At 38.0% G+C, this 72,089-nt stretch overlaps 1 protein-coding gene across 3 annotated transcripts; it reads left to right on the top strand.

Moving 5' to 3' along the window:
- The first annotated feature begins 268 nt into the window (after positions 1-268).
- Positions 269-40,143, top strand: LOC122733347 (P2R1A-PPP2R2A-interacting phosphatase regulator 1-like). 3 transcript variants are annotated; one of them, XM_043973655.1, is made up of 11 exons: positions 269-565; positions 5,900-5,978; positions 12,611-12,667; positions 16,086-16,129; positions 16,224-16,278; positions 17,922-18,014; positions 18,138-18,226; positions 28,064-28,128; positions 29,966-30,062; positions 33,283-33,411; positions 38,220-40,143. In XM_043973655.1, exons 1-11 carry the CDS (start codon positions 468-470, stop codon positions 38,368-38,370), a joined length of 957 nt encoding a protein of 318 aa, XP_043829590.1. In that variant the 5' UTR covers positions 269-467; the 3' UTR covers positions 38,371-40,143. The 3 variants fall into 3 exon arrangements, with proteins under 3 accessions (XP_043829590.1, XP_043829591.1, XP_043829592.1); XM_043973656.1 differs by lacking the exon at positions 33,283-33,411; XM_043973657.1 differs by lacking the exon at positions 5,900-5,978.
- Positions 40,144-72,089: the final 31,946 nt, after the last annotated feature.

Below are 72,089 nucleotides of genomic sequence, written 5' to 3' on the forward strand. Positions count from 1 at the left end.
GACCTCATGGTGTGGATTTTTTTGTCTTGTTTTATAAATCAATAAATGTAATATTTGCTTTTTATTATGTTGTATTGTTATGGTTTTATGTAAATTATTATTTTATTTCAATATTGGGTTTTGCAATTTCGTTTTAGTATTAGATAATGTAAAAGTCTGGCATTTTAAATTTTATTTTGACGAAGTAAAGTTTGGTTGGGTTAGGGTGCGCATGCATTTATTTCAGTTGTCCACAAGCTTGGAAGGGGAAAAAAAAATCAACCCGGAAGTACATGCTCACGTTTCTCGAGGTGGTTTATGGAGTTCGCAGAAACGAGCTTTGCTTTAAGTCCTGTAAACGTTTTTCTTACAAGACCAAAGCGTTCTAAAGAGCAGAGTATGGACCCCCGCGGTCAGTGGACCGGATCTTGCCTTACGTTATACTCGAGGACGCTGGGGCAGTTACGTAGCTTGTAAGGCCTGTAAACATGGCTCAGGAAAAAATGGAACTAGACGTTGATATATCGTCCTTTGAAGGGGGAAATCTGAGAAAATCCAACAGCGCTCCTCTAATTCAAGAACTAAGGTCAGTGATAAGATCTTAGGGGGTGGGCAGTGGGGTGGTTTATTAATTTATCTCGTAGCCGAATAAAACAAACAAAAATCCTTAACTAAACATGTTGTTTACTCTTTATACCTTCATCAGCCATAAAATATCACCTTTTATTTTAGTGAACACATTATAATAATTTAATAGATTTTTAACCATGCATATTTTAAACCCTGTCAAAATTTAAATGTACATATTTAGCATTATAAAATGTATTAACAGCATATATAAGTATATTTTATTTAAATTACCGTTAAATAATGCCAAACACTATTAAAAATAGCTTTGACTATAATTCATTCCAAGTTATCTAATTATAAAATTTGATACAAAAAATAAATTTAAACTAACATTTTAATATCGTGTATATGCTTGTATATAAACTTTAAATTTGATTCATGTCTCTTTACCAGTACTAACTTTAAGCCTATGAATAAATTAAAACTTTATGAACTTTAACCTATGAATAAGTTAAAAAACAATTACATTATGAATTAATTTTTATTAATTAATTAATTTCAGTTGATATTCAACCATATTTGTTTATATACAAAAATATATCCCACCACTTTGTAAAACCAAAATATATGCATTTATACATAAAATATAAATACACACTATTAACCCATCATATATATGTATATAGATGAATAGATGTATGGGCATATATACACATATTTACACACATATATGTATACACAGTCTATAAGTCTCCATTAATCACTGTACACAGAACTGGTAATACAAAAACAAAAAATTCCTTTCTTTTTAAAAATTTATGATATGTAATCAACATATATAAATTAAAACAATAATTTAAAAAAAAAACAACCTGAGGAAAATACATTTGTACAAGACTAAAAAAACCCTCCTAGAAAAGGTTATACATTACCTAACCCTACTAAATCTAAGGCAAAGAAATAAAGTATTTTAGTAAAAAAGACAAGCCACTTACCATTGGATTTACCAATCACATAAATATGGAAATTTAAGAGAACTATCACTTAAGCCAATAAAACTGAACCATACAATTCCCTGAAGAGAAAAAAACTTCAAATATTGGAAATATAGTAAAGAGTGAAGTACTGAAAAAGTTTCCAAAGGCCAGGTTAAACAATAAACAAATAAGAATTAAATAAAATTTAAAAATTAAAAACAGCCATCAAAATTTATTAATAATTTCTTTTAAAATGACTTAAACAGGGGCAGCTGGGTGGAGCAGTGGGTAGAGTACTGGCCCTGGATTCAGGAGGCCCTGAGTTCAAATCCAGTTTCAGACACTTAAGGGAGGGAATGGGGTGGGAGGGTGGGAAATAAGTTTTTAAAATAACATGTATAATTTTTTTGTGTACTTTAAGAAATTTATAAGGGCATCTAGGTGGCTCAGTGGACAGAGCACCAGCCCTGAATTCAGGAGGACCTGAGTTCAAATTTGACCTCAGACAATTAAAACTTACTACCTATGTGACTCTGGGCAAGTCACTTAACCCCAATTGCCCCCCCCACCCCCCCACCCCCCACACATACTATAAAATGATTCAGGATTTCAAATGTAATCTTACTGTGTTTTAATTTTACTGTTTAAGTGCTAAAAAATAGTTGTAATGTTTAAATCTATGACTGAGGCTAGTTAAGAGGAAGAAAAAATTACCAGTGGAATAAAAGCCAACTATCTGCAAGCATAATCTTTCCTTCTCACTAACTTACACTTTCTTTGTAAGAAAGGAATAAGAAGAGGAAAAGATGTGAAGAAATAAGATGCAGATAAACACAAAATTAAGTATCACTACTTGGAACAATAATGAGATAAACTTGCTTATAAAATTAAAGAGCAAAATGGATTAGAAATATGCTTTTAAGAAACAAACTCAAAACATGGTTTCTTCCATCTTCAGTATGATGTTTTAAATGAACCCATGACAATCCATTTGAAATGAATTCCAAAATCATGATCTTTTCCCTCTGAAGACTGCTTTTTTTTTTTTAATTTTTTTTTAGTGAGGCAGTTGGGGTTAAGTGACTTGCCCAGGGTCACACAGCTAGTAAGTGTTAAGTGTCTGAGGCTGGCTTTGAACTCAGGTACTCCTGAATCCAGGGCTGGTGCTCTATCCACTGTGCCACCTAGCTGCCCCCTGAAGACTGCTTTTTGACATTAATTTTATTCAGTTCTTTATCATCTGATCATCCCAATACTCATTAAACTAAGTTAGCTTCCTTCTCTTGATTAACCAGTTTGATTCCACACTATCTTTTACTTATATCCATTTTACTATTGCCATATCACTAGTGATAGATGCCATTTATGGGCTTTCTTCATTCTTATTTATTTGTGGCTGAATGGAGTTGGATGAAATCACCAGCCTAGATACTACTACAAATTTGTTACATAATCGTAATCTTAAAATTTTGTAGAATTTGTTCCAATTATGTTGTTCTTGTCATTTTGTATATGGTTTTTTTTCATTTTTCATCAGTTCACATAAGTCCATGGTACTTTGTATTCATTTTATTCATTAAGAATGGGTTAAGCACTTTACAAGTATTATTTCATTTGATCCTCACCTGCAAGATAGAAGCTATTATTATTATTCCCCTTATACAGTTAATAAAACTGAGGTTAATTGAGTTGTCACACAGCTATTTAATAAATTGAAGCTGAATTTAAATCCAGGTCTTTCTCCAATCCCAGGGTTCTAGCCACTGGGATTTGCCTTATTCATGTATTCCTTATTCTTGTGCCTTATTCCATTCACATATCAAATTTGTTTTGCCATTTCCCAGTCAGTTTTATTTTCCCTTATTTGCTTCCAGTATTCTCTTATTTCCATTTGAAATATGTGTGTGTGTGTGTGTGTATGTGTGTAAATCACACTTTTCATCTGAGGAATAAGGAAGTAGGTGGAGTTGAGGGAAAGAAAGATTTTCAATAGCTTTTGTGGGTTGTAAGATAAAATTTTAGGAAAAATAAAAGGACTAACTAGCTGCACCTGCTTTCAGTAGCGTTAGAGCAGAGGAGGTAGAGAAGTTGACTAGGGGGCAAAAGATTTGTAAGTAGACAATAGTGTGGAGTTAAAATAATTCAAGTTGAGATTGGAAAGAGAGTAAAGGAAAATCAAAATAGGCCCTGAAAAATGTTTTACATCATGAAAAGAAGTTTTGAGAGGGGTGACCGGTATCTTATGAAGGAAGCCAAGTCTTTTAGTGATTGTAACATGGAAACTATCAAGATGCCTAATAAAGGCTGTGTATATACAACAGAACATAATGGGAAAGGAATACAGAAAAGGAAAGGGCTACAGGATAGGGTTGGGCTAAATAGGAATAGAGAGTAGTTAATCAACAGGTATTTATTAAATGCTTATTATTTAGTCAGGCCAGAGATATAAAGAAAGGCAAAAACAGGCCCAGAGGGCAAGGAATTGACATTTTAATGAGGATGACAACATGTAAATAACTAGGTATGATCTGTCTAGAACCATGTGGTTCTAGACTTTTGGAGACCAACTTGAGACACAGAGATGGAGAGTGACAGACAGACTTGGGAAGTCATCTTTTTGAGCAAGCTGGGTTTTAAATATATTCCTAATACTTCCTTAGTCATTTGGATGAATGGAAAATATGTCGGCATTGGAAATAGAATGTACACAGGAGCATAAAAATGTAATTTGGTTACAAGCACTTGTGAGAAAGGAAATGCCTTCTTTCTGATTCACCCTATATCACTTTTTTAAAATTATAAAAGTATTTTATTATTTTCCAGTTACATGTAGAGAGAGTTTTCAGCATTTGTTTTTATAAGATTTCTAATTTCAAATTTTTCTCCCTCCTTCCCCCCTCACCAAGACAGCAAGTAATCTGATATAGGTTATATATGTATAATAACATTAAACATAATTCTGCTTTAGTCATGTTATAAGAGAAGAATCAGAGCAAAAAGGAAAAACCTCAAAAAAAGAAAAATAACAGCACCAAAAACAAAAGAAGTAGTATGGTTCAATCTGCATCCATATTAGGGAGTATAATCTTGAGCTATCTTTGCCCTTTAAGAATTGTAGCCAGGGGAGTTAGTGACTTTTTTTGTTTTTTTTTTTGGTGGAGCAATGAGGGTTAAATGACTTGCCCAGGGTCACACAGCTAGTACGTGTTAAGGGTCTGAGGCCGGATTTGAACTCAAGTACTCCTGACTCCAGGGCCAGTGCTCCATCCACTGCGCCACCAGTGTCTGAGGTCAAATTTGAACTCAGGTACCTTGTTAGTGACTTTTAAACATAAAAATTACAGCCCTAGAACCTCTCTATCGCAGAAGAGAACTGTTTGCATGAAGTTGGGAATCAAAGTCTCCATTGGAGAAAGAACACAGGGAAAGATTTCAGAGATATTGATCTATGCCTTCCTTTGAGTCCCCATTTGAAATTCCTTGCTGATATACCCATTTAAATAGACAGCACATCCCTTATAAAAATAGAAAGCAAATGGAAGGTAATTTCACAGATGAAGATGCTTAGAAGTAAGGTAACAAGGAAAAGCCTCCTACAAAATTGGCCTATTAGTTTATTCTTTTAAAAATATTTTGAACTTAGGGGCAGTTAGATGGTGCAGTGGATACAGCACCGACCCTGGATTCAGGAGTACCTGAGTTCAAATCCGGCCTCAGACACTTAACACTTACTAGCTGTGTGACCCTGGGCAAGTCACTTAACCCCAATTGCCTCACCAAAAAAAAAAAAATTTTTTTTTGAACTTAATAAATAGCCTCCAAAATGGCTATTTTCAGATACAGAATATAAAAGAAAAATTTGATACCCCTTCCAAGGGTAAAGGTGCTTTCAGATAGGGGTAGTTTTAATCTCTTCTGAGTTCGTCTGATTTCTAACACACCTTTGGACTGGCTCTGAGAAAGCAGTCAGAGTTCCTGAATGGGGGGGGGGGCTTCCTGGGTCTCCCCCGAAACCCATTATTAATAATTATTTTCTCACAAAACAAACAAGGCTCCATAACCCTTCTTGGCAGATAGACTAAAGAACTAAAGGATTTTGAGTGAATGTCACACATTTTGGGAGGGGAATTTGCAGCTAATGGGTTTGGATGCTCTATTTTAAATGAGCAAATTATCTCAATAATATGATATGTTCAAGAATGAAATTCAGATTAAATAATGATAAGTTGGAATGATTGGAAATAACTTTTTTAAAAAGGTTGGCTAGTTTCTTGCTTAATTCAAAATAAATATGCCATGAGCTGTGTATTGATAACATTGCTTTTGAAATTGTTTTTTAGAAATAAATTTTCTTTGCCTTTTTTGTCCTTCAGTGACAATTCACAGGTGTTTCAAAATGACATTTTTCAAACTCGAAGAAATAGCACAACAGTTATGAGCTGTCGCAGTTTGGTAAGAAAAGTTCTTAAAGCTAATTTAAGTATTATCATTAAGTTTTCCAAGGCCTTATATAACAGGGCCTGTCGATGGTAGTCTTGCCAAGTGGCAGTGAATTCTTTGGCTATCCATGAAATCAAGGAGAAGTAACAGTTATCCTTATACCTTCTTTGTAGCTATTACAGAATTGACCTTAGAAGTTTATATTTATTAGTGCATCCATTTCTCCCTCCCTTCCTACTTCTCTCCTACTTCTTACCTCCTTCCTTCATTCCATTGTTCTCTCTCACCTTACTTCTGTTCTTCCCTTTCTCTCTACTTGAATCCCTCATTCGATTTTCTTTCATCCTTTCATATCCCCTCATTTTCAAAATGTAATGAGATACCAAGATAATTATTTACACATATAGAGTGAATCCATAAGCAAATTAAGAGAACATGGAATAGTTTGTCAGATTTATGGACAGAGGAAGAATTTAGCACCAAAGAAGATATATATATATAGAGAGAGAGAGCAAGACAAAATGTAATAGATAATTTTGATTACATAATTTTTTTTTAAAGTGAGGCAATTGGGGTTAAGTGACTTGCCCAGGGTCACACAGCTAGTAAATGTTAAGTGTCTGAGGCCGGATTTGAACTCAGGTACTCCTGACTCCAGGGCCAGTATTCTATCCACTGTGCCATCTAGCTACCCCTTGATTACATAAAATTAAACAGTTTTTGCACAAACAAAACCAGTACAACCAAGACTACAAAGGAAGCAGAAAACGGGGAAGGAATTTTTGAAACAAATATCTCTGATAAAGGCCTCATTTCTCAAGTATTATTAATTAGCTTTTTTTCTGGTGGCAAAGAATTGGAAATTTAAGGAGATATCCATCAACTGGAGAATGGCTGAACAAATTGTGGCACATGATTGTGATGGACTATTATTGTGATATAAGAAATGATGACCCATATACTGTCAGAAAAACTTGGAACAACTTATATGTCCTGACAAAAAGTGAAATGAGTAGAACCAAGAGAACATTGTACCTAGTGACAGCAATATTGTATGATGATCAACTATGATAGACTTAGCTATTTTCATCAATACGGTGATCCAAGACAACTCTGAAAGACTTATCATGAAAAATGCTGTCTATCCCCAAAGAACTGATGCAGTCTGAATATAGATCAAAGAATACTTTTTTCCCCTTTACTTTTATTTTATTTATCTTTTTTTCTTGGGTTTTTATTTTGTCTATGTTTATAATCCCTGACAGTGAGCTAATAAAAATAATAGTTTGGAAATTTGCTCGAGTATCTTCATTATTAAAAACTTTTGAATTTATTTTAGAGTAATTTTGCTCTTCTAGTTATGGAATGTTCACTATATTTTAGTTAGTTTTTATGCTGTGACTACAGTGTATGTGGGTAGTTCAGAAGCAGTCTTTGTGATCATTATTACCATATTTTAATCTTGTTGGGGAGGAGTAATTCTTATAAAAATAATGAAAATTTTATTTCTTTACAGTTTCAGTTATAATCTATATAACATTTCTTTACCTTTCATTTCTTTACACGTTAGTCGAAGATATAAATCAGGATTTCCACCTGGTCTTTTCTTTTTTTAACCACTCAAAAACTTTCTTTAATGCAAGGTAGTGCTTCAACCCAAACAAACCCTCTCCCCCCACCCCCACGTATACGTTCACACACCTTTACTGAAGAGACCCCCAAGAAGTCAGGGTCATGCATTAAGTGTGTTGACTTCGGCATGACCTAACAGGGATTCAGGTAAGGAGGCCACAAGGATCCTAGGGGTGTAGAGGAAAACGTAATGGAAGGATATGGTTTCTTTATAGTATTAAAAAATGTGTTTTAAAAAAAACCTGCTGGAGGCCTGAGCACAGCTGGGTGGGTACATGTTGTTTTAATACTGGTGTTGAAAAGACCTCAGGACTTCCCAAACCCTGATCCCCTGCAAGGAAGTAGCTGAGTCTGAGCCACAGTACGACCCAGGAGCAGTGAAGTCATCAGTCTGAGGCCTGTTTTCACAAGAGGAGGAAAACAAAAAATTCCCATCTTCTTCAGGGTAAAGCAATACAGCTGATCACCTGCAAACCCTCAATTCAAAACTATTTTAGAACACTGTCCTTACAAGTTTTACTAAGGTTTGAAGTGTGGGAAAGAGCATTTGCTTTTTTTTTTTTTTTTTAGTGAGGCAATTGGGGTTAAGTGACTTGCCTAGGGTCATACAGCTAGTAAGTGTTAAGTGTCTGAGGCTGGATTTGAACTCAGGTACTCCTGACTCCAGGGCTGATGCTCTATCCATTGCGCCACCTAGCTGACCCGAGCATTTGCTTTTTAAAAAAAAATTTAATGAAAGTATTTTATTATTTTCCAGTTACATGTAGAGATAGATTTCAACATTTGTTTATATAAGATTTCCAATTTCCAATTTTTCTCCCTCTTTCCCCCCTCCCCTAGGCAGCAGGTAATCTGATATAGGTTATATATGTATAATAACATTAAACATAATTCTGCTTTAGTCATGTTATAAGAGAAGAATCAGAGCAAAAAGGAAAAACCTCAAAAAAAGAAAAATAACAGCACCAAAAACAAAAGAAGTAGTATGGTTCAATCTGCATCCATATTAGGGAGTATAATCTTGAGCTATCTTTGCCCTTTAAGAATTGTAGCCAGGGGAGTTAGTGACTTTTTTTGTTTTTTTTTTGGTGGAGCAATGAGGGTTAAATGACTTGCCCAGGGTCACACAGCTAGTACATGTCAAGGGTCTGAGGTTGGATTTGAACTCGCTGTGCCACTTTGCTGCCCCTGTTAAGTGATTTTTTTTTTTTAGTGAGGCAATTGGGGTTAAGTGACTTGTCCCGGGTCACACAGCTAGTACATGTTAAGGGTCTGAGGCTGGATTTAAACTAAGGTACTCCTGACTCCAGGGCCAGTGCTCCATCCACTGCGCCACCTAGCTGCCCCCTATTAGTTACATCACTAAAGTAATTTACTACTGTGTCTCCTGTGCCTAGACTATTCCATTGATCCTCCACTCTATTTCTTATCCAGTATCAGATAGTTTTTTTTGAAAGACTTTTTTCATTTAATTTTATCATTTTTCGTTTTTCTTTTTTTGTGTGTGTGTGTGAGACAATTGGGGTTAAGTGACTTGCCCAGGGTCACACACATAGTAAGTGTTAAGTGTCTGAGACTGGATTTGAACTCAGGTCCTCCTGACTCCAGGGCCGGTGTTCTATCCATTGCACCACCTAGCTGCCCCTACCAGATAGTTTTGATGACTGCTGCTTTATAGTAGAGCTCCATATTTGGTACAGCTAACCCACCTTCCTGTGCATTTTTTGTTTTTATTTTTTAGTGAGGCAGTTGGGGTTAAGTGACTCGCCCAGGGTCACACAGCTAGTAAGTGTTAAGTGTCTGAGGCCAGATTTGAACTCAGGTCCTCTTGACTCCAGGGCCGGTGCTCTATCCACTGTGCCACCTAGCTGCACCTTCCTGTGCTTTTTTTTTTCATTATTTTCCTTGATATTCCAGAAGAATTTTGTTATTATTTTTTCTAGCTACATAAAATAATTTTTAGGTAGTCTGATTGGTATGGTGCTGAATAGGTAAAATAATTTAGGTAGAATTGTTATTTTTATTATACTACCTTGGCCTATCCATGAGCAATTGATATCTTTCCAATTATTTAGATTTGATATGATTTGTGTGAAAAGTGTTTGGTAATTGTGTTCATAGAGTTCCTGGGTTTGTCTTGGCAAGTAGACTCCCAAGTATTTTATATTGTTTACCGTTACTTTAAATGGAATTTCTTTTTCTATTTCTTGCTGCTGGACTTTGTTGGTCATGTATAGGAATGCTGATGATTTATGTGGATTTATTTTATATCCTGCTCCTTTGCTAAAGTTGTTGATTGTTTCCAGTAATTTTTGAGTTGATTTTCTAGGATTCTCTAAGTTTACCATCATATCATCTACAAAGAGTGATAGTTTTGTTTCCTCCTTGCCTATTCTAATTCCTTTAATTCCTTTTGATTCTCTGATTGCTGTAGCTAACATGGGAAGGGCATTTCTAACTTGTTAAACAGCTTAGAGAGAAAGGGCCACAGAAAGGACCATCAGTTTCCTTTCATGTTGATATCCCCTTTCTTCAAACTTTCTCCTAAACACCTCTGAAATTAGGTCATCAGGGTCTTCTTCCATCATAAAGCTCCAATTTAGGTCTTGACTCTGCTTCATCCAGTGAATATCCTTCAAGATGCCCATTATAGGGGCAGCTAGGTGGCACAGTGGTGACTTAGCTCATCTTGTAGTTTAGCGGTTCAGGGTTGGTAGGCCAGGCTTCTTCAAGACCAGGAGCTTCCAAAGACCTGACTCAAGCATAGGTTTTGTAACAATTGGAATGATGCCACCTACTGAAGACTTACTGTAGGAAAGCTTCACCATGAAGAGAAGGCCTCTGAGGGCAAGGCCATGCAGCTTTTCTTTGGCATCAGGAAGTGACGTTTGCTTGTGGGAGGAAGAGGGGTCTCTCTTTTGCCAAGACTCTCTTGGAGAATGGAGCAGGAGAACTGTATCTCCCCAAGATAGATAGATGAATCTGGGGCTTTCTCTCTCTCTTCACCAAATTCTTATTCTCCTTAATAAATGCTTAAAAGTCTAACTCTTGCTAAAGCTTATAATTTATTGGCTACCACTCATTAGATATTTTAGACAGACTAGCTAGAATTTTAGCCCCTTACAGTTTCCTCTTCATCTGCTACTAACCAGGCAATATCAGCCACAGAAGGGGTAGGGGCACATCACTCGGATATAGGTCAAAGATGTTGGGCAGTATCTGAAAGGATGCCTGAGGACATGGCTTCAATAACAAATTGGTCCCAGTTCTCCTCACTATCCTTCTAACAGTTCCCTGTGGTTTGTTCTGCTAGAGTGAAATAGTGGAATCTGTTTCTGGTGTGACAGCTGTGTCTCACCTGCCAGGGTTTCTTCATATTAGGCCATCTATGGTGACAACAGTTCTTTCAAATCTACAGCTCCTCCCTGAGTCTCCTGAATGTAGCCCACCCCCAACCAGTCATTGGAATGGAGAAGTACAGGGTTGGGCCCAAAGAGGGTTAGTATTTACCAAGCTGGATTCTTGAAGTCAGAGTCATAATAACAACTCAATTAAGAATGAAGCAAATATTTATTTCATTTGGCTGGAGTGGATACCAAGATAGGTGGTATCTGTAATGAATCTGGCATAAGTACATCCCTATGTGTGTATGTACATGTATGTTTGTGTTATGTATTGGTATGCATAGAGATATGTACACATGTGTGTGTATTTTCTTTAATTGTAAGTGTTTTTAGGTCATCAGCTTAATCACACATTCTCAATAATGCCAAGTCTCTGTGCGTTAAGACCTTTCATTTTCTTGGATATTTTACTAAGATAATCTTTTCACATTTTATGTAGACACAGATGATGTCTAGCAATAGAATGATGAGTTCTTGTAGACATAAAACCTTCATATTGATAGTGTGGTAAAATGATAGAATTTGGCAGATGCCCAGGGGTCTTACTTGATTGAGTTGGTAGTGTCTGAATTGGGTGTGGATGAGAAAGTACTAAGCACCCACTTAAGATGATTAACCTAATTTAACTTGGCCAACCCTGAGAAGGAGTGTCCTCAGAGGCTGTGGACTTTATTATCAACAGAGGACCAGTCTCAGCCACACAACTTGAAGGACCTCCCCTTTTGGGGGAGGGAGGAAAAAGTAGAAAAAGGGACCCCAACAGGAAGTAGCTCTCTCTTTGGCCGTGAAGGAGCTTTCGGAGTGAATTTGAGACTGGCTGCCATAGAAATTACAGGCCCCTGGTGGTGAATTAATAAAATCCAGCTCTTTGAATTAGCTGAGCTGAAAGGGAGTTTGGGTTTTGAGACAGCCTTTGCTAGAGCCAGGAAGATTATCCATTTTCCTCTTTCCCTATTCCCTTGTCCTTGACTTTTAATTTTTTTTTTTTTGGTGAGACAGTTGGGGTGAAGTGACTTGCCCAGGGTCACATGGCTATTAAGTGTCAAGAATCTGAGGCCGGATTTGAACTCAGGTTCTCCTGACTTCAGGGCCAGTGCTCTATCCACTGTGCCACCTAGCTGCCCCTGTCCTTGACTTTTAATAAAACCTGATTTGCTTGTGGAAAAGAGGCTGTTAAACTCCTTTCTTATTGGGCTGGGAGAAATAACTAAAAAGGGCAGTTTTGAGGGGAGGAAGCCCCTCATTTTCCGAACCCCAATATTAAAGCGAGCCATCCAATTAACTCTCCCCATATTAAATTTGACCTCTACAATAGTCAGCCCTCTAATGATGATCCCTTAACCTTAAATGGGTTGTTGAACAACACACATTAAGGATGTATTATTTGAAATCTTTTTAGCTTCTCAAGGCCTACCAGAAATTATAGTAGCTCAAGATTATGTCAAGGTCAACAGTAATGCATTCAAGAACATTAGTGTGTTATGGGGCTTATACCACATTTACTTTTCTCAACAGTGTTTTAGTATTTAACATTTTAAATATTAAGGAAGTATTGCTTCAATATTTTTAAGTACTATGACATTAAACTTTTTCTCTTTTCTTTTACAGTTACTACCATCATCTCCGATTCGTATTTGTAGTAGTCGCCTTCATCAAATCAAACAGGTAAGGATAATTTGGAAATTGACATTTGCAAACAATGCAGATTCAACTTCAAATAACTTATTCCATGTGGTTTGAAATGCTTCCAAGGATCATTAATGACTCCATTTGAAAGTGTTTGGGAAAAAGTTTTAAAAAAATGCATAGAGAACACTGACATTTTTAGAGTAGAATCTGTTCTTTTTTTGGTAATAAATTTTTTTATAGTTTTGGGTTCCAAATTTTATCCCTCCTTCCCTCTCCCCTGAGGTGATAAGCACCCAGATATGGGTTATACATGTATAATTATGTAAAACATGACCATATTGGTCATTTTGTACAAGAAAACTTAAATAAAAGAAAAAAATGAAAGAAAGTGAAAAATTGCATGCTTTGGTCAGTGTTCCATCAATATCAGTTCTTTCTCTGGAGATAGATAACATGTTTCATCAGCGGTCCTTTGGGATTGTCTTGGATCACTGTATTGCTGAGATTAATTAAATCATTCATAGTTCTTCATTAAACAGTATTGCTGTCTATGTAAATTATTCTTGGTCAAAAAGAGAAAAAGGACTATTTGTACAAAGATATTTATTTCTAGCAGCTCTTTTTGTGGTGGCCAAGAATTGGAAATCAAAGGAATGCCCATTAATTGGGGAATGGCTGAATATTATTGTACTCTAAGAAATGACAAGCAGGATGATTTTCAGAAAAGCCTGGAAAGACTTGTATGAACTGATATTTAGTGAAGTGAGCAAAACTAGGAGAACAGTGTTCACAGAGACAGCGATATTGTCTGTTGAAGAACTGTGAATGACTTGACTATTCACAACAGTACAATGATCCAAGACAATCCCAAGGGACTATTGATGAAACATACTATCCGTCTCCAGAAAAAGAACTGATATTGATGAAACACTGACCAAAGCATGCTGTTTTTTACTTTTTTCCACTTTCTTTCATATGGTGATATTTTACATAATCGTATATGTATAACCTATGTCTGATTGATTACCACTTCAGGGAAGGGGGAAGGTGAGGGAAAGAGGGATAAAAATTGGAATTCAATAAATAAATAAAACTGTTTATTACTTTAAAAATTATTCTTGGTCATAAACAGTCTCTTGACTTATGGAATATCATATTTCATGCTCTCTGCTCACTTTCTAAACTTCCCTATTACTGTTAAGAGTACCATCATCCTCCAGTCTCCCAGGTGCACACATTGGGCATCATCCTGGATTCCTCACTTTCTCTCACCCTGACACATCCAAGACCTTTCAATTTTGCCTTTAATCTCTCATATGTGTCCCATCCTCTCCTGATATTAACACCATCCTGGTACAGGCACTTATTTTCTTATTCCTACGTTATTGCAGAAACCTGCTGGTGCATCTGCCTGCTATATGTCTCTACTCACTCCAGTACATCCTCCACTTAGTTGTCAAAATGATCTTCCTAAAACTACACTTCTGCCTATGTCATTTCTCACTCTCCAGCAAACTCCAGTGGCTCCCTGTCACCTCTAGGATTAAGTATGAAATAACCATTGTAAAGTATTTATTGCAATGCTTGCCACATTTCAAGTTATCACAGTGCACTAACAGGATTCGTTTAAGTGCAGCAACCTGGGTGTGGTGGTAGAGGTGGTGTAAAATTCTAAACCAAGGCACACCTGATCTTTGCTTTCACTTTCTTATCAATAGGTAAACTCCAAGTTCTTTGACAGAATTATAGCAGCAGGTTCCAGAGTTCTTTATAGAGTCCCTGCCCTTTCACATTTGGGGAGGGGAGGTAAGGAAGGAAATAAGCATTTATACTGTTCCAGGCACTGTCCTAAGTATTGTAGAACACCACCCTGAACAGGTATTATCATCCCCATTTACGATTTAGAAAACTAAGACAGATATAGGTTAAGTGACTTGCCCACATATCTCACATAGCTTCACACTCTGGACTTCAACTGGTTCATCCTAGTCTCTAAAAGCTTCCTATGCTATATTTTTCTTTTTCATTCTACTCCTTGTATTTTTAGACTTTTGAGTATCTTTCTGCACACCTCGGCTGGCACAGTGTTGTTTTTGTTCTTTCATTCTTGGTAGAGAATAAAATAATTTCCATATATATCTTGAGGATTATGATTTATTGACATTTTATTTCTTATGGGTTTTCTGTGCTGGTTGTTATTGCCCTCCTTTATGTAGTTGGTTGGATACACATGAATAATTGAATGAAAAACTGTGTTTTAAAAAGTGCTTTTAAGTGTCTGAAGAATGGTGCTAAGTACTACTAGGGAAAGAGACAACATACAAAGAATTTATTATTTCTTAAGAATCTATATTATAGGGGCGGCTAGGTGGCACAGTGGATAAAGCACCGGCCTTGGATTCAGGAGTACCTGAGTTCAAATCCGGCCTCAGACACTTGACTTACTAGCTGTGTGACCCTGGGCAAGTCACTTAACCCCTGTTGCCCAGAAAAAAAAAAAAAAAAAGAATCTATATTATAAACATGGTTAAAGAGTTCTGTCTGTATTTTTGGCATTACATGGTGGCCAAGTCCAAGGCATCCATGGCACATGGTGCTCTGTGAATGCCCTTGAAATTCTCTCCTAACTCAGCACAACCACAGCCCCATCTTTAGGTGATAAAATTCTCCAGACATAGGAGAAAATCCTAAGATCACTTCTTTTTTCTGAGTATTTACAATCTCCAATAGAACTTGGGCTATGTTATTCCACTTTACTAGCAGTTATCTCCATCTAATATAGTTGTTTTTACAAAACGAGGGATCCACCTCAAGACCTCAAAGGGATCTGTGAACTTGGATGGAAAAAAATTTACATTTTTATTTTCACTAACCTTTGGTTTCCTTTGTAATCTTAGTATATTTTAATTTAAAAACATTCTGACAAGGGGTCTGTGGGTTTAACCAAAATTTCAGAGGTGAGTGACTAAAAAGGTTAAGACCTGATAATCTTCATCCTGAAAATTTTTTAGGTTTACATCAAATCAATTTTTAAAAAAATCACTGTCTACTTTATTTACTTAATTCTCTTAATTGGAAATGGAATAAAATGAGCTGTTACTATAAAAAATAAAGAGTTCTGTGTGTTTTTTTAATATTTTAGGGTCTAATACATAGAAAACACTGCTGATTAATGGTTGGTTTATTTTTGTTTTGGCATTGAAATTTCTATTACCTCAGCAATTCTTAAATCCTTAATGTTTTGAAATGTTTTATACATATGTCATTATGTCATTTGCAGATGAAACTATGACATTCATTATAATGAAATTATACTGTTTATTAAGATTCATTTGTTCAGAAATTTTAAGGATGCATTTGTACCTTTTTACTACAGGAAATGAAGATAAGCACATATTGAAATTAAATTAAATATTTTAAGACTGAAATGAGTTGAATTTTATTAATTTTTCAGGAAGAAAGAATGGATTTAATAAACAGAGAAACGGTACATGAAAGGTAAGTATAACACTTTAAAGTGTTATGGTGATCATTATTTTCTTATTAAGAAGAAAACAGCATAAATCACCAATCAGTTCTCTTGTGTTTATAGGGAGGTGCAAACTGCAATGCAGATAAGTCAGTCTTGGGAGGAAAGCCTGAATCTGGTAATTTAAATTTTTTCCTATTGGTTTCTTTAATTGCAGTCTCCTTATCCTGGACAAAATACTTCCAATTTAATGTTTGAACACCAGTTTCATTGTGTCATATCCATTCACCTAATGGATTATGTCTAAATTCCTTAGCCTAATATATATTCATCTCATTGATTTAACTTCTAAGCTGAGCTTGAATTTACATCAAAGTATTGCTGCTTACCTTAACTCATTCCATATTCGAGTCAGAAAAGGCAATCCAGAACACAACCATGTAGAAACCTTGTTGGTTGGGGGCAGGAGTTTCAGAGGATGAAGGTGAGATGCAATATGGATGATAAGCCAACAAAGGAAACTGAAGAGATGTCAGATATTTAGAAGGAAAACTGGAGGAGAGCACTGTCATGAAATCCCAGAGAGACTCCATTTGGTAAAGATGGCCAACAGTGTTAGGCATGGTAGAGGAGTCAGATGAGATGAGGATTAGAGGAGCAGCCAAACTATGGGAAGATATATAGTTCACTCTCTCCATTCAATTATTCCAACAAAGACTTAGGAAGACCACAGACTAAGGCATAACTAAAAATCCAAGAAAAACCAGTAGTTTTTCAGTAATGTTCAGCATTACAAGACAAAGCTGATACTTAGTCAAACCAGGATGCCATGAATACACATAATGCCTTCTAGCTGATGCCTATGCATTAGGAAGATATAACAACAGGTATGTTTAAGGCTTAAACCCAGAAGAAAATTACTTGAAGACATCTACAAGCAAAGCCACAGAGAAAAACACAGCTTATGCATAAATTATACAGTTCTTGAAAAACATGAAGCAAAAAATTAAAAACATAATCATAATGTTTCTATACATCATATGAGAACATTAGAGGGAAATTTGGAAAAGAAATGAGAACTCTGGAAAAAAGAATTGGAAATAGAATTAGCAGCTTGTTACAAATTTTTTTTCAAAAAGGAAAAAAAATTCATCAAGCAAAAGATACCCTAAAAATTATCATTAACCAAAGAGAAATGTGGTAAGAAATGTTGAACCAAAACCAAAAGATTGAAAAATAGAATAAAATGAGAAGTGTCTAATACAAAAAACATCAGATTTTGGGGAAAAGTGAACAAAGATAATTTAATAATCATTCACTACCTAAAAGCCATGGAATCCTTCTCTACCCCCCCCACCCCTTAAAGAGCCTAGACATTGAATTTCAATAAATCATAAGTAAAAGATGCTCAGAATTTTAAACCCAAGGGTTCCCCTAACCACCTTCCTCTTTTTTTTTTTTTTAAAGTGAGGCAATTGGGGTTAAGTGACTTGCCCAAGGTCACACAGCTAGTAAGTGTGTGTTAAGTGTCTGAGGCCGGATTTGAACTCAGGTACTCCTGACTTCAGGGCCGGTGCTCTATCCACTGCGCCACCTAGCTGCCCCCCCCACCTTCTTTTTTAAAAAGAATTTAGCAATGATTTTTAAATTGTTTTTTAATAGCATGGTGTAACATCCTTCTAGGAAAGTAAAGTGATTTGAATAAGGCTCCACGTTTAGGGCTTCTGATTACAGATCTTTTTGCCTTACATCCAACTTCTTCAAATGTCTTGGGTCTAAATTAATTGATTGTTTATAATTTTGTAACTTTTTTTAAAATAGAGTGATAGTGATGCTGAGAAGTCATCCTTTCTGAAGCTAATCGATTTCATTACAGTTTCCCCAGCACCTTCACCCACCAGGGGAATTGGCAAGGTAACCCAGGAAACCAAAATTTTTACCAGTATATGATCTTTCTGGTAATTTTCTTTTGCTATGGCATAATTCACACTAAGAAAACATTATTTCTTCTCCTTGAACTTTTACTTTTTTTTAAAGCAATGTTTTTCGCCATCATTGCAAAGTTTTGTGAGTAGCAGTGGATTTCCTCCAAGTCCTGTTCCTAGTCCAACAAGACGATTTACAAAGTAAGTACATTTGTCTTTCTCAACTACAAATTCCTTGATTTCATGATTGTGAATACAATTTGAAACTCTTTCATACTTTAATACCAGTTAACTAGCGTAATCCTCAAACTATAGGCATATCTATCTTTCTTTTTTAAAATAAAATTATTTTATTATTTTCCAGTTACATGTAGAGATAGTTTTCAACAATTATTTATATAAGATTTCCAATTTCAAATTTTTCTCCCTTCCTCCCCTCCGTCCTTCTCTACACAGCAGGTAATCTGATATAGGTTATATATACATAATAACATTAAACATATTTCTGCATTAGTCAAATTATAAGAGAAGAATCAGAGCAAAAAGGAAAAACCTCAGAACAGAAAACCCACAGCAGAACAGAAAACCCAAAACAAAAGAAATAGTATGGTCCAATCAGCATCCGTATTCCACAGTGCATTTTTTTTTTCTGCATTTGGAGAACCTTTTCCATCATGAGTCATTTGGAACTTTTCTTGTACCATTACAGTTGATCAACACATAATGTTGATGATATGGTATGTAATGTTCTTTTGGTTCTGCTCATCTCACTCATCATCAGTTCATGCAAGTCCTTCCAGGTTTCTCTGAACTCCTCCTGCTCGTTGTTTCTTACACCACAATAGAATTCCATTACATTCATATACCACAACTTGTTCAGCCACTCCCCAATTGATGGACACCCCCATAATTTCCAATTCCTTGCCACCACAAAAAGAGCAGCTATAAATATTTTTGTACATGTGGGTCCCTTTCCCCGTTCCATGATCTCTTTGGGAAAAGACCCAAAAGTGGTATTGCTGGGTCAAAGGGTATGCACAGCTTTATACCCCTTTGGGCATAATTCCAAATTGCTCCAGAATGGTTGGATCAGTTCACAGCTCCACCAACAATACATTAGTGTTCCAATTTTTCCACAGCTTCTCCAATGTTTATTATTTTCCTTTTTTCCTTCATGTTAGCCAATCTGATAGGTGTCAGGTGGTACCTCAGAGTTGTTTTAATATGCATCTCTCTAATCAATAGTGATTTAGAGCATTTTTTCATTTAGCAATAGATAGCTTTGATTTCTTCATCAGAAAACTACCTGTTCATATCCTTTGACCATTTCTCAATTGGGGAATGACTTGGATTCTTATAAATTTTATTTAGTTCCCTATATATTTTAGAAATGAAGCCTTTATCAGAAGTACTGGCCATAAAATTTTTTTCCTAGCTTTCTGAATCCCTTCTAATTTGGGATGCATTGCTTCTGTTTGTACAAAACCTTTTTAATTTAATGTAATCAAAATCATCCATTTTGCATTTTATAATATACTCTGTCTCTTGTTTGGTCATAAACTGTTTTCCTTTCCAAAGATCTGATAGGTATACTCTTCCTTTCTCTCCTAATTTACCTATGGTGTCACCTTTTATGTCTAAATCATGTACCCATTTTGACCTTATTTTAGTATAAGGTGTCAGATGTTGGTCTGTGCCTAATTTCTGCCATACTATCTTCCAGTTTTCCCAGCAGTTTTTGTCAAATACTGAATTTCTATCCCAGAAGCTAGAGTCTTTGGTTTTATCAAACAGTACCTTACTAAAGTCATTTACTACTGTGTTTCTTGTGCCTAGACTATTCCATTGATCCTTCATTCTATTTCTTAGCCAGTACCAGATAGTTTTGATGACTGCTCCAGATTTAACCTACCTTCCTGTGCATTTTTTTTGATATTCTTGATATTTATTTTCCTTGATATTTTTGTTTTTCCAGAAGAATTTTGTTATTTTTTTCTAGCTACATAAAATAATTTTTAGGTAGTCTGATTGGTATGGTGCTGAATGGGTAAAATAATTTAGGTAGAATTGTTTTTATTATACTAGCTTGGCCTATCCATGAGCAATTGATATCTTTCCAGTTATTTAGAGCTGATTTGATTTGTGTGAAAAGTGTTTGGTAATTGTGTTCATAGAGTTCCTGGGTTTGTCTTGGCGAGTAGACTCCCAAGTATTTTATATTGTTTATCATTACTTTAAATGGAATTTCTCTTTCTATCTCTTGCTGCTGAACTTTGTTGGTCATGTATAGGAATGCTGATGATTTATGTGGATTTATTTTATATCCTGCTACTTTGCTAAAGTTGTTAATTGTTTCCAGTAATTTTTGAGTTGATTTTCTAGGATTCTCTAAGTATACCATCATATCATCTGCAAAGAGTGATAGTTTTGTTTCCTCCTTGCCTATTTTAATTCCTTTAATTCCTTTTTCTTCTCTGATTGCTAATGCTAACATTTCTAGTACAATATTAAATAATAGAGGTGATAATGGACATCCCTGTTCTCCCCTGATCTTATTGGGAAGGCCTCTAACTTATCTCCATTACATATATGATGCTTGCTGATGGTTTTAGATAGATACTGCTTATTATTTTAAGGAAAGCTCCACCTATTCCTAAGCACTCTAGTGTTTTTATTAGGAATGGGTGCTGTATTTTGTCAAAAGCTTTCTCTGCCACTATTGAAATTATCATATGCTTTTGGTTAGTTTTCTTATTGATTTGGTTGATTATGTTAATAATTTTCCAAATGTTGAACCAGCCCTGCATTCCTGGTATAAATCCCACATGGTCATAGTGTATTATCCTGATGATCACTTGCTGTAATCTCCTTGCTAATATCTTATTTAAGATTTTAGTATCAATAATCATTAGGGAAACTGGTCTATAATTTTCTTCCTCTGTTTTGGCTCTGCGTGGTTTTGGTATCACCACCATATAGGTGTAATAAAATGAATTTGCTAGAATTCATTCACCTATTTTTCCAGATAATTCATATAATATTGAAATTAGTTGTTCTTTAAATGTTTGGTAGAATTCACTTATAAACCCATCTGGCCCTGAGGGGTTTTTTTTTAGGAGTTCATTAATGGCTTGTTCAATTTCTTTTTTTTTTTTTTTTTGGTAAGTCAATTGGGGTTAAGTGACTTTGCCCAGGGTCACACAGCTAGTAAGTGTTAAGTGTCTGAGGTCGGATTTGAACTCAGGTACTCCTGAATCCAGGGCTGGTGCTTTATCCACTGCGCCACCTAGCTGCCCCAATTTCTTTTTCTAATATGGGTTTATTTAAGGATTTTATTTCCTCTTCAGTTAACTTGGGCAGTTTGTATTTTTGTAAATATTTATCCATTTCATTTAGATTGTCAAATTTATTGGCATACAGTTGGGCAAAATAGTTCCTAATTATTACTTTAATTTCCACTTCATTGGTGGTAAGCTCATCCCTTTCATTTTTGATACTGGTAATCTGGTTTTCTTCTTTTTTTTTCAAATTTTTTAATCAAATATTTTTTAATTAAATTAACCGGTGGTTTATCTATTTTATTGTTTTTTTTTATATAAAACCAGCTCTTAGTTTTGTTGATCAATTCTATAGTTTTCTTGCCTTTAATTTTATTAATTTCTCCTTTAATTTTCAGGATTTCTAATTTAGTATTTAATTGGAGATTTCTAATTTGTTCTTTTTCTAGCTTTTTAAGTTGCATGCCCAATTCGTTGATATCTTTTTCTTTTTTATTCATGTAAGCAGTTAGAGCTATAAAATTTCCCCTAAACACTGCTTTGGCTGCATCCCATAGATTTTGGTATGTTGTCTCATTGTCATTCTATTGGATAAAGTTATTGATTGTTTCTATGATTTGTTGTTTGGCCCACTCATTCTTTACAATGAAATCATTTAGTTTCCAATTGATTTTCAGTCTACCTTTCCATGGCTCTTTATTACATGTAATTTTTATTGCATCATGATCTGAGAAGAATGCATTTAATATTTGTGCCTTTCTACATTTGACTATGATGTTTTTGTGCCCTAATACATGGTTAGTTTTTGAAAATGTGACATGTACTGCTGAGAAAAAGGCATATTCCTTTCTATCCCCATTCAATTTTCTCCAGATATCTATTATGTCTAACTTTTATAGTGTTCTATTCACCTCTTTCACTTCTTCCTTATTTATTTTGTGGCTAGATTTATCTAATTCTGAGAAGGGAAGATTCTGATCCCTTACTAGGTATAGTATTACTGTCTGTTTCCTCTATTATAGGCATATCTTTCTAAGCAACACCTGAGAACTTGGTGGAATTCAATAAGCTTCCTTCTGATTTCAGAGCTTTGAAGAATCTTGATGTGTTGGACCTTAATGGGGGCTCTATGATATTTAAAAAAAAACAAATTGAGTATTTACAAAAAATTTCCACATGGTGAAATTATGGAGTATATTCTTCATAATTCAAAAAACTATATTCATCAAATGACTTTTAGTACTGTGGTACGAATAATTATTTATCCACTTGTAATACCTTAAACTTCCAACTTCCCCTCCCACCTATTATTTATTAAGTTATTTCCTTCTTTTAAAGACCAGCTTCCTCCCCTTTCTCTCTTCTGCCTTGCTGTCTTTTTCCAAATCTCAGTTTCAGTTCAATAAAATATAAAAGTGGGCTTATGAATAAATAAGGCATATATGCAATTAATTGTAATATAGATTAGAATGTATTGAGTGCTTAGAGGAGGAATTAATTATAGTTAGGGGGAACATTCCAGAAAGGGGGTAGCCTGTGAAAATACATCGAGCCAGGAGATGGAGTCAGAAAGGGTGAATATTTGAAGATAGCCACTGAGGTTGTGAACCTAGGTGAAAGTCCTTGATAAAGAAGGTGAGAAGTAGATTTACTTTTGGACTTTGGGTGGAGGAAAGAAGTTTAAAGAAAGAAAGAAAAAAAAAAGACATTAAGAGAGAGTGGTAGGGGCATCTAGGTGGTGCAGTGGATAGAGCATGAGCCCTGGAGTCAGGAGTACCTGAGTTCAAATCTGGCCTCAGACACTTAACACTTACCAACTGTGTGACCCTAGGCAAGTCACTTAACCCCAATTGCTTCCCTGAGGCAGTAAGCAATCAGATACAGATGATGCATGTACAATTATGTAAAACTTTACCATATCAGTCATTTTGTACTAGAAGTCTTGAATAAAAGAAAAAAATGAAAGAAAGTAAAAATAGCATGCTTCAGTCTGTTCCATTAATATCAGTTCTTTCTTTGGAAGTGGATAGTATGGGATTGTCTTGGATCATTGTCATTCACAATTCTTTATCAAACAGTTTTGCTGTCTCTGTGCACAATATTCTCTTGATTCTGCTCACTTCATAATTTATCATTTCATACATGTCTTTCCAGGCCTTTCTGAAGTCATCCTGCTTGTCCTTTCTTAGAGTACAAGAATGTTCTATCACCATCATATACCACAGCTTGTTTAGCCATTCCCCAATTAATGGGCATTCCTTTGATTTCTAATTCTTAAACACCACAAAAAGAGCTGCTACAAATATTTTTCTACAAATAGGTCTTTTTTTTCTTTTGGGGGATGTCTTTGAGATATAAACCTAGCAGTGATATTGCTAGATCAAAGGTATGCACAGTTCTATAGCCTTTTGGTTCCAAATTGCTCTCCAGAATGGTTAGATATTTTCACAACTCCACCAGAAGTGGATTAGCATCCCAGTTTTCCCATATCCCCTCCAATATCCAATATTGTCCTTTTTTGTTATATTTGCCACTCTCATAGGTGTGAAGTGATACCTCAGTTATTTAATTTGCATTTCTCTAATCAGTCATGATTTAGAGCATTTTTTCATATGATTATAGATACCTTTGCTTTTTTTGCTTGAAAATTTCCTGTTCATATTGTATTTATTAAATTATTGTGTGACTGTGCTGGGGTTACTAAAATATTAGCTACTTATAAATTAATGGCCATTGCAACAGTTTTTAGCATTAAGCATTTATTATTAAAGTATATTAAATATTAGTAAACAATTGACTGTGTAGCGTTTCCCTAACTTCTTCACTAGTCACAGGATTACAGACCTAAACTATTACATACCCAAAACATTTGGTCAAGAAAGAGGGAGGAGAGGGTGCCTGGTGAGCTCAGGAGAGTCCCAGGGAAAAAAAAAGTAAGCATCTTGTGGTCCAGTACCCTTCCTCTTGCAGTAGAGGTGGCTCCTTACCCACTGGTCAAAGCCATTTGGTCAGTGTCATTCAGTTCCATTGATTGATGTTACTTGAGGCTGGTCCATATTAAAATGAGCTCTGGCATGATGACATCAAGGTCTAGAGGGAGAAACCCTCTGAGAGCAAAGGCACATTCAGATTGGTGTGGTTTAATAGTCTATTCTCCACCTCCCCTGTATATCCTGAACAGTGTTATAAACAAAGCTCAAATAATGTTGTTCAACTCAAGTGTTAGCAGCTCAAGTGTTGCTAGGAGCTGTCTTTATTCATCTTCGAAGATGGTCACTCTTCTGAATGTACCAGAGAGTGCACTGAAGTGAGGTCCCACAATGTTACCCACCAAGGGTCCCTCATGGCATTATAGTTCCCATTTACATACAGCATTACAAAAACAACCAATCACAACATGTGGCACCAACCTCCCATATATGGTAACTGTGAGCACCAATCAGATTGTATCAGTTGACCAATCAGACTGCCCTTTTAACAACCAGATTGCACCAGTTGACCAATCAGGTTGCAGCACTAGACCTTAAACTTATTCTAGGCAAGAACGTCCCCATTCCTCACTAGAACAGTGCTGTGTTAACATACATAACCATACATAACTTGTCAAGAAACACAAATTGGGGTTTGAACATTGGGGTCACGTGGGAATCACCTTGGGCCCCTCAAGGTGAACTGCCACCTAAGCTTAGCTACCATGAAGAGCAGGTCTTGTGTGCCTTGTGGCTCCCTGCTGGTAAGCGTGGGCAACAAAGTGGTGGGGCTTGAAACTAGACTCACTCAATGTCTTTAAGGCTCTGAGAAAAGTCCAAATAGGGTCTTTTCTCTCAATAGGATTAAAGCTCCCTCCTAAAAATTGATCTCTGAAATGTGGGTGTGAGATGTTAGTCTATACCTGGTTTCTGCTGTACTGTTTTCCAGTTTTTCCCAGCAGTTTTTGTCAAATAGTGAGTTTTTATTCCAAAAGCATGGCTCTTTGGGTGTGTCATATACTAAATTACTGTAGTGGTACCATCCTCTTTCATATTTTTTTCATTGATTTCCATTATATCCTTGAGCTTTTGTTTTTTCCAGATGAATTTTGTTATTGTTTTTTTCGATATCTATAAAGTTTTTTGATAGTTTGAATAGTATAGTACTAAATGAATAAATTAATTTAGGAAGGACCATCATTTTATTATTATAAAATAATAAATTACATTATTATATTATATTGTCATTTATAATACTGGCTTGCCCATGAGCAATTAAAATTTTTCTAATTGTTTAGATTTATTTGTGTGAAAAATATTTACTTCTGGTCATATAGTTGCTGTGTTTGTCTTGGGAGGTAGACTCCCAAGTATTTTATGTTGTCTATAGTTATTTTAAATAGGATTTCTTTTTCTATCAGTTGTTGCTGGGCCTTTTGGGTAATAGAAATACTGATGCTTTATGTGAGGTTTTTTTTTTGTATCCTGCAACTTTGCTAAAGTTGCTAGTAATTTCAAGCAGTTTTCTAGTTGATTCTGTAGGATTTCCTAAGTATACTCTGCAAAGAGTGAGAGTTTTATTTCCTCATTGCCTGTGCTAATTCCTTTTCTTCTCTTATTGCTATAGCTAACATTTCTAGTACAGTATTAAATGATACAGGTGATAATGAGCAATCTTACTTCACCTCTGATCTTATTAGGAAGGCTTCTAGCTTATCCCTATTACAGACAATGAATGCTTGTTGATGGTTTTAGATAATTGTTAATCATTTTGAGGTAAGCTCCATTTATTCCTATGCTCTCTAGTGTTGGTTTTGTTATTTATATGGTCAGTTATGCTGATGGTGATGAACCAGCCTTGAATTCCTGGCATAAAATATTGCTGTAATCTGAATATTTTATTTAGAAATTTTGGTTCAGTATTCATTAGGGAACTTCATCAATACTTTTCTTTTTCAGTTTTGGCTCTTCGTGGTTTGGTTATTAGCACCCATATTCATCTCAAAAAAAGAATTTGGTAGGACTCCTTCCCCTATTTTTCCCAATAGTTCATAAAGTATTGAGCTTAATTGTTCTTGGTTGAATTCACTTGTGGTAAAATTCACATGTGAAAATATCTGGTCCAATTGTTAGTGACTTTTGAAGAAGCAGTTTCAGTAGCATTGAGAATGAAAGCCAGATTTTAAGAGGCTGAGGACAAAGTAGATGTGGAGGAAAAGAGAGAGTACAAGAGGGGCAGCCCTGAATTCAGGAGGACCTGAGTTCAAATCTAGCCTCAGACACTTGACACTTACTAGATGTGTGACCTTGGGCAAGTCACTTAACCCTCATTGCTTCGGGAAAAAAAAAAGAGTACAAGAGAAAGTTTGGCATATTTGTAGGAAACAAAGACAGAACTGAAAGAATGAAACTATGTGAAAGATAGAAGAGCTGGAAGAAGAGAAAAGAGATCAGAGAATATACTAGTGCCACTTTTTAGTGGTCCTTTAAAAAAATTTTTTTGACTAATACCTTTCTATTTATGTTACCTATTTCTGAATATTCTCCTCTTCCCCAAAACATCAACTGAGTCAGAGAGTAAGTGCAGTATTGTCACCTGTAGCCCCCTCATTCCTTTCAATTCTTCAACTAAGGAAACATTTTGATCATTACTATAATAATAATGTCAGTTTTAATTTTTTCATTAACATACTTTATATATTTTTTTATGGTTCTCTTCATATCACTTATTAGTTTATCCAGCTCTTCCTAAGCTTCTCTTAATTCTTCATATTTTTTTATCTCTTACATTCTTGTTTAGTCATTCCCCAACTACTTTGTTTCCAGTTCTTTGCTACTCCACACAATTTTGATATATATGGGACCTCTCTTTTTTTTGGCTTTAACTTCCTTGAGTTCCATTCCACATTCTAGGCACTCTGTCATAGTCCCATATTTTTTATTTCTCAGGGATTGGACCATGCATGATTTATTTAAAGTTAAGTTTGACCATTTTTAAATGACTGGAAAACTAAGGTGTGAGACCTCTTGGACAGCTAAGACAATGAAAATGGAGGTCATGAAGGTTGAAGAAGCTAAGGAAATGAATGACCTAGAATCTTAGAAGGTTCTTCATTATGAATGATGAAAATCAGGACACGTAGAATTAAGAATAATTGAAAAAATCATTGAAGATGAGAGAGTAAAGAGCAATAGATAGCCTGTGCTAGTCACACTACTGTCTACAGATGAGATAGTACATATGGGTTATAATTATTTTTGGGGGGGAGGTGGTAATTATTATAGTGTATTAGCACACACAAAATTCTGTATTGATGTGATTATGGATGTAATAGCTGTTGTCTGCCATAATGTCCTTGCTGACTTCCAACACAAATACATGTTGAGTATTTAATAAAATATCTGATATATTCAAGTAATAAGTTTTCATCTACTTGAGTAACTATGACATTTACCTAGTTAAAAATTGAATCAAGTATAGTTGCTTATTTTCTCAGCCAGAGAGTTACTTAAAGCAATATCTTAAAAATCCTGTGGTTCTGTTTTTAGATTCACAACACTAAAATAACTTTTAAAAAAGTTTTCTAAGGGATCAGTGAAATATGAAAAATGGATTATGTAAACCATAATTATTATGATTAGTTGATGGACTTGGAACTAGAAACCTTTCCCTTAATTGTAATGATTTTTCCTTTATTGTCTTATAATTCTATACATCTCATTACTACTGTTATTTTCATTATTAAATAATATATCTATTACTGACAATATATTGTTATATATAACTTTAGCAGAAGAAGTCATAGTCCCATCAACTGTATTAGACCAAGTATACTTGGAGCAGTAAAAAGAAAAGGTACTGTACATGTACATGAATTTCAAAATAGAATTGTAATACTTACTGAGAACGTATTTATCATACTGTTGTCATTACAACTCTAAATTCCTTTTGTTCATCTTTACCATGACCCTTGGTCATCAATGATATACTCTCCTTCTTGACCATTTCAGCTCTTTACTGTTTTCTTGAATTCCTTGTCCCTTATCATAATCCTGATCTTGCCCTACAAGCTTCCCACTATCTTCTAACTTTTTCACTCCTACACTATTCAAACCTCAACTGGGCCCTTACTGCTATAAAACAATTTTTTAAGTAACTGTCCCACTGCAACTTTTCTAAAATGTTTCGTCTATTCTCAAACCTCCCATACTTTTGCCTTCTCCCATATTTTTAGCTGAGAACCTTGCTTTGTATTTCACGCAGGGAAAAAAAGACAGCTCCCTCTTTGCTACTTTTCATATCACATGACACAGTTGCTGCTACCTTTGCATTAATCCCTGTCACAAATTAAAAGGTTGTTCTCATTTATTGCATAATTGGCCTCATTTCATGATGTCTTCTCTTCAAATTGCACCCTCTGTCATTAATAATAATAATAATAGCTACTTTTATGTAGTTCTAACTTACTACATGCCAGGTGCCATATTAAGCTTTTCAAATTTAATATTTCATTTGATCCTCACAACCTGGCAGGTAGGTGTATTATAATGCTCATTTTACAAATGAGGAAACTAAGGCAAACATGGCTAAGTGGCTTACCTAGGTCTCATAGCTGATAAATGTCTGAGTCTAGAATTAAACTCAGGCCCTCACATCTCCAGGCCTAGGTCAAGTAGATTTAAATCTTAAGGAAGTTATCTTCTTTAACGATAACAGACATGTTTACCTCTTTCTTATTCTTTGTTGGCAGAAAACTTTTAAGGTTCTACAAAATCAGTTTTTCATATTAAATAAATAATAAACTGGGTGGTGAGTTGGGCAGTCACATGGTACAGTGGATAAAATTCCTGACCTGGAAACAAGTAAATTCATCTTCTGGACCTAGGCACTTAAACCACTTTTGCTTCATTTTCTTCATCTATAAAATTAACTGTACTTTAAGCATTTTTAGAAGTATTATAAATTATAAAAGTATTATAAATTTGAGCAAGTAAATATGTAGATTAGTATTTTGTTGCCTTTTGGTATTATATTAATTGCCATAGGTTTTTTCTCTGCTAACTCTTTGGTATCTTTCTCCCTTTCAGCTTTCTTGAAAATCAAACCTTCAGTGGGCTTTAAAAAAAAAAGGCACCTTAATCAATAACTTTCTTTGTATGTTTGTTCTAGTTGCTAGACTTGTCTCATCTTTACTTCTGTATACAACATATCAGAGACTGTGGTGTTACAACTCAAATGTAATAGATACACTTTAATTTGTTTTAAAATACTTTTTTAGATCATTTCTATTTTTGTTTTTGTTTTTGTTTTATGGTGAGGCAGTTGGGGTTAAGTGACTTGCCCAAAGTCACACATATAGTGAGTGTCAAGTGTCTGAAGCTGCATTTGAACTTAAGTCCTCCTGATTCCTATTTTTAATGTGATTCTTCTAGTTGTAGCTTTAAATGCTCTTGGGAAGACATGCTTTAATTGAACCCTTCACCAAGTTTCATTTAGTTTCTTTACTTCAACTGCTTCTTTCTGTCTTGTGATGATTTCCACTTATAATGATAGAGAAAGAAACAGTTATGATAGATAATAGATAAAATGGATGGATGGATGGAAAGGTGGATAGATAAACTGGTCTTTTCAGACTAATGGTGAGTACTTTTTCCCCCCATAATGAGCATTTTTTATTGCTTCTTTTCCACAGGTGAAATGGATACTGAAGATCAACCAAAGAGATTTTTTCAAGGAATAACCAACATGCTTTATTCTGATGTTACACATATGTCAGAGCTAAATGTGTGGTGAGTACTACCTTTGATTTTTTTTTTGTTTGTTTTTTGTTTTTTGCGGGGCAAAGGGGGTTAAGTGACTTGCCCAGGGTCACACAGCTGGTAAGTGTGAAGTGTCTGAGGCCGGATTTGAACTCAGGTACTCCTGAATCCAGGGCAGGTGCTTTATCCACTGCACCACCTAGCAGCCCCCTGATTTTTTAATTAGATATTAAATAGAAAAAAATTTAAGAATTTTTAAAAGGCATTCTAGTTTAGATTAAAAAACACTTCTGATTTTAAAATACAAATGTCAGTTTTGATATTCAATAGAGTCAAGTTTCATTTGTTTTTGCCAAAGCCAACATTGGACTTATTTTTACCATCTGAATATGTACACTTTTCATGCATAAAGATAACTGACTGTGCCTGGAGAAAACAGTGGAAATGTCCAAAGTGGGTTGCCAACCTACCTCTTTGAAGTCCACTGTTACAAAACACATCTTTTATTCCTATCTAATTGGCTCTGTCACACTTTCTTTCTTTCTTTTTAAAATGATAAACATTTTATCTGAAGTTTTGAATTCCTATGTGCAGTTACGTAAGACATTACCATGTTAGTAATTGCATTAAAAACCCTTAATAAAGGAAAAAAAATGAAAGAAAGTGAAGAATAGCATGCTTCCATCTGTGTTCAGTATCAGTCCTTTCTCTGGAGGTGGATAGTATCATGAGTCCTTTGGGATTGTCTTTGATTGTTATATTGCTGAGCATAGTTAAGTCATTAACAATTCTTCACCAAACAATATTGCTCTCTCTGTGTACAGTGTCCTCTTGGTTCTGCTCACTTCACTATACATCAGTTCCTACAAGTCTTTCCAGGATTTTCTGAAATCATCCTGCTCTTCATTAGAGCACAATCATATCCCATCACCATCAGATGCCACAGCTTGTTTAGCCATTCCTCAATTAATGAGCATTCCTTTGATTTCCAGTGCTTAGCCACCACAGTGATAGCTGCTATAAATTTCTTTGTAGAAATAGTTCTTTTTTCAGTTTCGGGGATATCTTTGGGATATAAACCTATCAGTGGTATTGATGGATCCAAGGGTGTGCACAGTTCTATAGCCCTTTGGGCATAGGGTAATCAGTTTGCCAAGCAAGCAAGATAAATAAAGTCATGTTTATCAAAATAAAAAGGAAGATTTAAAAAAACTGAAGAATTAAAGAAATTATGAGAAACTGATTTGCTTGACTTAAATGCTGACAAAAATGACCACTTAAAGAAATAGATGAATACAAAAATATAAAATATAAGACTTCAAATAACCCTGTATTAGACAAAGCAGAAATGAATGACCAACAGTGGGGTTGGGAGTGCTGGAGGACCAACTGGATTCACAAATTCTACTAAATGTGGTGAACCCAGAAGGTTCTCTGTAGCCCCTCTGACTGAGTTCCCCCTCCCCATACTTGGGTCATGGTCACTGAAGCAGCAAGAGTTTCCAGAGACAATGCTTGGTCAGTCTCCCAGGGTCCAAGAGCACTCAGCTGTGCAAACCTTGCTTTGTTAAGCCCTAGAACATGGGCTGGCATGTTCTTGTTAACTGGTACCTGGAGGTCTGGCTTCTATTAATTACCCCCATTAATCACCACTTAAAACAGAAATAAAGAGACAGGTCATAGAGACCTTAACTACAACAAAAACATAGAGACAGGCTAAAGAAATCCTAATTGATAAGTGTTAATACCCAGAAACTAGGCCAGGGAATGAAAAACACAGTTGAGGCAACATGCACAGAAAAAGCCAAATTTGTCCCCAGTTCACCTTATAACGTATAAACCCCCAAAACACACCTCTTTGGAAAAAGGGACTTGCTTCATGGGTTGGCTTAAGCCTCCAGGAACTCCATATTAGGATAGGGTCTCCCCTGTACCTCCCTAAGGTAGAGATTATTATGAGACTGATAATCAATTTATCCATACTATAAATATAACTTGTCTTCTCTTTCCCTATTGGAGAAACACCTCCATGGTGTCCTCCCTGTGGTCACTCACAGTATTGCAATAACACTTGGGAAACTTAGTCACTGACTCTTGTAATTCTTTGGGATGCCTCACGACCAATCTGATCAATTAAACTCATCCTACATCATTTATATTTATACTTATATTTATTAATTGCTCACTATGTACTAGACATGAAAAGCACTGGGGCTACAGGAAAAAAGGGGAAAACATGGTCCCCACCCTCAAGGAGCTTACATTCTAAGGGGGAATAATATGTACATAGCTATATACAAAAGAGGGGGTGTGGGTGTGGTCTAAATGGGTGGGGATGAGGTCTAAATGGGAGGGAGACCAGGAAGCAGGAAAGGACTCTTGCAGAAGGTACTGTTTCTTGAGGGAAACCAGGAACCAAAAGTAAAAACATTCCATGAATGGGAGGCCTCCAGGGAAAATACACAAAGTTGAAAATTGGAGTGTCATGTTTAAGGAGAGGCATGGACAATATAGATGTGTCATGGACTTTGTGGGAACACTTAAGTGTTCTTTGCACTCTTGAATCTCTCATAATGTTTCTGTGAAAGCAATCACATTCCCTGCTACAATCCACTCCTGAATGAAAAGATTCTTTGTCCCTGAGGCTTCTGATTAGCTGGTTCCTCCAAGAACCTCTATGTTATAGAGGAGCCTGTGTTATGGAGTCTCTGTTACTGAGGAGCCATGTCTTCATTCCTCTGCAACTGCATTCCTGAATCTCCCAAACTATCCCTATATGGACCCTACCTAAAATGGATAACATCATTAATCTGACTGTTTTCTTTCTTTTTACCCCCTCTCTTTGATATGTTTTCTTTGCCTGGGGCTGGCAGTCTTTGTCATTTCCAGACTCTTGATGGACTTAGGGACCTTCGCTCAAGCAACTTATCCACTCCCAAAGTTTCCCATCTTATTCCCTGGACTTTATGTTATTATGTAAAAAGGGTCCAGTTACATTAAGTAGTTTCTGTTCAGAGTCAGTAATGCCTATTGGAACAGTTCTATTATTTCTTTTGTCAAAGGTTCATTTACATTAATTAGCTATCTATATGGAGCAATCTTTTGGTTCCCTTTTTGTTCTGTTACCCCATTAAAACCCTGTCTTCTGTTCCCATCTTTGGGTATTCCTAGCTTCCAAGCTTTGCGAGCTATAGTTCCTCTGCCCCGATTAAAGACCTTATTTCTCCTATATTGTTTCCTTAATTTCCAGGTTAACATATGGGGGCTCTTTCCGGGATTTGAAGACTCCGTGCCCAGCCAGCCACCGTTTTTGGATGCTTGGTGCCTGCAGGAATCTTTTGTGTTCCAGTCTGGACTCAAATTCGGAGGCCTGGCTTGGGTAAGGGTCTCTCAAATTCAGAACTCGCATTCTTTTCGCTTGAGTTCCTAAAAAGCTCTTTGGTCGGGGGTCTGGTTATGTCCATGGATGATTTTTGTAATGGGTCCATTCTGACAGGTCCCCCAAAAGGGGATGGCTGCAGGTTTTTATGGACCATGTATGGCTACTCCGACAGGTCCTAGAAAGGATGGCTGCCGGGTTTTGTTTTCAAATCATGTACCACATGATTGCAAGTACTAGCAGGATTCAAGTCTGACCCACTACACTGGTGGCCACAGTGGGGTCACTCCTTTTTGAGTTTGGTTTTGATTCTGCCAGCTAAAGGCCCTGAGTGGGACTTTGTTTTTTTTTTCTTTTTCCTTTTTCAATGGCATTTTGAATCAATTAAGTGAGAATCTGAAACTGAACCCTCCTCCCTTAAAAAAAAAAAAGAAAGAGGGAGGAAAATAGGATTTTTGATAGAACATTTTGTCCCTCAGAAAAAGGTCTAATTTTATTTAAAAAAAAAATTGGTCTGGCTCAAATTAATAGGTCTTTGAGGATAGAGGAGAACTCAATTTGTGCATGCTAAATTATTTTAAGGTTATTTTACCATTATTTTTGTGTCTGTCCTTGTAGAATGCTATTTGTGTTAAAATGTTCTATATGTGTATGTGTGTCCCTTGTTTTTCAAGCTAAGTCCTTTATCTTGCACTCAGTTAGGATTAGGGTGCCACTCAAAGTAGAATTGTCAGAAAGGTAATTTACACAGAGAGGCAGAAAGACTAGTTTGATTTTATTACCTGTTTTTAAGAAATTTGTTCAAACTTTAGTTGAGAATTGATCTTCAATATTAGTTTAAATCTAGGTTTTATGAATCCCAAATTATGGTTCTTTTTAAATTTGGGGAACTATCTGGCTTCTCAAGTCACCAGTGTTTATCACCAGGTAAAAATGATAATGTCATGGGAGGATTATGGGCCCCGGTCACCCCAACAATTCTCTGGGGGGTTCAAGGAACCTTTTCCTTGAAACCTCAGGGGTTTTCCCTTGAAATCAAGTAGGCTTCTCCTTGAACACAATCAAGGACACACACACCCACCTAACGGAGATAAGTGGCACAGATTGAACTGAGCATGCTCCAGGACCATCACCCCACATTCCAGTCCTCCTAAGCATCTGGATGAGGTAATCCAGGAGAAGACCACCTGGAACCACCCATCAGCAGACTGCTTAGACCCATCAGGACAAAGTTGACACCCACCACCAGATCTCTCACGAGGGATTCTTCCTACCACAGCGCAATGCAGGAAGACCACCAGCCCCTCACCCAATAAGAGACTCTTACCCACCCCCCATGGAAACCCTATAAAATGGCACCCCACAAGTCAGTTGGGGGAAGCGTTTTGTTCTGGCAAAACCTTCCTCCCGGCCGGTTTCTCTTGTACCCCAATAAACCTGTTCTCTTATTCCTGATTAGGTCTTGTGCGAGAGTGTAATTCTTTACAGAGGAATCCTAAGGACCCACGTGCTTTCTCCTATCGCTCTCCCCATATCAATAATAAGGGTCTGATATTGAAATGCTAATAGATGGGCTTCAGATAAATTGAGAATTTACTAGTTGGGAATAGTTCCAATTGTAACTGAATTTATTCATCCTATTTTAAATGAAATATGTCTTCTAATAAGATGTGTGGAGTTTTAAAGTCGCCGGTTATTTTGAGATTTGCATTAAGATAAATTGTTTAAAAATTTGGATCTGGAAATTTGTTAATTGCATGACCTTAAAGCAAGTTACTTCAGTTTGTCAATTTGTAATATGGATATGTGATAATTATAGAGTATTCTTTTGAGTTTACAAATTGCTATAAGTGCAATTGTTACAATGTCAAATACTCAAAGCTGTTTGCTTAGAAATGCAGTATTGGGGCAGCTAGGTGGCACAGTGGATGGAGCACCAGCCCTGGAGTCAGGAGTACCTGAGTTCAAATCCAGCCTCAGACACTTAACATTTACTAGCTGTGTGACCCCGGGCAAGTCACTTAACCCCAATTGCCTCACTAAAAAAAAAGAAAAAAAAGAAATGCAGTATTACTGTGAATTCACAAAAATGTGATCTCAAAGTCTGGGTTCAAGTTTTCCCTCTGTGATACTCACTATCTAGGTATAATGAATGTTTGACTCTGGGAAAAATAAGAACACATTTTAAAATTCTGAAAACTGGAGGTTTCCCTAATATGCCAAAAAAATTTCTTGCACTTAGCAGTGGTGCTGTTTCATAGTTTTTCTCAATAACTGTTAAGCAGTAATAATTATACACATTAATAATGGTGTGGTAGTTAAAAACAACTTTGTTTTAACTTTCTTAAACTTTTACTGTTTTCTTCAAGCTTCACAGATATTTCAAGTTTTCATACCCCTAGCAATTCAAATATTATGATGGTTTTCTGTGTTTAGTAACTTAATGTTGGAGTAAGTTTAATTTCAAAATAGGATATTCAACTGTAATTTGTTTTACTATCTGGTGTTATTGTTAAAAACATTTATGCTGTTTTAACCTTTTCCTTTCCCTTAATATTCTACCTTTTAAAAGTTGTACTAACTATTAATGGTATTTTTAGGCAAAAAGTGTGAATTATCAGAGCCAACCTTAATGAGGTATCATCTATTTTTTCTGAAAGATATGACTACTGTTACAATTAATTTCTAATGAAAATGTAAAAAGATGCAGCTCGCCACCTTCTAGGCTGTGACTTTCACCAGATATAGAACTCTATTTAATTCTCTCCCCATAATGATATCCAGCTCTCCCTCTTTCTGATAAAGCTTTCCCCATATCCTGACAGCTCCAGTCTTAATCTGCTTTTCCCCACTCCTGGAAGAAGTCCCATCCTGCTATCCTACCCCCGGGCTTTTAACTCTTCTGAAGTTGGTAAGGTTCTTAGTGCCTCTCCAAACCAAATTCTGTTGGATCCTTCTAAACCTCTTCCTTGAATCTCACTCTATCCCCTTTTCAGAGGCAATTAGGAGCATTAGGCTTCTTATTAAGTACTACCTATCCTTTGGTCTTTTAGCTCCCTATAATTCGTCTTTCTTGAGCTCATGTGACTGCTTGTCCAAGACCTGAGCAGTGAATGTTCCTATGATTCCTAGAGCATCTGTGGTCACTAATGCTTATACTCTCCTGAATATAATTCCCCATGATTCCACTATTTTTTTTTTTGGTTAGGCAATTTCCAGGTTAACATAAGCATTTAATAAATGATGGTTGGCTTGACTTGAAAAGTCAGAAAGGGTTACACTGCAAAGGGCCTTACATTGCCAGAGGACCTTATATTTAATCTTGGTAATAAAACAGTTGGAATTTATGGGTTATGTTATGGGGAAAATAGGATGGGGGTTTGGGGTCCTTAGGAATTCCTCTTTAAAGAATTACACCCTCTTGCACACAAAAGCAATTAGAATAAGATGGTAGTTTATTTAGGGCAGGGGAAGAGAAGGGAAACCAAGAGAGAAATCATTGGACTTCTCATGGGGAGAGAGGCATGGCACAGAGTGTGGCTCTGAGATACCAATTTCTTCAAGTAGGAGACAGGCAGATACTTTTATAGAGGACTGTTGGGGGTGGAAAGTTCCCTTAGTGAGGAAGGACCATCCCCCACTGGTGGTGGCTGGAGGAGTTGGGTGAGGAGTGGCTGCAAAGCTCTCAAGCCATCTCTCTACACAAAAGCAGCAGCCACACCCAAACTTATCTCCCCAGGGGTGGAGGAGACTTGAAGGGTGGCGGTACCGGAGCTAGCTCAGCCCCAGTCCCAGTGCCACTTATCTCTTTAGGTGTGTCTGTCTTTTGGTTTAGTTTCTCAAGGAAAAGGTTCCTTGATGTAGCTCAGAGAACTTCTGGGGTGCTCTGGGCCCATAACAGTTAGAAACTCACTCTGGAGGATGATTTGTAGTAAAAGATAAATTTGAAGCAAATTAGAAATATGAGTGGAGAGAAAGGGACATACTCTAGAGTTATTGTAAATAGCACTAAGAGTCATGTGGAATGACTGTAAGTGACAAGTCAAGATGATACCAACATTTCAGCTGGGTTAGAAGTGGTAAAATAGGGAAGTCAAAAAGAGGTGAGGGTTTGGAAGAAAAGATGTTATTATTTGGATGTTAATTAGGAAAATTATCTGTATAGAGATGATTATCAAATCAATGGAAACTCATGAAGTGAGAAAACAGCTTACTACATAGACAAAAAAAGATGAGGGTAGCCTAGGATAGAAACATCCAGCAAAAAGTACTGAGGGGTGGGTGGAGAAGTAGGAAAAGAATCTGGAGAAAGTAAGGTCATGAGTACCTACAGAGAAGTGACCATTCAGGAAGAGTAGATAGATTTAATAACTGCTCTTTCATTCTCTCCACTATGCCATGCTGCCACTTAATTACTGAAGCAAGTAGAGGAAACACTTTCTTTTGGTTAAATCTTAAGATTAATCATAAAAATCACAAAACCCATTTCCCTGTAAAGTGATTAAAGATATAAATTTTACCAGGTAGGGGATCAAATATTCATATGACTGCAAGGAAAAGTTTCTTGGTAAGTCAGTAGGACGTCCAACATTCCTAAGGAAAAAAACCACAAGAACAAAAAATATCTTACCTTGAAATTCCTTTCCTCTTAATTTTACTACTTGCTTTAAAATTAATTGCTTTAAAAGCAATTGCACTATTTTTCATCACATTTGGGTTTTTTTTGAGGGGTAGGGACCACTTTTGAATAATTTAGTGGAACTTATCATTGCACACATCTCAACTTCTGTGATGTTTATTTCTTCCAGTTTATCTTCAGATACCTTTGATGGAAATAATCCCTCTGCTGAATCTTCTTCCAGTTCACCAGCTATAGTCACTGCTACCACTGATTCTCCCGTATCACCTTCTGAATCCAGCTCTTCATTTATGTCAGCAGATGAACTTACATCTAAGTGATCCACCTACTTAATACTTAGTTTTTTCAATTAAGAGAAATCATGTTGCAGTGAACACAAAAGTCTAAAATGAAAAAAATGGTTATTTCCTAGTTGTCCTTATTCTGTTTTAAAAAAAATTTCCAGGGAACTTAACAACAGTTTTCTAAAATGCATTTACAGAGTGGTAAGACTGCCACTTTTCTTTCTAGTCACCTTTGAAATAAGGGAGCTGATGTTTACTTTGGTAAAGTAGTAGAGAAATCTGATGGATTTTAAAAAAATAGACCAGAGTTCTTCCATGAGTCTATGAAAACCTCAGTGCTGTATGATAAGAATTGACAAAAGTCTTCAAAGAAGAGCTATATGATCTTTTGTAGTTTTCATGTTAAATAAACTTTGTTCTAACTTTTTCAGCTCATTCAGCTTGGCAAATATTTATGGAATACCTAATATTTGTAAGATGTTCTCAGACCAGTGAAACTTATTACTCTATATATTATTATATAATTTTATGGTAACTCAAGATATTCAATAGGAACCCCCTAACATTTATATGTTTAAGCTATAAGTATACATATTCAGACTACTAAGTACTAATTTAAGTCGCTAACATTGGTTAAAAATATTCTCCCTTCCCTTTATTAGTCTAGAGTTCAGTGGAGAACATTAATTCTGATAAAATATAATCTGATAAAATACCTTTATCAAAAATTTATTTTGAATATTATATACAATTGGACCTAATAGGCATTTTTAATAATTATTTCTTACTCCAGAAAATTCTACCACCATAACAAAAAAGGGGGAAAAAGAAATTTGCCTTTTGGAAGGTGATTATTGTATGTTTAGATAAGCATTATGACATCCTGGTCCAATATTCCTCCTTACAGATGTGTAAGAAGAAATCTTGGTTGTGTCATTTGATTTGGGAGGGGTGATATGTAGAATAAAGTAAGAAAAGAGAATAGTGCTTGATTTTAGTTCCATTCCAATAGCTATCTGCTTTGAACAGTTCTGAATTGCTATTGTACATAAAAAAGTCAGTTTAACTAAAATGTATTCTTAAAAATCAGTTTTTTATTATTTAAAAAATTGTTGAGGAATATTTTTTTTGACTAAGGAGAGAATAGCTTGAATGAAATGACAGTTTTCAAACAGTTAGGTTTTTTCCTGTGGTACACATGTTACAGTAGACCCTGAAAGACAACACCCAGAAAATAAAAAATAAAAAAGCTAAAAAAACTGAAGATGGTTCAGATGAAGATTTGAGGTGAGAACTTTGCTAAGTTAACCCTACATAAGAGTTTTTCATCATATCAAGATTTATTTTTTCTTAGGTCAGATACTTTTTTTGCTATTAATTTAGTTTTATTAACTAGCCATAATTAAAAATCACAGCACCTTGCTTAAGGAAGCATTTTACACTTTATTGTTATTTATTCATTCTTGTTATAAGGATCAAGGCTGTGGTCTTATAAACATATTTAATGGAGGGATCCTTTTCTTGGAATATTTTTCTATGTTATTACTTAGATCAAAAGGTTCTTTAACATTACAAACTATTTGTACTGAGGTTTTGTATTTTTGGTATCCCAGATTTACCAAAGCTTCACTTTTCTGTAGCAAATTATTTTGCTTTTCTTTGTCTTCTGGAAAGATTATTTCAACTGTCTATCCTATAACCCTCCTGAAATAAATAATAAAAGGAAAAGATCAGATTTGTGGTATAAATTTGAATACTTTTCCTGTTCTATTTATGGGCTTTTAAAAATTCCAATAAAGAAAAAATGAAAATCAACTGTTGTTTTTAAATAAAAATTTCACCGACATTTGTTTTATATCCTTCTCTCTCCTTACCCAGATATATATTATTCCTTATTACAAAGAATTTTTAAAATGAAGGAAAAATAGCAGTTCTGCAGAGTCAATCATTATATCAGTCATACAATTAACAAACATTAAAAAAAATTTTTTTTGGAGGGATTTGAACTCAAATTCACACACTTGACACTCACTAGCTGTGTGACCCTGGGCAAGTCACTTAACCCTCATTGCCCCTCAAAAAATCCCCCCCCAAACCCCAAACATTTATTATAACAGAAACTATGGACAAGATGTGTACTAGCTGGGTAACCCCAGGCAATCCAGTAGATGGTTCAGTGGAGACAGGGCAGGGCCTGGAGTGAAAAAAGACCCCTCCTCCTGTGTTCAAATTTGACTTCAGACACTTGCTGTGTGACCTTGGGCAAGTCACTTAACCTGGTTTGCCTCTTTCCTTTTCTGTAAAATGAGTTGGGGAAGGAAATGGTAAGATAATTTATGATAAAGCCATTCCTAACAAAAGAGACATTTTAAAACTCATGTACTGTGTTTATTTTGTTTAGCTATATTTATTTCATAAAAAGGTAGAGGAGGAGGAGGAGATTGCTTTTTAGTTTTGAAAGTAGGGGGAAGGAAAGGGGGAGTTTATAAAAGGGAGGGCATGTTGGGTGAAGGGACAATCAGAAGCAAAACATTTTTGAGGAGGGAAAGGGTGAAAGGAGAACAGAGTAAATGACATGGGGAGGGAATAGGATAGAGCGACATTTAATTAGCAATAGTAACTGAAAAAAATTTGAAGCAAATTTGTTTGATAAGGGCCTCATGTCTCTAACACACAGAGAACAATGTCAAATTTAGTAAGATAAGAGCCATTCTCCAATTAATAAATGATCAAAAGACATGAAAAGTTTTTAAAATGAAATAGTCAAAGCTATCTATAGTCATGAAAACAAATGTGCTCTAATTCACTATTCATTAGAAAGATGTTAAAACAGTTCTGGGCAACTACCTCATAACTATTGGATTGGATAATAGGATAGCAGAGGAAAACTACAAATGTTGTAGGGGATATGGGGAAAATGAGACATTAATGGACTTGGAGTTGCAAACTGATTCAGACCGATTCTGTAGAGAAAGTTGGAGCTGTAGCCAAATGCTATAAAACCCCTGCAAACTCTTTGACCTAGTAATACCACTACTATGTCAGTATCAAAAAAAAGATAAAAACCAAAAAGTTAAAAAACTTATATGTATAAAATTATTTATGGCAGCCCTTTTCTGGTTCAAAGAATTAAAAATTGGATGTCCATCAATTGGGGAATGGCTGGACAAATTGTGGGATGAAATTATGATGCAACACTATTGTGCTGTGAGAAATGATGAGCAGGACACTCAGAAAAACTTGGAAAGACTTACATGAACTGATGCAAAGTGAAATGCACTGTATACAAAGTGACAGCAATATTGTGGGATGAACAGGTGTAAATGACTTGGCTATTCTTGACAATGCAATGATCCAATACAGCACTGAAGGACAGGAAAACTGCAATCTATGTCCAGAGAAAGAACTGATTGGATCTGAATACAAATTGAAGCTTTTTTGTTTGTTTGTTTCTTTTTCTTATGTTTTTTGGTCTGTTTTCTTTCTGCACATATATTGAATTACTTGTGTTATTAAAGGCATGGGGGGTGGAAAGGAAGGGAAGAAGAGAATTTGGAACAGAGTTTTAAAAATTGCTGTTAAAATTGTTTTTACATGTAATTGGGGAAAATAAAATTCAATAAAAACTTAAAAAAGAGAAAAGGGGAAAAAATACTATGAACACTCCTCCCCAATAAGAAAAAAAAAACTCCACTGCCTTTGTCAAAGAAAACCAAACAAAGAGGTTCAGGAAGAGTCATACTTGACTAAAGTGACTGAACAACAATAGGTACTCTGCTAAAACAAGCCCCCCCACCCCTTAATCCCCATAAAATCTTTGTTCTAAAAGAGCTCACGATTTAACTGGGAAGTCAACATTCAAAGGACTACCTACAAATAAGAGATAGATAGCATGAAATAGGATTAATTTCAGAAGGGAGGTTGTTAGTAATTAAATTAATTAATTATTAATATTAAGAACTGGAAAAGGGCCTGACTTTAGCTGAAACTTGAAGGAAACCAGAAGCTAGGAGGAAAAGGTCAGGAGAAAGAGCATTCTGGGTTGTGTGTGAAAGACTATGAAAATGCCTCATCAGGAAATGAAATTATGATGGAAGAATATCCAATATCACTGACAAAGTAAATGATGTAAGTAGAAGGTGTAAGTAAGTGAAGACTGAAAAGGCAGCAAGGGACCAAACTGTGAAGGGCTAAACAAGACTTTATACTTGACTCAGGCAGTAGGGAGTCAGTGGAGTTTACTAAAGTTGGGGACAGGGTTCCCATTTTGAAAGAGATGAGGATTAGCCAAGTTCACAGGGAGTAACTACAGAAGTTTGAGAGTTAGAGGGGTAGGAAACTGCAATGAGATGCTACATCACAGGACCAGATGCCCAGATTCACAGTGAGGCCAGTCCCCAGAATGATCACATTATACTCATTGCTCATGGTTCAATTCCCAGGGTCTAGGTTCACAGCACTCAGGAAAATGATTTAAAGATGGTGATTATACCAGTCATTTTAGAATGTTTCTCCCACTTTAAAGAGTCCTTGATTGTCACTTTTGGGTATCACTCTGACATGTTTCTTTTTCAGAAGGAAAACTCCACCCAGACATAATTGTGTGGGTAAAAATGTTGATGCTTTTAATACAGGAAATTCTGAATGGATTAACCTGGTGATGTGGCTGTACAAAAATCTATCCATCCATTTTCTTCTATCTGCAAAGAAAAATGCTGCAGGGAGTGACACTAGTTGGAATAGGAGGGGATAAGAGGAAGAACCAAGAAGACAACCTGAGGACAGGAGTTGATAAACAAAAACTTCATTTTGTTCCCTTGTCACACATCATTAGCTCCTCCAATGCTTGGCACCCATTTCAGCTGAATCGCGGTGGAGGGATATAGGATCTATACCACCTCTCCTAAAAAAGGAAGAAAGAAAGAAAGAAAAAAAATCTTTTGGAAAAGATCTTCACATCTACATGATTTGACTACCATTGTTGGCAGGGAGGCTGGAGAGGCTGGAGGGAGATAATCCCTGTGACATACAAGTAACCATTAAAGCCTTTGCTAGAAAAGTACCAGTGAAACCACTATATATTTGTGGGCAAATCACTTAACTTCCTTTCCCTTTCTATAGAAGATAAGCACAATTCAACCAAATGATCTCTCAGGTCCTTTTTGGCTCTAAAATTAAGACCAGCAGGGGCAGCTAGGTGGCACAGTGGTTAGAGCACTGGCCCTGGAGTCAGGAGGACCTGAGTTCAAGTCCAGCCTCAGACACTTGACACTTACTAGTTGTGTGACCCTGGGAAAGTCACCTAACCAAAATTGCCTCACCAAAAAAAAAATTTATCCTGATATGGGGAAAGCCGATAGGAGAAAGCACGTGGGTCCTTAGGATTCCTCTGTAAAGAATTACACTCTTGCACAAGACCTAATCAGGAATAAGAGAACAGGTTTATTGGGGTACAAGAAAAACCGGCCGGGAGGAAGGTTTTGCCAGAACAAAACGCTTCCCCCAACTGACTTGTGGGGTGCCATTTTATAGGGTTTCCATGGGGGGTGGGTAAGAGTCTCTTATTGGGTGAGGGGCTGGTGGTCTTCCTGCATTGCGCTGTGGTAGGAAGAATCCCTCGTGAGAGATCTGGTGGTGGGTGTCAACTTTGTCCTGATGGGTCTAAGCAGTCTGCTGATGGGTGGTTCCAGGTGGTCTTCTCCTGGATTACCTCATCCAGATGCTTAGGAGGACTGGAATGTGGGGTGATGGTCCTGGAGCATGCTCAGTTCAATCTGTGCCACTTATCTCCGTTAGGTGGGTGTGTGTGTCCTTGATTGTGTTCAAGGAGAGGCCTACTTGATTTCAAGGGAAAACCCCTGAGGTTTCAAGGAAAAGGTTCCTTGAACCCCCCAGAGAATTGTTGGGGTGACCGGGGCCCATAATCCTCCCATGACATTCCCCCCTTCTTATATCTAGGGAAAAAGGGCGGTGGTCTCATCTTCTGTAACTGCTTCCTGCTGGTTATGGATGTAGAGATGTCCCTGAATCATTGGGGGTACAGCAGAAGTCATTATGGGCCTGGTCCAGGGAGCAAAGAGGCATGTAGGCCGGGGTAGTGGCTGCCATAAGGTTGAAAGCCTTGAGTCTGCTTGAGACAAATTTAACAAAAAGGTTAAAGAGACAAGGGCCAAAGATTAGAAGAACAACAACTAATATCACTATCGGAATGAAGGGAGTGAACCAAGAAAGGAACCAAGAACTCCAGGAACCTGCATGAGAGAAAAGCTGCTCACGTGTGTCCCTCATCCAGTGAGAGATAACATAATAAAGTGATAGTGAGGGGAAGGTACACCGATGATGGTACCAGACCAGTCGCAGTATGTCTCAGGATCAGCTCTTTCTTTTAAATAGATACTTCAGGTCCTCGACTGGTTCGCATGAATATTCAGCTGTGTCTTCTGTATCAGGTGCTATAGGGACGAAAGGTTTAATCCGAGAAAGATGAGTCCAGGAGTGCTGCCCCTCCAGTTTTACTGCTGTAGGGGTAGAAAAGATTACCCGATGAGGCCCCTCCCAACGAGGGGTTAGCTGGTCTGAGGCCCTGCCTGTGTCCCAGACTTTAAGGAAGACTAAGTCTCCTGGCTGGGCAGGGTATTGGATGCCCGAGTCATCCTGAGGTGAAGGTTTAGGCAGTATTTGGTCTGCGTATTCCCGTATGGCCTGATGCACAGACCCTAGCTGTCTGGAAAAACTAGTAATAGCATGAGTGTCTGGGTCGAGGAGGGGATCCAAAGGGCTCAGACCCAGCTTAGCCCTAGGGGCCATCCGTACTCTAGTCAGAGCAATGGGGAGTGCCTGGACCCAATCTATTTTTGCCTCTGTACAGATCTTAGTAAGGGTTGTTTTTAGAGTTTGGTTCATGCGTTCTACCTTCCCTGAGGACTGGGGATGCCAGGCAGAGTGAAAGTGGTAGGTAATGCCTAATGCCTTTGTTATGAGTTGAGTAACTCGAGAGGTAAAGGCAGTGCCATTATCACTCTGGAGAGATTTGGGTAGACCAAATCGGGGAATAATCTCATTTAAGAGGGCTTTGGCTACCTCAGAAGCTTTCTCTGATCTGCTAGGGAAAGTCTCCACCCAACCAGTGAATGTATCAACAAAGACCAGGAGAACTCTATATCTCCGGCATGTGGGCAGATGAGTGAAGTCAATCTGCCAGTCCTCTCCTGGGAGTTCCCCCCTGTGCTGGATGGGCTTTAAAAGGGAGGGAGGCTTTAAGGCTCCACCTGTATTTGTCTGGGCACATAGGGAATATCTGTGGCAGACTTCCTCCACAGCTTTGGTAATGCCCTTCCCAGTGAACAGAGTTTTAATTAGGGTAGTCAAGGACTCCCTTCCCAAATGGGTGGTCTGGTGCAGTCCTGAAGCTAACTTCCAGACCATGTTGCCTGGAAGGAGGAGCTGACCTGCAGGAGTCTTGTACCACCCTGTGGCTTCTAGGATAAAGCCCTGGTTACTAGCAAAGCTAATTTCCTCTTGTGTATAAGAGGGAGAAATCCCTGGGGGAAGGGAAGGGTGGAGGGGAGCTAAGGCAAGGGCGTGGTGGCCCTTTCTGGCTGCAGCCTTTGCGGCATGGTCTGCTCTCCTGTTTCCCTGAAAAATTGAGGAATCTCCCTTTTGGTGCCCCAGACAATGCATCATGGCCACCTCCCGAGGTAGGGTTACTGCCTCAAGAAGGTGCATTATTTCTGGCCCATGTTTTACGGGGGAGTTCTTAGAGGTCAATAATCCCCGCTCTTTCCATATGGCCCCATGAGCATGGAGGACATGGAAAGCATACTTGGAGTCCGTATAGATATTAATTGACCTGCCCTTAGCCAACTCTAAGGCCCTTGTGAGAGCAATCAATTCTGCCTTTTGAGCAGAGGTCCCCGGAGGGAGGTTCTTTGCTTCTATAGTGTCCGTAAGGGAGACCACAGAGTATCCCGACCTTCTCTCTCCACCTTCAACAAAGGAGGAGCCATCGCTAAACCAGATTAGGTCGGGGTTGGATAAGGGCGTGTCCCGCAGGTCTGGGCGGCTAGAGAAAGTGTGGTCAATTAAGTCTATGCAGTCATGGTCAGTACTGGTGCTACCTTCAGGGTGTGGGAGAAGGGTAGCAGGATTTAGGGTTCTGCATACTTGTAAAGTGAGCCCTGGGGTGTCTAACAAAAGAGCCTGGTATTTAGTGATACGCCCAGTGGTAAGCCATCGGTGTCCCCTATCCTCCAGAATGCTGAGGACCCGATGGGGAGTATGGACCTCCAGAGGCTGGCCTAGAGTTAGCTTTGAGGCTTCCTCAATCATTAGGGCGGTGGCCGCTACGGCTCTTAAACATGCTGGCCAGCCCTTAGCTACATGGTCCAACTGCTTGGAGAAATAAGCGACAGGGCGAAGATTAGATCCTAAGGGTTGGGTGAGCACGCCTAAGGCAAACTGTCTCTTTTCATCTACAAAGAGGGTGAATGGCTTCTCAAGGTCTGGAATGCCAAGAGCAGGGGCTGAGATAAGTTCTTTCTTAAGATTCTTAAAGGCCTGCTCCTGCTCTTTCCCCCATTCCAGTGGTTCCGAGTCGGGGCCAGCCGTGGCCTCGTATAGGGGTTTAGTAATTACCCCCAAAGAACGGGATCCACATGCGGCAAAACCCAGCCATTCCTAAAAAGGTACGGAGTTGCCTTTTTGTAGAGGGAGGGGGAATGGATAGGATAGCCTGTTTCCGGTCAGGGGTCAGAGATCGGGAGGTAGGGGTTAATATATGCCCAAGGTAGGTTACAGACTGGGAAACAAGCTGGACTTTTTTTGTTGAGACCTTATAACCCCGCTCCCCTAAGAAATTTAGGGTACATATAGTATCCCTAAGACATGCTGCCTGAGATGGGCTGCAAATGAGGATATCATCTACATACTGAACAATGGAGCTGTCTCCTAAGGATAAGTCACTCAGATCTTTCCTGAGGGCGTTCCCAACCAGAGTTGCCCGGAATCTGAGTTATTAGTGTATATGGGTTTGGAACAAGGGGGTGCAATGGAGTCACACTCTCGTTGACCGCCCTAAGATCTTGTACCATTCTCCAAGACCCATCCGGTTTCTGAACCGGAAGTATCGGGGAATTACAGGGAGAATTACAGCGAACCAAAAGTCCATGAGCTAGGAATTTCTCAATGAGGGGCTGGAGCCCCTCCCTAGCTGCCTGGGAAATGCGGTACTGCTTTTTGTTTGGATAAGAGGCAGAAGGCTTGAGCTGTACCATGATAGGATCTATTTGTTTTGCCCTCCCTGGAATTCCTACATCCCAGACTTCTTTGTTTATATTTTCCCACATTTCTAATGGGATGTTATCCGGTCTGAGGGGGGCAGGTGCCCCCGGGAGTAAAGGAAGAAGAGGTATTAAGGTGAATTGTGACCCCAGCTTCCCTATAATGTCTCTCCCCAGTAGGGGGCAGGGTGAGGAGCTTAGAATCAGAAAGGAGTGTTCGAATATACGGTCCTCATACGCACATGTTAAAGGCAATGTCTGCCTACATTTTAGAGCTTTACCCCCAATTCCCACAACCTTATGCCTTGATGGGGTCCTGCGTGACAGATTAAAATGGAGTAGCTGGCCCCAGTATCTATTAAAAAATTAATTCTTGTCCCAGCCACCTCCAATATCGCCCGGGGTTCCACCATGGAGAGTCTTGTTAGGGGCTGGCCGCCCCCGGGCACCCTCAGTCCCGGTCCACTGGGGACGGACAGTTGGGCACTGGGTTTTCCTATGGCCAGACCCCTGGGGGCAGTCGCGAGACCAATGGCCTCCTCGATGGCATTTTGGACATAGAGAGGTGGGGAGATTGTTCCCTTTGGAGAGGCACTCTCCTTTCCAGTGTCCCGGCATGCCACAGTTGAAACAATTGCCCCTACCTTGGCCACCTTGAGAGCTGATGGCTGACCTCATGGCTGCGGTTATGAGAGTGGCTTGCTCCATCGAGCGTGCTCGATTCTTCTCTTCTTTCTCTGCCGCTATCGCAAAGTCCCTGTTATTAAAAATCTTAAAAGCAACATCAAGGAGCTTTGAGGTTGGGGTTTGAGGGCCCAATTCCAATTTCTGGAGTTTCCTCCTAATATCAGGAGCAGATTGGCCAATGAAGTGCATATTGAGGACAGTTATCCCTTCCTCCTTTTCTGGATCTAAGTTCGTGTATTTCTTCATAGAGTCCACTAAATGGCTCATGAAGACAGCAGGATTTTCATCAGGCCCTTGTGTCACCTCCTTCACCCTTTCGTAATTAACCTGTTTCTTGACCCCTCTTTTCATACCCTCAATGAGACAAGTAACCATGTGGTCCCTACGGGCTCTATCTTCCCTGTCGTGATAGTCCCAGCCGGGATTGCCCGAGGGTACTGCCACCGTGCCTGGGGTTCCTGCCCAGGTGCCAGCCTGTGCATATTCATCACCGGCTGGTATAGCCAGGTCTATGATTCGCTTTTTCTCATCGGGGGTACAACAGCCCCCAAGGATAACTTGCAAGTCAGACCAAGAGAGGTCAAACTGCATGGTCACAGACCTAAAACCATCTAGAAACTTTGTGGGGTTCTCTGAATAATGCCCTAATTTCTCCTTAATCTGATACATATCACCCATTGAAAAAGGAACATGGACCCTAGTTGTAGAATCCCCCATGGGGACTTCCCGTAAGGGGAGCAGGGGGGCTGGTGGGGATACAGGAGCAGGTGGAATTGGTATGCAGATTTCCTGAGGCCTGACCAGGCTAGAGGGTTGATTAGGACCGGGTGTGGTTGATGAAGGAATGGAGATAGCCACCTGTGGGGAATCGGGTGGAGGGAGAGGAGCTAAGAGGGTAGTCTCAGCAGGAGAAGGGTCTCATGGAGGTTTAGTTTCTCAAGGAGAAGATTCCTCGGTGTGCCCCAGAGAAATTCTGGGGTGCTCTGTGCCCCATGACATAAATAAGCTGCAATAATGAGTAAGAAGCAAAAAAGAGCCCTCTCCATTGAGAGTTTCTGTATCAATAGGGAAGAAGCCAACACAAACTCAGATGAGGACAATAGCCTCAAATTGCCTACATCTGAAGCCTCAGGAGGGAAGGTGAATTGGTCTCAAGAACAAAAAGCCTTCCTGGAAGAGCTCAAAAAGGATTTTAAAAATCAATTGCGAGAGGTAGAAGAAAAAGTGGGGAGAGAAATGAAAGCAAAACAAGAAAACTATGAAAAAAGAATCAGCAGCTTGGAAAAGGAAGCACACAATTTCACTGAAGAAAACAAAGCCTTAAAAAATTCATTTGGCCAAATGGAAAAAAAGGTACATAATCTCACTGAAGAAAACAATACCTTAAAAAATTCATCTGGCCAAATGGAAAAAAAGGGGCATAATCTCATTGAAGAAAACACTGCCTTAAAAAATTCACTTGGCCAGATGGAAAAAAAAGGTGCATAATCTCACTGAAGAAAACAATGTCTTAAAAATTAAAGTGGGACAGTTGGAAGATAAGGAATCCATGAGACACCAGGAATCAGTCAAGCAGAATAAAAAAAAATGAAAAAATAGAAGAAAATGTGAAATACCTCATTGGAAAGACAACTGATATGGAAAACAGATCCAGGAGAGACAATTTGAGAATCATTGGACTGCCTGAAAGCCATGACCAGAAAAAGAATCTAGACACCATATTCCAGGAAATTATTAAGGAGAACTGCCCTGATATCATAGAATCAGAGGATAAAATCATCATTGAAAGAATCCACCAATCACCTCCTGAAAGAGACCCCATAAGGAAAACTCCAAGGAATGTTGTAGCCAAATTACAGAATTATCAGGTGAAGGAGAAAATACTCCAAGCAGCCAGAAAGAAGCAATTTAAATATCATGGAGCCACAGTCAGGATTGCTCAGGACCTGGCAGCTTCAACATTAAAGGACTGCAAGGTTTGGAATATGATATTCTAGAAGGCAAAGGAGCTTGGATTGCAGCCAAGAATCTATCACCCAGCAAAAATGTGCATTTTCTTTCAGGGGAAAAGATGGACATTTAATGACATTGGGGACTTTCAATCTTTCCTGATGAAAAGACCAGAACTGAATAGAAAATTTGATCTCAACATACAAGACTCAAGAGAAGTTTAAAAAGGTAAACAGAGGGGGAAAAATGGTTACCCTATTAGGTTAAACTGTTTATATCCTTACACAGGAAAATAATAATCATAACTCTTAAGAATTGTAAATGTATTTGGGCAGAGAGAAGTATAAATATAAATTGTCTTTGATGTGATGATACAAAAGAATTAAGGGGTTAAAAAGGGAGTCTATGGGGAGGAGAGGAAAGGGGAGGTGGAATGGGATGAATTATATCATATGAAGAGGTGGAAAAAAAAACCTATTACAATAGAGGGAAAGAAAGGAGGGGGGGAACATTATTTCAACCCTATTCTCATTAGATTTGACTCAAAGAGGGAATAACATATACGTTCATTGGAATAAAGAAACTTAACTCATTCTTTAGGGAAGCAAAAGGGTAAGGGAAAGGGGGGACTGATAGAAGGGAGGACAAAAGCAAGGGAGAAAAGGGTAAAGAAAAGAGAGGGGGGTGATAAAAAGGGAGGGCAGATCGGGGGAGGCAGGGGTAAGAAGTAAAACCTCGGTGAGGAGGAATAGGGTGAAAGAAGGGGGGAAAAGTACAAAGGGGGTAAATAGAATGGAGGGGAATAAACAGTCAGTAATAATAACTGTGAATGTGAATGGTAGGAACTCTGCTATAAAATGCTATAAAATGGAAGCGAATTGCAGAGTGGATTAAAAACCAGAATCCTACAATATGCTGTTTACAAGAAACACATTTGGAGCAGAGAGATACACACTGTAACGATTGGAATAATGCCACCTGCTGGATACTTACTGTAGAGGAGTTCTGCCCATGAAGGGAAGGTCTTTGAGGGCAAGACCAGGAGTCAGGAAGTGACGCGGGACTAGTGGGAGGAGGAAGGAAGAGACTGGCGCTCAGTCTCGCTCTCTTTCCTGGGGACGCTGGCAGAGAAGGGAGCTAGAAATGTGCTCTCCCTTTAATAGATAGGAATCTAGGCCTTTCTCTCTCTTTACCAAATTCTTATTCTCCTTAATAAATGCTTAAAAGTCTAACTCTTGCTAAAGCTTATAATTTATTGGCGACCACTCATTAGATATTTTAGACAGACTAGCTAGAATTTTAGCCCTTAACAACACAGAGTAAAGGTAAAAGGCTGGAGCAGAATATATTATTCCTCAGCTAAAGTAAAAAAGGCAGGGGTAGCAATCCTTATCTCAGACAAAGTGCAGGCAAAAATAGATCTCATTAAAAGAGACAAGGAAGGAAATTACTTCTTACTTAAAGGTACTATAGATAATGAAGTAATATCAATATTGAATATGTATGCGCCAAGTGGTATAGCATCCAAGTTCTTAGAGGAGAAGTTAAATGAGTTACAAGAGGAATTAGACAGTAATACTATACTAGTGGGGGATCTGAATCTCCCCCTCTCAGAATTAGATAAATCTAGCCAAAAAATAAATAAGAAAGAAGTGAAAGAGGTGAATAGATTACTAGAAAAGTTAGACATGATAGATGTCTGGAGAAAATTGAATGGGGATAGAAAGGAATATACCTTTTTCTCAGCAGTACATGGCACATTTTCAAAAATTGACCATGTCTTAGGGCACAAAAACATCATAGTCAAATGTAGAAAGGCAGAAATAGTAAATGCAGCCTTCTCAGATCATGATGCAATAAAAATTACAGGTAAGAAAGAGCCAGGGAAAAGTAGAATGAAAATCAATTGGAAACTAAATAATTTCATTCTAAAGAATGAATGGGCCAAACAAGAAATCATAGAAACAATCAATAACTTTATCCAAGAGAATGACAATAATGATACAACATACCAAAATCTATGGGATGCAGGCAAAGCAGTGCTTAGGGGAAAATGTATAGCTCTAAATGCTTACATGAATAAAAAAGAAAAAGAGAAGATTAATGAATTGGACATGCAACTTAAAAAGCTAGAAAAAGAACAAATTAGAAATCCCCAATTAGACACTAAATTAGAGATCCTGAAAATTAAAGGAGAAATCAACAAGATTGAAAGCAAAAAAACTATAGAATTAATCAATAAAACTAAGAGCTGGTTTTATGAAAAAATCCAATAAAATAAATAAAATATTGGTTAATTTGATTTAAAAAAAGAAAGAAGAAAACCAAATTACCAGTATCAAAAATGAAAAGGGTGATGTTACCACCAATGAAGTGGAAATTAAATCAATAATTAGGAATTATTTTGCCCAACTGTATGCCAATAAAATTTGACAATCTAAATGAAATGGATGAATATTTACAAAAATACAAACTGCCCAGGTTAATGGAAGAAGAAATAAAATCCTTAAATAAACCCATATTAGAAAAAGAAATTGAACAAGCCATTAATGAACTCCCTAAGAAAAAATCCCCAGGGCCAGATGGGTTTATGGGTGAATTTTACCAAACATTTAAAGAACAATTAATTCCAATATTATACAAATTATTTGGAAAAATAGGTGAAGAAGGAGTTCTACCAAATTTGTTTTATGACACAAATATGGTGGTGATAGCAAAAACAGAGAAAGAAAATTATAGACCAATTACCCTAATGAATATTGATGCTAAAATCTTAAATAAGATATTAGCAAGAAGGTTACAGCAAGTGATCACCAGGATAATACACTATGACCAGGTGGGATTTATACCAGGAATGCAGGGCTGGTTCAACATTAGAAAAACTATTAACATAATCAACCACATCAATAAGAAAACCAACCAAAATCATATGATTATCTCAATAGATGCAGAGAAAGCTTTTGACAAAGTACAACACCCATTCCTAATAAAAACACTAGAATAATAAACAGTATCTACCTAAAGCCATCAGCAAGTATTATATGCAATGGAGATAAATTAGAGGCCTTCCCAATAAGATCAGGGGTGAAACAGGGATGTCCATTATCACCCCTATTATTTAATATTGTCCTAGAAATGTTAGCTTTAACAATCAGAGAAGAGAAAGGAATTAAAGGAATTAGAATAGGCAAGGAGGAAACAAAACTATCACTCTTTGCAGATGAGATGATGGTATACTTAGAGAATCCTAGAGAATCAACTCAAAAATTACTTGAAACAATTAACAACTTTAGCAAAGTAGCAGGATATAAAATAAATCCACATAAATCATCAGCATTTCTATACATGACCAAAAAAGTCCAGCAGCAAGAGATAGAAAGAGAAATTCCATTTAAAGTAACAGTAGATAATATAAAATACTTGGGAGTCTACCTGCCAAGACAAACCCAGGAACTCTATGAACACAACTACCAAACACTCTTCACACAAATCAAATCAGATCTAAATAATTGGAAAGATATCAATTGCTCATGGATAGGCAGAGCTAATATAGTAAAAATGACAATACTGCCTAAATTAATTTACTTATTCATTGCCATACCAATCAGACTACCTAAAAATTATTTTATACAGCTAGAAAAAATAATAACAAAATTCATCTGGAAAAACAAAAAATCAAGAATATCCAGGGAAATAATGAAAAAAAATTCACAGGAAGGTGGGTTAGCAGTACCAAACCTGGAGCTTTATAAAGCGGCAGTCATCAAAACTATCTGGTACTGGCTAAAAAATAGAGTGGTAGATCAATGGAATAGGCTAGGCTCAGGAAATGCACTAGTAAATGACACTAGTAATGTTGTGTTTGATAAACCCAAAGACTCCAGCTTCTGGGATAGGAACTCAGTATTTGACAAAAACTGCTGGGGAAACTGGAAGATAGTATGGCAGAAATTAGGCATAGACCAACATCTTACACCTTATACTAAAATAAGATCAAAATGGATACATGATTTAGACATAAGAGGTGATACCATAGGTAAATTAGGAGAGAAAGGAATAGTGTACCTATCAGATCTTTGGAAAGGAAAATAGTTTTTGACCAAACAAGAGATAGAGTATATTATAAAATGCAAAATGGATGATTTTGATTATATTAAATTAAAAAATTTTTGTAAAAACAGAAGCAATGCATCCAAAATTGGAAGGGAGGCAGAAAGCTGGGAAACAATTTTTGAGGCCAGTACTTCTGATAAAGGCCTCATCTCTAAAATATATAGGGAATTAAATCAAATTTATAAGAATCCAAGTCATTCCCCAATTGAGAAATGGTCAAAGGATATGAACAGGCAGTTTTCTGATGAAGAAACCAAAGCTATCTATTCCCATATGAAAAAATGCTCTAAATCACTATCGATTAGAGAGATGCAAATTAAAACAACTCTGAGGTACCACCTGACACCTATCAGATTCGCTAAAATGACAAAAAAGGAAGATAATAAATGTTGGAGAAGCTGTGGGAAAATTGGAACACTAAGGAATTGTTGGTGGAGCTGTGAACTGATCCAACCATTCTGGAGAGCAATTTGGAATTATGCCCAAAGGGCGATAAAGCTGTGCATACCCTTTGACCCAGCAATTCCACTTTTAGGTCTTTTTCCCAAAGAAATCATGGAAGGGGAAAGGGACCCACATGTACAAAAATATTTATAGCTGCTCTTTACGTGGTAGCAAGGAATTGGAAGTTGAGGGGGTGCCCATCAATTGGGGAATGGCTGGACAAGTTGTGGTATATGAATACAATGGAATACTATTGTGCTGTAAGAAATGATGAGCAGGAGGAGTTCAGAGAAACCTGGAGGGTCTTGTGTGAGCTGATGATGAGTGAGATGAGCAGAACCAGAAGAACATTGTACACAGTATCATCAACATTGAGTGTTGACCTACTGTGATGGACTATATTCTTCTCACCAATGCAATGGTACAGAAGAGTTCCAGGGAACTCATGATAGAAGAGGATCTCCAAATCCAAGAAAAAAAAAAGAAAATAACTGTAGAGTATAGATGCTGATTGAACCATACTATTTCTTTTCTTTTGGGTGCTGTTGGTTTTTTTTTCTATTTTGAGGTTTTGCATCACTGCTCTGATTCTTTCTCTTGTAACAGGATTAATGCAGAAATGGGATTAATGTTATTATGTATATATATATATGTGTGTGTATATATGTATATGTATATAGATATATAGATATAACCTATATCAGATTACCTGCTGTCTAGGGGAGGGGGGAGGGGGGGAGGAAGGGAGAAAAGTCTGAAATTGTAAAGCTTGTATAAACAAAAGTTGAGAACTATCTTTACATGTAATGGAAAAAATAAAATATCTCAAAAAAAAAAAAAAGGAATGACAAACCAATAAGCTGAAACAAAACCCCAAACCTGTTTCCTGTGGGGTAAATGTGGAGAGGACTCCTTCCCCCATGGAGTCTATGCCTGAGTTGTGTCTGACCCTTTCTGGAAATAGTGGGAAAGATCAGGCATGTCTCAGTATGCAGCTCTTAAAGATGTCCAGCTACAGAAAGGAAACTATGCTCACCCTCATGGGATATCTTCTCTTATCAGCAGGTCCCACCTTCTTAGGTAGTTTGGACATGCCCCAATGCTTTGTTACATACAGATTTCACAAAACTAGACAAAAAAAATTTCCTTTTTAAAAAGTTATTATTATTTTTAATGAACATTTTTATTTAATGTGTTGAGTTCCAAATTCTATCCCTCCTTTCTTCTCCTTCCCACCTGAGGTAATAAGCAATCAGATAGAGGTTATACATGTGCAATTATGTAAAACATTACCATATTACAGAAAAACTATTGAAAAAAGGTCCAGAACAGCAAGAGAAATGGGGAATGGAAATGGGGGTAAGAGAAGAAATCAAGCAAGTATGAAGAGAGTATAACATCTCAAGCTATACCATAAAGCAGTAATAACGAAAAACCATTTGACTCTGGATAAAAAGTAGAAAATCAGAACAGTGTACATAACAAACTAGTTGGGGTTTTTTTTTGACAACCCAGAAGTGACAGAAGACAAACTAGTGATCAGTGAAGCCAAGATACTATAGTGTCTGGGTCTCTAATTCGCTTTCTGCCTCTGTTTACAACCTTCCCCATGGTACATAGGAAACAGAGTACTTAATATAGTCTGAAGCTATTTTTCTCTTATAGAGGCAATTCTCACATGCTTATTTCTGAAATTCTACTCTGTACAATGCCTTTAAATCATCCCACCTACTACTAAATGTAAATTAGTGTTGTGTGATAGGAGTAAACAACATAATAAATGCATGTATTATCTACCAAGTCTCTCCTTAATTAAATGGCAAGCATCTGTTTACATAACTCCTTAGTTGCTCTGTAAATCTTTTTCCAAAGCAAGATTACCCATCCCCATGGGATTCATTTTCTGTTGAACATGACTCTCATGTGATTTACAGGCTTATTTTTTGGGACAAACTGCCTCAGTTTACCCAAATAACTCGAGGAGACCACCAAGTCAAGTAGAGACAGATTTATTACATCCTTATGAGGATGGGCAAAACCCAATTACACACTGAAGTCTTGCAAAGATATGCCCAATCCTCTAGGTTTTTATAGAAATCTTGAAAAGGACTGTCCCCATGTACACCTAGGGTGGATGAGCTCACAATCTAACCTCCAATCCTGTCTCACCCAAGGTGCGTGCCCAGCTCATGATCCATGTATGGAGACATGTCCAAGAGCAAAGGGGAGAAGGGGAAGGGATACCAGTCTGAGGAATGTCAAAGAAAGAGGGAGACAGAAATCATTCCCTTATCTGACTTCAATTAATCCATGACAGGGACTGGGGTTTTGACATGTGAGAGAGGAGTAAGCCAACTGGTTTATTACAAGTCATAAACTAAGGTGTAGGTGGCATGTGGGAAATAAGCAGAAGTAAAGTAAATAGTGCTAATTGGTAGAACTGTGACAAGTAATAAAACTTACTGGGGGACTGGATATCTTCCAGACCCCACCCCCAAAGTTTACAGAACTGTCCCAAGTCCATTATCTCAACAATAAAACTTAAAGGAGGGGCAGCTAGATGGCACAGTGGATAGAGCACCAGCCCTGGAGTCAGGAGTACCTGAGTTCAAATCCGGCCTCAGACACTTAACACTTACTAGCTGTGTGACCCCGGGCAAGTCACTTAACCCCAATTGCCTCACTAAAAAAACAAACAAACAAACAAACAAACAAAAACTTAAAGGAGACAGTGAGAATTTGACAAGCAATTAACTTTTAGGCAGAGTGAGAGGCTAGCTATTGGTGGTGGTGGGGGGGGGTTAGGTATCTTTCATACTCCATCCTCGGAGTTTAATCTGACTCAAATCCATAATTGTCCCACACACTTATATATATGTGAGGCAATTGGGGTTAAGTGACTTGCCCAGGGTCACACAGCTAGTAAGTATTAAGTGTCTGAGGTCAGATTTGAACTCAGGTACTCCTGACTCTGGGGCCAGTGCTCTATCCACTGCACCACCTAGCTGCCCCACACACACTTATGATATGTGGCAAATTACCTCTTCAAGGTCCTGTGAAGTGGCACCAATGAAATGACCTCAAATGCAAGGTTTTATTATTTTTTTTCTGCTCCTGATCATTAAATGTTCCCTCAACCTTTTTATTCTCCATTTTTGGGGAGAAGAGGTGGGAATTCATCTTTGTAGGTCTAAAGATTTTAGGAAGGAAATGGTTGAGCTAGAAAGAATATAGAGGACAGCAACCAGGATGGCAAGGATCAGTTGAAGAAACTGGAGACATTCACCTCAGAGAAGAGACATGATATCTGCCTTTAAGTATCTGAAAGACTCATATGGAAGAACCATTAACCTTGTTCTACTGGACTTGGGGAGATGAATTAGGAGCAGTGGATAGAAGTCAAACTGAGGCAAATTAGGCTTGATGTGGGTGGGAAAAGATTTCTAGTAACTTCTAGCAACAGTGTGGGCTGCCTCAGGAAACAGTGGACTTCACTGAAGGTGCATAGGCAAAGGCTAGATCACGTATCATCTGAATTGGAGAGGGGATCCCTCTTCAGTTATTGGTTGGACTTGATGGCCTGAGAGGTCCCTTCCAACTCTAAAATTCCATGAGTCTGTGTTTCTTTCATTGAATAAATGACCAAAGTCAACATTATTGTGATACCTTTAGGATATTAGAATTTTTCAGCCCAAAACTAGATATAGCAGTAGGCTAGAAAAGAGAGATACCAGTGTTGGAAAAATGTCTTGAAATTCATTAATAATAATGTTGAATGCGTTCAGAATAAATAAAAAGGTAAGCTTTGGGAGGGCAAAGACTTTCAGTTTTGTCTTTATATGCCCAAACCCGAGCACAATTCCTTTTTTTTTTTTGATCTATACTAGTTATTTCAGCTTTGTAAGGAGTTCCTGGTATGAAACCTCTACCAAGCAATTTGTCTGAGACAAGAAGTCTTAGGGCAACTGTAAGAATCACTGCAAATTTGATACTTTTCATTGTTCTTTCTGATTCCAAGCCTCACCTTTCATCCACTACATCATTCAACCTTAATATATATCTATATAAGAACACAATACTCTCCCATATGTGTATGTGTGTTGTTGTGATGAATATATAAACCACCTGCATTTGATGTGGCTGCCTTATTATCCAAAATAATTTTATGAAACCTTGGATTAATAAAATCAAAATGCTTTCCAATTGAACTACAAATTGAACCAAGACAAATTACAACTGGGTGTCAGGCAAACCCCAGAGTTATTTGGGTGTTACATATCATTTATCTTTCCAAATGTCTGGGAAATTTATAGCTAGCAGATAAGCCTCTATCTACTGATTCCTTTCCCTAGGATAATTGGTAGATTTTATGGCTCTCTAATGAACACCTTTACCTGCTGAAGCTGCTTGTAAAAACATCTGGGTATACTTTACATAACAACCTCTCTTTAGAGTCATGTGTTCTTGTCATATTGTTTGTTCTCAAGTTTGAATTATCAAACTGATTTGTATTTCATATATTCTTGTTATAGGGTTTGCTTTTAAGTTGAACTGTCAAACTGATTTGTGCCATGCTAATGGAACTGAAAACACCCTGTACTAATGAACTAGGAAAACCGAAAGTTAATCAATCTGATTCTGAATGATTTACTAATAGAGATCTAAACTAAGCTCTGTAACCAGTGAGCAGAGAAAGTGTATGTACCTTTCCCAAAAGAGAAGTCTTTGAGCTCACTTCCCCTAGGAGAGGTTGTGAAAATTATCTTCTCTGATCTGTTTTCTTACTTCATTTTCTGTAGGAGACAGGCATGAAAACAATTTGTTATATATAAATGTATATGTACTGAGAACTACAAAATTTACTGAGAACTGATTCCCCACCCAGTCCCCTCCTTCCCAGGCTGGTGAATTGCCTGGGGCTGACTGTCTTTGTCATTTCCAGACTCTTGATGGACTTATGGACCTTCCCCCAAGCAACTTATCCCCTCCCAATGTTCCCCACCTTACTCCCTATGTCTGAGGCCGAATTTGAACTTAGGTCTTCCTGAATCCAGGGCTGGTGCTTTATCCACTGTGAGAAATGGGTAGTTGTCTCCTCTCAATGTGGATATAACAGTCAGTCATACTTCCCTGACCTGTTTGTAGGACAAAGGTCTCAGATCCCCTCCTCCCCCTCAGGTTAGCAAGGTCACATGGTTCAAGGAGCCCTGGTCTCAATTAGGTCCTCTCCAGAGTTCTGTCCATATAAGGAAGTATAAGGTCCAGTCCTGAGTTATGCCCATACAAGGAAGAAGGGTGGGAATATTGCATTCCGATTAGCTAGTTTTTCCATGTAGATTGTAACCCCAACCAGTGATGAAAAAGGGGAAGGTCCATTCATGTTAGGGACTAGGGTATAAAACAGGGCCTGCGAGCCCCATTTCGGGGCACCCACTAGCTGCACACTAGGGTGTCTCCTTCTCATGAGAAGAAAATAAAGCCTTTGTCACTTCGCTGCTAAGTTCCTGAGAATTATTGAGAAGAGGATGAATTTTTCCCTCACATCCACTGTACCACCTAGCTGTCCCCACCCCCACCCCTGGTAAGTTTTTAATAAATATTTGCTGAATTAACAGCTCTGATTGTTAGAAAATTCTTCCTTACATCAAGCCTAAGTCAGCATCTCTGCCATTCATTGTTTCTTGTCCTTCCCCCAAGGCCAAACAGAACTTTAATGGTTCTATTCCTTGGGCCTCCTCTGATACTTTCTAGATTTTCAGGGGGACCCTGCCTAGCCACCTGAATTTGTTGACCACTGGGAAGTCTTCAGCTTGGTCTTGACCTTCTAGTTTCTCTCTCTCAGAAAAGGACTTGGGTCTTGCCTCATTGCCTCCCTATGAAATTGTTCATTGCCATCAATCACCCCAGGCATTTGGTCTTTGGGGAATCTCGTCCACCAAACAATCCTTTCCCCAGGATCAAGCAAGGGAGGAGACCCCTGCTGCCCTGCCACTTCTATGTCTAGATGTGTCCGATGAAGGCTCAAACTGCAGCATTGCAGAAACATCTGGACTGTCAAAGAACTGGCTACAGTCTGGGGAAGTTTCATCTCCTTGTAGGAAGGAAAAGATTGGCTCTGAAAGCCAGCAGGGGCAGTTGGCTGGGGATCTGATGGCATTGTATAATCTGGCCTTTGATATCATTCTCCCTCTATATTTCTGGAAATGCTGTCTGGAGTTATTATATCTGGGCTCTCCAGCATACCCTCAGGGACAGAGATTCAGAGATTCAGCCGAAACTGTCTCATCATAGACTTTTTGTTCAGGGGGCAGGGCAATGAGGGTTAAGTGACTTGCCCAGGGTCACACAGCTAGTAAGTGGCAAGTGTCTGAGGCCGGATTTGAACTCAGGTCCTCCTGAATCCAGGGCCAGTGCTTTATCCACTGTGCCACCTAGCTGCTCACATCATAGACTTTTTTTTTTAGTGAGGCAATTGTGGTTAAGTGACTTGCCCAGGGTCACACAGCTAGTTAAGTATTAAGTGTCTGAGGCCGGATTTGAACTCAGGTACTCCTGACTCCAGGGCCGGTGCTCTATCCACTGTGCCATCTAGCTGCCCACATCATAGACTTCTAATAAAAAGCTGATCCCCTTGCCTTCTGGGGACAACACCAAGCACCACCACAGAACAATGAACATTTAGGGAAAGGACACATAGCCACTGCCTTTGAGTGAGGGGAGTCTAAGGAATAGGGCACCTGGGTCCAAATCCTGCTTCAGTCACTAGCTGTGTGACCCTGGACAAGTCACTGAACTTATCAGTTCTCTCATCTGTAAAATGGGTGTTGAATTCAATGACCTCTAGGGTCTTTTCTAGCTTTAAATCTGTGATTCTCCTGGGCTACCTCCCTATCCATTAGTATGCCATTTTTAATTGGGGAGTGTTAGCTAAGCAGCTTGCCACAATATTGGGGCAAGGAAAGAGACTGGCAGCCTCCCTCAAAACAGAACAGGATTTATTTTAACAAGAACAAACTTAAAAAAACACAAACAGGATCAAGGGAAAGGAAATAAAAGGGGGAAAGGGAAATTATACAACCTGAAGAAACACCATTGCCCAGGAATCAGCTGAGAATACACCGCAGCCTCTTCCAGTGCCTTCCAGCTTCCAGCTAGAATGCTGGAAAAAACAAATTCCCTTCTCCCAGCACCCCCACACAGTCCCCAGCCAATTGGCTGGTCACTCTGACAGTCACATGACTGCCCTCACTAGGCTTCCAATCATTATAATTTTGCCAGGCCCATGTAGGCATCAGCAAGTGGTGATGACATGAGGTGCCAGAGCCATGGCAATGACTACAACCAGTGGGTAGAGCACTGTGCAGTTTGCAGAGCCCCTCGGCAGTGCACACTGAGGTTTTTCTTTCAAATTCTAGCCAAAAGATGGGGTCATAAAAACCTCAAATAATAATTCTTTACAGTACTGGAGTGGTCTGCCACTTCCTTCTCCAATTTACTTTAAAGATTAGGAAACTGAAGCAAATAGGATTAAGTGATTTGCCCAGGGTCACACAGCCAATAAGTGTTTGGGGCCAGATTTGAACTCAGTTCTTCCTGACTCCAGGCCTGTTCCTCTATCCACTATGCCACCTCTCTGCCCTGCAGAGGTGGTATAATTGTGCAATTAACTAGTCTTTTTATCCCCAATGCCTGAAAGCCAGTGCTACTTGTCTACCAGGCCTGAGACTGGACCTCAGTAAGAGTTTTAATTTAAAATCAAGCCCAAACAACACAACAGAAGGGGTTCACATGGTCATTCTTTTCTCCCACCAGAATTTCAATAGTTTGTTAAGAATGAAGAAGCAAAGGGCAGCTAGGTGACACAGTAGATAAAGCACTGGCCCTGGATTCAGGAGGACCTGAGTTCAAATCTGGCTTCAGACACTTAACACACTTACTAGCTGTGTGACCCTGGGTAAGTCACTTAACCCTCATTGCCCTGCCAAACCAAACCAAACCAAACCAAACCAAACAGAATGAAGAAGCCAATAGAAAAAGCATTTATTAAATATCAGGTGCCAAGCACTGGGCTGAGCCGCAGGAATGCAAATACAAAAGTGAGACCATTCCTGTCCTCGGGGAGTTTACATTCTAATAGAAGGGGGAAGAATTTACAGAGGAGTGGGACCAGGAAAGGGACTGCTGGTCTGACTGTCTCCTGCCATAACCAGGTGGGGGCAGACTAGAAGGGAAAGAAAACATGGATCCTTCCTTATATACAGAGAGAGACACTTTATTGAGGCAAAAGCACTGCCTTTATCTTTGCACAGTAACAAAGATGTGCTAAAGTCACTATCTTGCAGGAAGGAGGCAAGACTAAGGATCTGGGATGTCTGACACCTCTCAAGTCACAAGATAAGGAATTTACTTAAACATTCTTTTATGTTATCTCCAAGGTTAATCTCCCACCCCAAGATACTTCTGCTACATGCTCCTGGTCATGTTCACACTTATCCTGGATTCAGGCAGGAAGGGCAATGCCTGTTTGTAAGGCACAAGGGTAAGGGGAATGGCCTGAGGGTCTTTTTTATTCAAAGATGGTCCTCAGTGTTCTCTACATCTCCCCCTTTTTGTTTTTGCACTAATTGGAGATTGTATTGGAACAACCCCAATACCTGACAAAGGCATTGGACAGCACAAGGGAGAATAACACATAGCAAGACAAACATCATTAAGGCTAAGAGGATTGTTAAACCTTGATGCCAAAACCCAGAAAACCATCCTTGGGTTTTGGAAATCCAATCAGCAATATCTTTTGACATTTGAGAAGGTGACAGATCATCCTTGATACTTTGGTCAATTTGATTCACAATGGCAGTCAAATCATCAACATTCATGGTATTATTAGTTATTCCCCATAATCCTCTTAAATGATTTTGTATACAAGTAAAATTATAAGTATCATTATTATATGGAATAGCTAATACACAAAAAAGGTATATCTATAATCACATCTCAACTTATTCATCAGAGCTAAAGTTTCTACTTCTTGATTAATCTGCATAACATCTTCTCTAAGTTCAGAATTAGCCTTATAAAAGTCTCTATTAATTTTGTTTTGAGCCTCAAAAGCTTTAGATACATTTTTTGCTAAATCATGCAAATATTGTGTTTCTCTAATCTGTGTTTGCAGTACAGATACAGAGTCAGCTAAAGATACTGTTAAGGGCTAAAATTCTAGCTAAACTGTCTAAAATATCTAATGAGTGGTCGCCAATAAATTATAAGCTTTAGCAAGAGTTAGACTTTTAGGCATTTATTAAGGAGAATAAGAATTTGGTAAAGAGAGAAAAAGGCCTAGATTCCTATCTATTAAAGGGAGAGTGCATTTCTAGCTCCGCTCTCCACCAGAGTCCAAAGGCAAGAGCGTGAGACTGAGCGTCAGTCTCTTCCTTCCTCCTCCCACTAGCTCGCGTCACTTCCTGACGCCAAAGAAAAAACTCCTGGTCTTGCCCTCAAAAACCTTCACTTCATGGGTGGAACTCTTCTACAGTAAGTCTCCAGCAGGTGGCGTCATTCCAATCGTTACAATACAGAAGAAGCAATAATAGAAAAAGCATCATAATACCCAAAACAACACAGGATATACATAATTTTCCCTCTCCTTTTCAATTCTCCTCTCAACAATTGTAATGTTTGATCTGCAGGAGACTGATACTAATCAGTTCTTCTGGCAGGAAATAATGCCAATGATGATCTCCTTATAATCATAACAGGTCCTTTAGCTTTTGGTCCTATACATTCTGTAGCTTGTAATAGATACATTCCCACTTCCAATCAAAAAAGCATAATTTCCTCCTAAACATACTCTCTCTTTTTTTTTTTACAGGGGTTAAGTGACTTGCCCAGGGTCACACAGCTAGTAAGTGTCAAGTGTCTGAGGCTGGATTTGAACTTAGGTCCTCCTGACTCCAGGGCCAGTGCTCTATCCACTGCGCCACCTAGCCACCCCTTACACATATGCTCATAGTGGTATTATAATGTATATCTATTTCATGGTCATAAGTAGAAGAGTAAGCTGTAATATTTCCCAAGGCAGCCATGATGGTCCATAAATTCTTATTTGAAGATGTCTTATTTACCCACCTACCAAGGTTTGCTGTATCCACCTATATAACAATAAGGTTCTGAGTTCTTTATGCAGGCAGATTTATTATGCCAGGATACCCATCTTTTTCCTTGCAGAAAGTAACAGGAAGCTTCAGTCGTACGGCAGTCCAAAAAAGGTAGGTCTATTGTATTCTCCCCCGATCCTGCTTCTAGATAAAGTGGTCAGTTTTGTCCTTGAGAAGTGGTGCATTTTTCTCCTAAGATCCCCAACATAGTCAAATTGCCATCTTCATAGGCATGAGTCAGGCTACCTCCATACTCAGTCATTTTTTTTTAAACAGAATTTTATTTTCCAAAATATATGTAAAAACATAATTTTAACATCAATTTTTAAAAAACCTTGTGTTCCAACTTCTCTCCCCATCCCATCATTTGCACCCCCCCACCCCTGCCACAAGAACTCAAGCAATTCAAAATAAGTTATACATAAGTAGTCATGGAAAAATTCCCATATTAGCTAGTTGTGAGAGAAAACAGTCAAAAAAACCCAAAACTTCAGATTAAAGAATTGTCAGAGGAAAAGAAAAAAAAATCTAGATGTGTTTCCATCTGTTTTCAGATACTATCAGTTCTTTCTCTGCAGATGGGCTGCAATCTTCATAAGTATTTCAGGGTTATATTGGATCATTACCTTGCTGAAAATAAGCACATGCTTCCCAGCAGATCATCCCCCACTATTGCTGTTATTTTGTATACAGTACATTTCACTCTGCTTCAGTTCATGTAGGTCTTTCCAGGTTTTTCTGATAGTGTCCTGTTCATCATAACCTGTATATAGTACCTTAAGTTTGACAGAGAATTTTCTTCATAAAAGCCCAGCACAGTAGGTACCATACATTTTGCCATTAAAATCAATTATCATATCTATTTCCCTCCATCCCACTCCCTTCCCATGACATTTACTCTATCTTCTTTTTACCTATTCCTCCTCAGAGATATTTTACTTCTGACTATCCTCTCTCTTACTCTGCACTCCCTTCCTTATCCTCTTCCCCTCCTATTTTCCTGCAGGGTTAAATAGATTGCTCCTCCCAATTGGGTATGAAAGCTATTCCCCCCATGAGCCCACTCCAATGAGATCAGGGTCCCTGAGCTAATTCTGTGTTCTAAATTTTTCTTCCTCCCTCAACGTTCCCTATGAGATCAAGCAATTCAATATGCCATACTGGTTAAGTAATACAGAACATCTTCATCTTCCTTGAAAGTGTTTTGCTTTTTACAGCTCTCTCCCCAAATCTGCCCTTTCCTCCTTCCCTTCTTTCCCCCTCCCCTTTTCTCCCTCCCCCCTCCCCCAGAGCAAAAATGTATTACTATACCTACTTGAGTATGTATGTTAGTCCTTTTTTATTTATTTATTATTATTTTTAGTAAGGCAATTGGGGTTAAATGACTTGCCCAGGGTCACACAGCTAGTAAGTGTTAAGTGTCTGAGGCCTGACTCCAGGGCCACTGCACCACCTAGCTACCCCTGTTAGTCCTTCTGTGAGCCAATTCTGATGATATGAAGGTTCATCACTCCCCAACTCCTTCCCCCTCATCTACTCTCCTCCATAAGCTTTTTTCTGGTTTCCCTCATATGAACTACCTCTCCCCAGACCATCTATCCCCTTCTCCCTCTCCCGGTTTATTCCTCCTACACCTCAACCCTATTTTAATGATGTCATCATGGATTAGTTAGGTGGCAGAATGGACAAAGCACCAGCCCTGGACCTAGGAGGCCCCAAGCCCAAATCCAACCCCAGGCATAAGATACCCCACCCTGTCTGTCCTACAAAGAACAAAGCATAAATGCTTTACAGCTATCATCCCTTCATATTCAGTTCAGCCCTGTCTTCTGTGAATTTCTTACTGAGATAATTCTTATGATTTCAAAGTATTATCTTCCCATGTAGAAATGTAAATGCTTTGATCTTTTAATATACCCCATGAAGTCTTTTTCCTGTTTACCTTTTTATGCTTCTCCAGGGTCTTGTATTTGAAAATCAAATTTTCTATTCAGTTCAGGTCTTTTCATCACAAATGCTTGAAAGACCTCTTTCTTATTGAAGTCCCATTTTTGCCTCTGAAAGATTGTACTCAGTTTTGCTGAGTACATGATTTTTAGCTGAGGTCCCAGTTCCTTTGCCCTCTGAAATATCATATTCCATGCCCTACAGTCCTTTAATGTAGAAGCTGCTAGATCTTGACTTTTTTCTCATGACTCTCCTGCATAACTCTCATTTCCCTTTCCATTCTTTCCTCCTTTTCTCTACGTCTTCTTGCTACTTCTCCTACTTTCTCTTCAAAGTCCCTTTTGAGAGCTTCCATGGCCTGAGACCAGTTCATATTTTTCTTGGAAGCTTTGGCCCTGTTATTATCTTCTTCTTCTGAGGTTGTATTGTGGTCTACCTTACCCCCAAAGAAGTTTTCCATGGTCTTTTGCTTTCTCTGCCTACTCACCCTGGCTTACTATTTCTTGGCTTTTAATTTCTTCTTAAAGTGTGGCTCTGCTTCCAGGATACACTGTTCAAGCTACAGCATGGCCCAGGAGATGGTTGGGCTTCTTCTCAGCCTGTTCAGCCTTGCTTTCATTTGATTTTAAACTCTCCACTGGGGGTTGGGGGTGGGGGGCTGCTTCTCTGCTCCACTCCTGTTCTCAGCTTCAGAGGGTCCCAGGTGTTTTGGGTTGAGAGGGGGGCAGTCTTTAATCTCACCTGGCCTGTTCTCAGGTCCAGAGATAACTTCAGGCCTACTTTATTAAGCAACCAACCAGCAAAGCTTTCTGTGGTGTGGTTCAGAGGCACTGGGGCAAATTCCTCAGGTGGGTGTCTGGTGTGTCGGCCCAACTGCGGGGTTAGGCTTTATCCATGGTCCAGCATGGCCCCCTGAAATCTATCTATAACTAGAGAAAACTCTCAGCCCATATTTTTGTGTGTTTTTCTGCCCTGAGGGTTCTTTTACTGCTATTTTTTGGGCAATTGTATCAGGAGTCCTGTGCATTTAATGTCTTTCCTCCACCATCTTGGCTCCACCCCCTCCACACCCAGTCATTTTTGAAACAAATGATACTGCAGAGATACCATTAGATAAAAACAAAAGCATGAGGTATACCATATTTCCAATGTTTGAAGATAACTTCTTGTAATTTTGCACATCCCTCAACATCCTTATGTCTAGGTGTAGCAAAACATATAGGAGGGGTTTCTACCAATCCTGTAAAATTCAAATCAATGAAAGACATGTTAGGAGCCTTAAAGAGTGGTTCTGCTAAGGGTTCAGCTGTCCCAAAAGGATTAGTTATCCCATGGAAACTAATGACTGGAGTTCCATTCTTTTTTTTTTTCAGGGCAATGAGGGTTAAGTGACTTGTCCAGGGTCACACAGCTAGTAAGTGTCAAGTGTCTGAGGCTGGATTTGAACTCAGGTACTCCTGAATCCAGGGCCAGTGCTTTACCACTGCACCATCTAGCTGCCCCAGGAGTTCCATTCTTAAATGTTGAATGGACTGTGGTTCCATTTCCAAATAATACTGGTTCAGGCACAAATTGATCCCATCCCACTATTTCCACCAATGGGGGATTTTTCCATACCAGCCATCTGTTCACCCCTAGTGTTACATGAGTATTTGCTAACAGTAACAATGTTGATAGAACATAATTTCTGGTCCTACTCCTCCCTCTTCTTGCCTCCTTCTTCCTTTTCTTCTCTATCTCCATCTTTGTTTTTTGGGGCATGTACTGGTCGAGTCCATCTTTCCCGGATCCACATGATTCCATCATCTGAAATGACAGAAACATAGCCCCTTCCTTGGAAATGTATAGGGTGAGGACCCTTCCATTCCCCAGAATGAGTTCTCCACACAATTAGAGTAGTATTTTTATTCTTGGGGTAAGGAGCTGCCTTTTAAATAACATTCTGAGGGAAATGCAAATTAAAAAAAATAATTGTGAAGGAGAAAAATTATTATTAATGGTGAGATTATTAATGGTGAATATTGCTTGTGTCAAAGCTTGATGAGGGGTCATATTTCCCCCTTCTTGTTCTTGAAGAAAGGTCTTTATAGTTTTGTTTTTTCATTCAACTATTGCTTGGCCTTGTGGATTATATGGGATTCCTGTAACATGATTTCTGTTCAATTGTGAACAAAACTTTTGAAAGGCTCTACTGTTGTATGCAGGACCATTGTCAGTCTTAATAGTATGAGGAGGGCCAGCAGTTAGGAATGAGTTAAGCATATGTTCAATAACATGATGTACTTTTCCCCCATACAAGCAAGTAGCAAAGGTGAATCCAGATAATGTATCTACAGTAACATGAATATATTTAAGTTTCCCAAGAGGTGAGAAAGGAGTAACATCCATCTGCCATATGTGTAAGGATGAGATTCCCCAAGGGCTGACACCTCCCTTAATATCTGGGGTGAAGGGAAGGCATTGGATACAGGATTTTACTATATCTCTAGCTTGTGCTTTAGTCATAGAAAACATTTTTCTCAGTTGACAAGAAGACTGGTGAAATTGTGCATGGGAAGCTTGTGCTCTTTCAAAGGAACAATATAAAGATTGATATACTACTCCATTCCCCTCAAATATAGGTCCAGGTAGAGTAGTATGGGAAGGAACATGAAGCACATGTATCTTTGAAGAATATTCTTGTAGTAACTGTTGTAAATTGAGAAATAACATATCTTTGGAAGAATGTTTAATTAATGCTGTCTCCACACGGGGGAGCAGTTGAGCCATATATTTAGAATCAGTCACACTGTTTACTGGCTTATCTCTATGAAAATGTAAAGCAGCCATAACGCTAATCATAGGGAGTGTGAAATACCAAATTTTGTTGAATTAGAGGCTCAAAATAGCTACTTTGTGATCTTTAGTAGCATCTGTAAAAACTGTATTTCCTTGTACTGGAACATGAGATATGGTCCTTGGAAAAATATGAGGAGTGAATTGCAGAAATTTCAAAATGCCTTTCAGAGCTCTGTATTGTATAGAAATAGGTTATCTAAGAAGCAATTGCCAAGAATCAGAACTACCAATAAGACTATCAATTTGTTTATGTTTATAAGGAACATAGATTACACTAGGTAAATTTCCAACAAGGAGAAGTGTTCTTTTTATTCCTTTCTCCAACAATTCTGCTATCAAATCAGGATAGGGCTTCACTGACGTCACTGGTTGATGGGAAGTATATCCCCATTCTAAAATCCCTTCCACCTGCATAATAGCCATAGTAGGAAATAAAGGTGTATTAATAATCTGGATGACAACTCCTACATTTTGATTATAATGAGTTAATCATGTTTTATTAATGGAAGTTTCTACAAGCTGTATAGCCTTTTCTGCTTCTGGATTTAATGATTAAGGGGAATTGAGAAAAGGATCACCCTCTAATAATTTAAATGGCTCTAATTGATAATTTGCAATGCCTAGAGAAGGACATAGCCAATTAACATCACCCAAAAGCTTCTGAAAGTCATTTAAGGTTTTCAATTTATATGTTCACCTTCTGAGGTTGCTAGGAGTTAAATACCTTAAAGCCTAAATAACTCAGAGGGTTTTTTTTTTGTACTTTATCTGGAGCAATCTGAAGGCCTTTCTTATATATTTTTAAATTTTATTTTATTTTATTTAGTGAGGCAATTGGGGTTAAGTGACTTGCCCAGGGTCACACAGCTAGTAAGTGTTAAGTGTCTGAGGCTGGATTTGAACTCAGGTCTTCCTGACTCCAGAGCCAGTGCTCTATCCACTGTGCCACCTAGCTACCCCCTGAAGGCCTTTCAATGTAAATTGTTGTTGAAGTTGAGGAAAAATCAATTCTAACTCCCTGACTTTGGGAGCAGCTAGTAAAATAACATCCATGTAATGTATGATTAATACATTAGGATATTTCTTTCTAATAGGGGTTAAACTGTCAGCAACAAATATCTGGAATAATGTAGGACTATTTTTCATTTCTTGAGGTAATACTTTCCATTCATAACAATCATAGGACTCTTGCAAATTTGTGGAGGGAACAGAAAAAGCAAAATATTTACAATCCTCTGGGTCTATAGAATAGTATAGAAACTATTTGGGACAAACTGCCTTAGTTTACCCAAATAACTTGAGGAGACCACCAAGTCAAGCAGAGACAGATTTATTACATCCGCATGAGGATGGGCAAAACCTAATTATACACTGAAGTCTTGCAAAGATATCCCCAATCCTCTAGGTGTTTATAGAAATCTTGAAAAGGACTGTCCCCATGTACACCTAGGGTGGATGAGCTCACAATCTAACATCCAATCCTGTCTCAACCAAGGTGCGTGCCCAATTCGTGATCCATGTATGTCCAAGAACAAAGGGGAGAAGGGGAAGGGGTACAAGTCTGAAGAATGTCAAAGAAAGAGGGAGGCAGAAATCACTCCCTTATCTGACTGCAATTAATCCATGACAGGGAGTGGGGTTCTGACATGTGAGAGGGGAGTTTTTTATTACAATCCATAAACTAAGGTGTAGCTGGCATGTGGGAACTAAGCAGAAGTAAAGTAAATATTGCTAATTGGTAGAATTGTGACAAATAGTCTAAGAACCAAGAATTAAAATTTATTTCTGACAATAAGTCAAGTGACAATTGAACTCCAGGAGTCAGAGATAACAGAAGAAAGAAGAGTTCAAAAGGCAGGAGTGATTTTTATCCTTAGCTTCTACCACTACCTCCTATGACTTATCTTTGGCATCTACCACTAGCTACTATGAGAAGGTTGGCTGAGGGAGCTGAGTGAGGATGACTGTCACCTTTCCCCATTCAGGAAGAGCCTTATGAATCATCTATTCCCCAGGGAACAGAGCAGCAGGTGATGCTAAAGAAAGCACTGATTCTAAAGACTTCAGTGGAGGCCCAGCCTCAGGAAGTCTGAAAGAGTTTTAGTCTTGTCCTTTAGGAGAGAGGTTTACTATTCCCAGCATTCCCAGCATGTGATGATCCTCAATACCAGTTGGGGGGAAAAAAGGGGAAAAAAAGAAAACTGAAGTTCAATTTGGAAGTCAATGGAGGAAAGATATTTCCAGAAACAACTGTGATTTAAAAGCTTAGTGTTCCAATTTTTCCACAGCTTCTCCAACATTTATTATTTTCCTTTGTTGTAATTTTAGCCAATCTGATAGGTGT

Source organism: Dromiciops gliroides, chromosome X (genome assembly GCF_019393635.1).
Source record: "Dromiciops gliroides isolate mDroGli1 chromosome X, mDroGli1.pri, whole genome shotgun sequence".
Classification (NCBI taxonomy): domain Eukaryota; kingdom Metazoa; phylum Chordata; class Mammalia; order Microbiotheria; family Microbiotheriidae; genus Dromiciops; species Dromiciops gliroides.

Bases quoted from the DNA above. Each gene is read 5' to 3' on its own strand.
- LOC122733347 (XM_043973655.1), top strand. From the start codon at position 468: ATGGCTCAGGAAAAAATGGAACTAGACGTTGATATATCGTCCTTTGAA. The intron at 16,130-16,223 runs GTAAGTATAACA...TTGTGTTTATAG, and splicing joins AGAGAAACGGTACATGAAAG to GGAGGTGCAAACTGCAATGC. The intron at 18,015-18,137 runs GTAACCCAGGAA...TTTTTTTTAAAG, and splicing joins CCACCAGGGGAATTGGCAAG to CAATGTTTTTCGCCATCATT.